The 67,174-nt window shown below is 28.3% G+C and overlaps 5 protein-coding genes and 2 long non-coding RNA genes across 8 annotated transcripts in view; 4 read left to right on the top strand and 3 right to left on the bottom strand.

The window, feature by feature from the left end:
* LOC100209955 (xaa-Pro aminopeptidase 3) overlaps positions 1 to 1,302 on the top strand; it is an 11,405-nt gene extending 10,103 nt beyond the window's left edge. For both annotated transcript variants that reach the window (XM_065791142.1, XM_065791143.1), the window contains 4 exons: positions 404 to 476; positions 591 to 637; positions 769 to 929; positions 1,078 to 1,302. In XM_065791142.1, the coding sequence (XP_065647214.1) occupies positions 404 to 476; positions 591 to 637; positions 769 to 929; positions 1,078 to 1,228 (432 nt within the window). In that variant the 3' untranslated portion in view covers positions 1,229 to 1,302. The remainder of the gene's footprint in view (positions 1 to 403; positions 477 to 590; positions 638 to 768; positions 930 to 1,077) is intronic.
* A 5,944-nt stretch (positions 1,303 to 7,246) lies between these two features.
* Positions 7,247 to 10,748, bottom strand: LOC136076996 (uncharacterized). The gene is made up of 3 exons (XR_010636761.1): positions 9,323 to 10,748; positions 9,028 to 9,124; positions 7,247 to 7,442 (listed from the first exon to the last, which is right to left on the bottom strand). It is a non-coding gene; the product is annotated as an uncharacterized LOC136076996 (long non-coding RNA).
* Positions 10,749 to 31,890: 21,142 nt separating this feature from the next.
* On the top strand, positions 31,891 to 36,111 carry LOC136076103 (uncharacterized). The gene is made up of 2 exons (XM_065789569.1): positions 31,891 to 31,902; positions 35,239 to 36,111. The coding sequence occupies exons 1-2, from the start codon at positions 31,891 to 31,893 to the stop codon at positions 36,109 to 36,111; spliced, it is 885 nt and encodes a 294-aa protein (XP_065645641.1).
* A 7,887-nt stretch (positions 36,112 to 43,998) lies between these two features.
* On the bottom strand, positions 43,999 to 45,776 carry LOC124812360 (uncharacterized). Its single transcript, XR_010636762.1, has 2 exons — positions 45,524 to 45,776; positions 43,999 to 44,975 (listed from the first exon to the last, which is right to left on the bottom strand). It is a non-coding gene; the product is annotated as an uncharacterized LOC124812360 (long non-coding RNA).
* A 1,234-nt stretch (positions 45,777 to 47,010) lies between these two features.
* On the top strand, positions 47,011 to 50,359 carry LOC136076997 (zinc finger MYM-type protein 1-like). Its single transcript, XM_065791145.1, has 4 exons — positions 47,011 to 47,494; positions 47,619 to 48,261; positions 48,337 to 50,053; positions 50,126 to 50,359. Exons 2-4 carry the CDS (start codon positions 47,634 to 47,636, stop codon positions 50,259 to 50,261), a joined length of 2,481 nt encoding a protein of 826 aa, XP_065647217.1. The 5' UTR covers positions 47,011 to 47,494; positions 47,619 to 47,633; the 3' UTR covers positions 50,262 to 50,359.
* A 738-nt stretch (positions 50,360 to 51,097) lies between these two features.
* Positions 51,098 to 56,107, bottom strand: LOC136076998 (52 kDa repressor of the inhibitor of the protein kinase-like). Its single transcript, XM_065791146.1, has 2 exons — positions 55,960 to 56,107; positions 51,098 to 53,746 (listed from the first exon to the last, which is right to left on the bottom strand). The coding sequence occupies exon 2, from the start codon at positions 52,688 to 52,690 to the stop codon at positions 51,341 to 51,343; it is 1,350 nt and encodes a 449-aa protein (XP_065647218.1). The 5' UTR covers positions 52,691 to 53,746; positions 55,960 to 56,107; the 3' UTR covers positions 51,098 to 51,340.
* Positions 56,108 to 59,681: 3,574 nt separating this feature from the next.
* LOC136076104 (uncharacterized) lies at positions 59,682 to 60,464 on the top strand. Its single transcript, XM_065789570.1, has one exon. The coding sequence runs from the start codon at positions 59,682 to 59,684 to the stop codon at positions 60,462 to 60,464; it is 783 nt and encodes a 260-aa protein (XP_065645642.1).
* Positions 60,465 to 67,174: the final 6,710 nt, after the last annotated feature.

Consider the following 67,174-nt stretch of genomic DNA (forward strand, 5'->3'; position numbering starts at 1 on the left):
ATATATTTTACATATTAATAAATATTATTATAGTTTTTTTATTTCTGCGTTGTGAAAAAAAATTTCATTTCTGCGTTGTGAAAAAAAATTTCATTTCTGCGTTGTGAAAAAAAATTTCATTTCTGCGTTGTGAAAATATTTGTTGCAAAATTTTGGGAGCATTTTATTGTTATAGAGAATAAATTAAGATTAATCTAAATTGCTCTGAAAATCAGAAACATTCAGTTTTAAGTTTTTTAAATGCGTTTGCACTTTAAATGCGCAATGTACTTAGCGGTGACTCCAAGCGACTTTTTTTGTGATTAGTAGCAATTTTTTGAGAGATGTAGTTTGCATATTAATGTTTCTTGATCATTCCGAGTAAATAACTAAGTTGCAAAAATGAAATATTATATGTATGTAGGAATGCAAGGAAGATGTTTCATTAGATCATCTCCATAATATAATGATGGTTTCGCTTGCAACAGAATTAAAAAGTAAGTTTACTAAATGAATTGATCATTCTTTTTTCATTCATTATTCATTCATTCTTTATTCCGCAAAAGTCACAACTCAGTTAATAACATTTTTTCAACATTTATACATTGTAGAATTAGGTTTCTTTTCCGAAAATGTTTCCAGTGCTCAACTTCAAAAGGTCGGTTCCAACTTTTATTGAGTATTTATTAATTTATCTCCGAAGCATAACTTATGAGAGCATAAATTATGCTTCAGAGAGCTGAAGCATGTAAAAAGTTTTTAAAAACTGATTTTATTATTTTTCTTTAGCAAGTTTCGCAGTATTGCCCTCATCATTTGGGTCATTACCTTGGTATGGATACTCACGATACACCACTTCTTCATCGAGGGCTGCCTCTTCGTCCTGGAATGGTAATTACCATGGAGCCTGGTCTTTATGTATCAGAAAATGATCTCAGCGTTCCTAAAAAGTATGCGTTAAATTTTATGTTTATTGAGCTGTTTTTTAATTTATTACAAAATTAAATATATACTATAATAATTATTTCTTTTATTATAATAAATATTAGCTATCTATTGTGTTGTTTAGACGTAGTTTTAATGAATGGCTTTGTTTAGGTATCGTGGTATTGGAATTCGTATTGAGGATGATGTGCTGATTACAGACCATGGACCATACATAATGACAGCATCATTACCTAAACAAGTCGTGCAAATTGAGCAATTAATGGGATCATTTAAAAATAATGAATATAGTATCAGCGTTTAAATAAATTATATCTGATATAAATAAATATTAGATATACATAAATTTATATCCGATATTATTTATGAAAGTCTAGGTTAAAAGGATGAAAGAGAAAAGTAAGTCAAATGTTATAAATAATGAACATTTACGAGGGTTGTAAATATTATTCAATCTTATAAGGGCAATTATATTAAAGCGTATATGAAAAAATTGTTTTTTTGGTTTTATATATGTTTCTATTTATATTTAGTTAACATATCTATTAACTTTTGAAGAAGTTGCAAGCGATAACTAGACGCTTAAAAGCGCTATAGATTTGGCAACGTCTAGTTTTGTCATCATAGACACAAAATGTCTTTTTCATTAGTGTATTATAACGTTTATGTAGAAAATAACTTTTTTTCAATTTGTTCTGAATATCTAAACAATCTATTACTATTGGAAAATTTTTCCGTTTTAAATTTTTGTTTGAAAGCATACAAGGTTTGAAAATTTCTTCTATATTTTCGTAATAATTGTATTAATAAGAAAATTTCAAGATAAGTTTTCACTGATAAGCACGAAAGTTTTGAAAATTGGCTTCTTTCAATATTGGCCTTTTTTTTATTTTGCTTATATTTGAAAGCACTGTTAGCACTGAGCCATGTGTTAAGTTTTCGAAGTTCTAAGTTTACACTAAAGGATAAGTCACTGGAAGAAGAAACCGGATTTATACTACCTGCAAAATTTATACTCATTTTGACGTCTAAGATTGCATGTTGCGTTCGAAAGATTTTTACTTGAGATTATGTAATTAGTTAAATACTTAAAGTTGTAAACCATTGTTTCAAGAAGTTTAGAAAAACTCATTGTTTATTGACAAGATTGTTGATGACAACTAATCGAACCTTTAAATTCTGCTAGCACCGTATTGACTATAAGTTTTATTACCCTATGTTTAGTAAACTGCTCTAACTTTTTTTTTTTTTTTAAATTAATCTAGGTATCTAGGTATTTTTATGAAAAATCAGTTTCAATCGTTTAAACAAAAACAAAAAAATCTCAAAATAAGTATTTTTTTAAAGTTTTCATATCTTCTACAGGGCCTGAAACTCTCAGCCGTAATTTTTTCAAAATAAGGGGTTGAAACTTCGCCGAAATGCTTTCTTCTAAACTTTAATTGCAGATAGCTCTTTTATTTAAACATTAGCGTTAGTAAATTGACATTTAAACGAAATTATAGAAAAGGTGATTTTTTTTTTCACAATTAACGAGATTAATAACGGGTAATTAACGAGAAATAAAACTTAACTGTTATTTAGCTAAAGGAAATGGATCACTGAAAAGTTAACAAGTATCAGTTTCTGGATAAAAGATGAAAAACAATAAATAATAAAGAATGGAACAAGCTGAGTCAGCAGTCCTTTTTTGAAATACTTTCAGATTATTGGAAATGACAAATTAATACGACGTCGTATTTTACAGTTCCATTCTCATTGCAACTTTTTTTTTCTAATTTCATGCCCAACAACTTATGCCTAAGTTATTTCATGCCTAACAACTTATTTAGGTTTTATGTTATACAGCAATCTTCTCGATTTTAGTGATGAGCGGTCTTTAGTTTACTTTAACATTATTTGGTGGCCGGTTCTAGACAAGAATTCAGGAAAGCCTTTCTAGGAAAGAAACATGAAAATTCTTGCTATGATAAAAAAAAACATGATTACTTTTTAGGATAGAATAATTGAAGGATAGAAAAGAAGAAAGAAATACATATATCCTTTCTGGCAAAGAAAAATGAAAAACTTGCTAGCAAAGACTTTTTTAGGATAGAAATCGCACAAGTAAAAGTCATTTTCTTTCTAGCAAAGAAAATAGGAAAAACGTACTAGCAAAGAAATTTTAGAAAAGAAATTTTAAAAACGTGCTAGCAAAAAAATTTTAAGAAAGAATTTGCGCGCAATTTGGTAATTACAGTTATGATTTTTAATTGAATAAATGTTAAATAAGCATAATCTAATTTTAACAAAATCTTTGTGAAATAATAAAGATTATCTGAAATTTCTGAATCATTCATCAGTGATTCACTTTTATTATAAATGGTAATTCTGTCCTAGCAAGTTTTTTTGGATTAATGAAATAAAATTCTGTCGTAGCAAGTTTTTTAGATTTATTAAATAAAATTCTTTCCTAGCAAGTTTTTCGCATTTATTTAATAAAATTCTTTCCAAGCAAGTTGTTTACGTTTATTAAAAAATATTCTTTCTTAGAAAGTATATCAAGTTTCTTTTCAAAATTTCTGCCAAAAAATATTCTTTTGTAAAAATTCTTTTCTAGTAAGGTTTCTTTATTTCTATCATAAAACATTCTATTCTGAAATTATTCTTTCCTAGTTTTCTATCCTCATTTTATTCTTGTCTAGCATGGCACACCCATTATTTTACGTGAAACTGTTCCCTTGTATGCATATTTTATATAATAAATCTTCTTTGAAACTCTTAATTTTTGTTGGTTGTAGTAAATTTAAAACTCGTTAAAAAAAACTCCACTTATTCATATTTTTACTCTTTCTTTAAAGCAAGAAATTTTTTCTGATAAACTTAAATTTGCAAGAATGATACCTATCTTAAAGTCGTACATGACAATACCTAGCCTGCACAAAAAGTGTTTTTTGAACGTTTAAAAAACGTTTAAAAGCTCTGTGTTAATATGCTTTTCATAATTATTGGAGCACATATATAAAAGATTACTTTTAAGATACTAACGATATTTAAATAACTGTTCATCTCGTTAATAATATCTTTAAGCCATTTGAATAAAATAAACATAGATTAGGTATATTTGTTGATCTTAGCAAAACTTTCAACACTGTTAATGGTTATATTTTATAAACAAAATTAGAAAACTATTGTAATAAATTTTACGTGGTTCAAAAAGCTACCACCCGGTGGGCACGGGACCTAAAAAATACGCCTTTTGATCGTTGAGATTAAGACCAAATTAAGATGCAAAAGTTATTGACGAGCAACGTAATTTTTTTGAAGTTTTATGGGTTGCTTTAAGTAAATTTTCAAAATAATTGAAAGTTTATAATTATCAACTTGGCGAGTTTTAAAATGGTTATGCCATTTCTTATTGTTTCGATTCTTCTTTAGTATAAGTTAAAGTTTACAAATTCTACCACGTGCTCCAGATACTTGGAATTTGATATATTAGATGACAAATATTTTGTTTTGAAATTTTAAAAAATTTCAGGGTAAATAATTAATATTTAAATTTCTACTTAAAATCAACATTACGTGATGATTTTAAGTAGAAATGTAAAGCAAATCAAATGCTAGGCATCCTAAAACACACTTTCCAATCTCGTAATGCTTCTTTATGGAAATAATTCTACTCCACCTACATCCGTCCTTTACTTGAGTTTGCAATTCCAGCTTGGAATCCTCATTTGGTGAAGGATGAACAAACTATTGAATCAATACAGCGCAGAGCCACAAAAATACCAGACAAACGAAAAAAGTTAGACTACAAGTCCAGATGTTTACAACGTGGCCTATCTTCTCTTGTTAAACGTTGTAAACGAGGTGACCTCATCCAAAAATATAAAATTATTAATAACACGACATAGTCAACTGGCACTTTCCTCTCATCACAATTCCACCAAGAGCAAATCACAGAGAAAGAATTCACCGTGAAAAGTACAGCAATAATTTAGCTCGTTTCCACTTTTTTAACAATCGCATTGCCAATGCATGGAACATGTTACCAGATAAAGTAATTGGTTCCCCAACTGTCAACAGTTTTAAAACGAGCCTCGATAAGCTCTAATGTTACTACAGCTCGCAGCTATCCTTAGTGAAAGTTGCAATATGAGCTTCACAAAAACTAACTATAATCTGACAATCTATGATTTGTATTTTGTCAATTATTTTTACTTTTGTCGTAACAAATATATACTACTACTACTACTACTACTACTACTACTACTACTACTACTACTACTACTACTACTACAACTACTACTACTACTACTACTACTACTACTACTACTACTACTACTACTACTACTACTACTACTACTACTACTACTACTACTACTACTACTACTACTACTACTTTTGTCTTACACTATAGCTTAATTTATAATCAAATTGCATTTGTTTCTAATATAAAGCTATTTGTTTCTAATATAAATTTTGAAATTGAATTATCATTATCGAATTAACAATATTTTAAATATAAATAAATTATACGTTCTTCAACATCCCAAAGTATTCTTCAAGGAGAAGAAATAAGACTAGTGAGTGCAATATAATGACCATATTGAGTAATCAACCGAGTAGAGTAATATGTAATTATTGCAAAAAGAGCGTAATTAAAAAAAAAAAAAGAGAGTTAAAATCCATTTGGATAAATGCAGAAGAAAGTTAGTAGGAAGCACTAATTGCTGAAGTATTTAGCAATATATCAGTTTTAGAGTCGAGGCTATCTATATCCACAGCATTAAATAAGTCTAACCAGTCAGAAGATAAGGAGCAAGATTGTTTAATTTTTGTGATTCTTTTTATTTGTTAGTTGTTTGTAATGACGGCGGTAACGGCCATCCATTTCTAAATTTGTAACTACAAAAATATGTAATCAAAAGGATGAACTGGGTTTTCAAGTTGCAAGGTTTTTCTTTTCAGCAAGTATACCAGTATATTCAGCTAGGTAGAAATTCTTGTATTTACCAAGCCGCTTAAAAATTTAGGCATGGGTACGAGCTACCAAATAGAAAACGGATATCTTCAGAACTTTTAGTTAATGATCAGGAAATAATCAGTTTAATGAAAAACGATCTTGGTGATAACTGTCCTGTTACCCTAGTTCAAGATGATTGGAGTACAGTCAGTAATAACCATATAATTGTGCATATAAAAATTGAAGTCATGGCGCGACTTCTGAGTTCTGGTCAAAAGATCCGAGGATTAACGCTAGCTCTAACCTATTTAGCGATATTAGTAAGGAAGGCGTGAACTTCCTAATTAAATGCTCTTTCGCGGTGATAAGACCGAACGAACTTCTTGAGCACCTTATTAACCAAAGTAAAAAAAATTGCTCATAGTATGCATGATGATAGTAAACTCTATCTCATTTCTTCAGTTAATACTGGAAGCCAATCAAAAACAGCAAAATATTGCAGTCAGACTGGTTAGGATGCAATCAAAATTTAAAAAGAAACATTCAATAAAGATGTAGGTGTTAGAAAGTTGTTTATTATATTATAATTTTTATATATATAATTTTGTTTTAGGTGCCCCAAGAAGACCTAACAGTCTTGTCGTAGAGTACCGCGATAGAGCATTTTACTAGGAAGTTACGCCTCCTTCCTTATAGACTGAGCGGAATGTGCCCAGAGCTCGCTTCGATTCCTGGATCTTTTTTATATATATGGAACTCTTTTGCCATATGGCAAAAGAGTTCCTAGCTCTTTTTCAACGAAATTATTTTTCGACATTTCTTTGTTAAATTTTCTTAAACAACACCCAGTCGGCAAATTTAGTTGTAAATGCGCATTAGAAACTCGTTTAAATACGTATCGATGTGGTATGTATGTTAGCCATTTTATCGTGTCGAATACGCATTAGAAATACGCATTAGATGCGTATAAAGACAGGTATACAATACGACGCCTACTGAGTATCAAACTCGCATTTGAAACTCTTGTAAACACGTATAAAATACGATAACCAGAGAATATTTAATACGATATTTTCCTGGTATTACATGCGCATTTAAAACTTTCCAGAATACGCATTATTTACGAATATTTGTTAGCCATTTTATCGTGTCAAACGCGCATTAAAAATAGACATCAGATGCGTATAAAGACAGGTATACAATACGACGCCTACTGAGTATCAAACTTGCATTTAAACACGTATAAAACACGATAATCAGAGAATATTCAATACAATTTTATTAACTAATATGAATTCATAACATAATGAAAATGACTAGCAATAAGAAACCCGTAATACGGGTTATGAGTTATTAAATCATTAATAACAATAAAAACACATTAATAACTTGATATATTATCTAAAAAATTAAATACAAATTTATCTATAAATATTTTAACTTTGACTCCCTATCAGCAACGTCATTGCTTATAGTTAACGACGAAGACCGCATCAACATCAGTTGAGTTCTTTTTAAAATCTGTCACAACACAGGTACCAGAAACGGAGAGTCAAGTAAAGCCTGCAAATACCTAAAAAATTAAATTAAAAAAAAATTACAATTTTTAATTACAAAAGTACTATTTGCATTTTATTGTTAGTAGAATTACGATAATAATAACAGAAAATATATATTCCGTGACTACAGAATAATTAAAAAAGATTATAAAAAGGCTAGACAACACACTGGCAAATAACACCACAACTTAATAAAATATTTTATTAACTTAAATACTTGGACTGAAAAGATTTTATTTATTACAATATTTGAACAATCGAGGGACAATTATAGTTAAACAATTTAAACAATTATACCATAAAATAGCAAGCAAATCGTAAAATATTTCTTAGAAATGATCTATTTTTTTCATTTGACTACTATTTTCAAGTTGCCTATAAGCATTTACATTAACAACTTCATTGAGCCTAATACTATCTATTTCAATTTAACTATTATCATTAAACATATCCAGTAATCTTACTATCGCTGCAACTGAATAAATGAACGTAAAAGAATCTTACAAATTGTGATCTTTTCTAATCAAAGACTTTATTTAAACTTAAGATTTATTGAAATCCATATCTTTTTATATGTTTACATACATTAGTCGTTTATCAAAAATATTAAACAACATTTATTTACATCAATTATTTTTAATTAAAAAAGAATCTAGACTACAATGCACAAAATTATTTTTACCTTAATGCATAAAAATAATAAATGCACAATCTTGTATGAAAAAATGAAGCAATGTCAATCAGTATATTTTACTCTAAATTAATTATATATATATATATATATATATATATATATATATATATATATATATATATATATATATATATATATATATTATATATATATATATATATATATATAAATATATGTATATATATATATATATATATATATATATATATATATATATATATATATATATATATATATATATATATATATATATATATATATATATATAGGGGAACATGGGGTAAAATGACGAGTGGGGCAAGATGACGACCAACAGTTATCTCTTAAGCAAAACTAAATATAACAGTTGACTTTAGCTGAAAGGGAAGTAGATTAATTTTACTGGTTTTTTTTTAAATATTATTTTTGTGAAGAAAGCTAAGTATTAAAAAAGTTTTTCCGACATTGAAAAAAAAACTTTTTATCCTCGTTTGACTTGATTTATTACATCGCTACATCACCAGCTAAAGGTAAGTTTTATTTTTTGGGACAGACTAAGATAAAGGCATTTTTCGAAACAGTCGTCATCTTGCCCCATGTTCCCCTATATATCTATTCACATACCTTTAAAAAGTGGTATTACACTTTACACAATGAAATATGGAAATACATCATCATTTTTTTCAACTACTTTCAAAAAGAATTTATTTTTTTCTAGTCTGTTATTTTTTCTAAGAAAGAATATTTATAAAGATACAGAGAAATATAAAATAAACTGAAATATAGGCAGATTTATGTTTATAAACTTTTGTGTCAACAAATTACAGTCAGTTTTCCATGTTAAATACATAAAATATATATCTAATATAACATATATCAAATATCAAATAAATCCAATATCAAATAAAACAAAATAGTAAACTTACTCAAATCAGTATCAGTTATACTGTGTGAAGTAACAAAAAAACACTGTAGTTCTTTTCAATTGCTCTAAAAAATAACTTTCAGCTCTTTCCAATTGCACTAAAAAAAAAAAAAAACTTTTTTACATAAGTTGCCAAGTTCTTAAGAATCTGAAAACAAATAAGTAAAAAAACAAAGAACAAACAAACATTTATTTGTTGAAACTACTATATTTAAACAAATTAAATTTAAAAAAGTGTAATGCCAATTCTCCTTAAAGGCTAAAAAAAAATTTTCAGCTCAAATTTGCTTGCATACCTTGCTTGTAAAACCATGTGAATAAGAAACACATTTAGAAAAGCCTAGAAACTACTTAAAGATGACATATGCAAAATTGAAGTTTGAACGTTGACTGGACTAATTATTAGCAGATGTTTTTAAAAAATTCATAAAAATTTACATATATTCGTTCTTTTATATTGCATAAATACATCATATGATAAATCTGAAATAAAAAAATGTAATGGATAAGCAAATACAAAGAAAAACATCATATATGAATCGCAAATCAATATATCAGATAGAGATAAGATGTCATGATAAGAGAGTAGTAGTTGTTAAATATTGTTATTTCATGTTAGCTTTTAGAAAACAATTCATGTTGGTACGTCATGGTTCTAAAAATTCAAATTAAGATATAAACAAAATGTATATGTGGCAAAATGATTTTTCTTGAGTGGCTTTTAGTGAATGATTAAAAGCAGTGACTTTCAATAATAAAACCACTTATAATTTTTAACAATAGACACCAACATAAAGGTAAGCCAAATGTAACAACATTAGTAACATAAATAACAACTTTATGCAAAATCTTGCTCAACACGTTTGCCAAGTCACACACTTTGAAAACATGATCCATAAATATTATAAGAAGTGTTTATATATGTTATATAAATTTTAATAAATATATTGTGTTTTATAGTTAGTTTATATGTTTATATTATGATGTTTCTATGTCATGGAAACAACATAATACAAACATATATACTAACTATAAAACACAATATATTTATTTAAATTTATATAACATATATAAACACTTCTTATAATATTTATATACACAATAGATACATTTTATACTATTTTAAAAATACATTTATAAAACAATTATATAACACATATTACCACATACATATATTTATCAAAAACTTTTTAATTCTGAACATAATATAAACATATATGCAAACTATAGACATATATAACTTGAATTGCGTGAACAATAACATGAAAAAATCTAAAAAGGTTCATATATATTTATATATAAAGACATATATCTCGTAATAAAATATCAAATTATAATCATATTTAATTTAAATCAAATACTTATTGAATAAAGAACAAAAAACAGATAAAAGAACTGCAATCCTAATAACAAAATTTAACGTTTAGCAACAAATAAAATGTCAGCGTTGGCTCAAAATTTTAACTTATTTTTCTAAATTTTCTAAAACAGAACAAAAAAAGGTAATAGTATAAAAGAAATGTCAATAAAATAGTAATCAACGGAATAAAATAAGTAAGGTATGAAATGATAGGATTTAACGTATATTTGAATTATATTAATTTAGGACTTCATAAAACTAAATTAATAAATTTAAAAGTAGTAATAAATATTTTTATGATAAAGTTTTAGTAACTCTTTTAGTGCAAAAAAGTACTGTAACTGTACTGGAGATAATTTCTCAAAGGAAACCTTTTTAATTTAAATTTTATTTACGCTATATCAGTTTAAGCATGCGCTTTAAAAGCAAAGATTTTCGTTTTTCCTTTATTTGGCAATATTTGATCAAAATCGGGTTCGATATCATATCCGATTTTGATCAAATATTATAAATACGTATTTTTGATAAATAAGTGGTATTGAACTCGAATTCGAAACTTAAAACTAAATGCGTATTTTTCTGGTATCAATGGCGGTATGTTATACGTGATCAATACTACGAGTATTTACAATACTAGATATGCCGACTGGGCAATATTATACGGATGGTTATTGGAAAAAGGTGGACTGATGCCACTGCTACTCAATAGTATTCGCTGAAACTCCCAATTAGATTTTATACAGACATACATAACTAATCATTCCCTGTACGTCGACATTAGAGATTAGCATATGTAGTTCATTGATCCTTCGATAGGAAGCCTAGTTGACAATTTGTCAATACAGAGAGAAGTAATAAATTTACGTTCACAACTGAAAATTGTTGCATTAGATAAGATTAATAGCTTTAGTTAGTAGCTTGATGTATAATATTTGATAAATTTGATAAAAATTATTGATATATATATATATATATATATATATATATATATATATATATATATATATATATATATATATATATATATATATAATGAATAAATATAATATAAAAAATACTTATTTCTGGCACTATGCCATCATTAACTTTAGCGTACTATAAATTTTTTTGAATTTTTCGGTATAATACCGAAAAATTAATTAATTTGTAATATTAAAATTTTTGAAAGATTATTACGGCAGTTATACACTTGTCCTGCGAGTACTGGATCCATTGAAAGATTTTTTTGATTCTTTAACATTAATTGGAGCAAAATTAGGAGTCGTTTTGGAAGAGAAAAAGTTGAAATGATTGTAAGAAATTAGAGACATTCAAGATCAAGATGCATAATTGCTGATAACTAATTTGTTATATGACTTTAAAATTTTTGAATATTACTGCTCCAAGAAAAATAAAATTCTGTCCCGAACGGAAGGTGTAGGGGTATCTTACCTTCCCCCTCCCCCTTCATCCATAAAGCTGTTATGTATGCATTTGAGTTGGCACATTTGTACATTTAGCATTTCAGTTGGCAAGTTTTGAAGTATAGTTGGCAAATGTCAGATATCGAGGACCTTTTTTTTGTTATTTTGTGTCTCTAGTTGGCAAAAAACACATACGACCCCCCTCCCCATAAAAGGTCTCTTTGGGACGGCCCTATAATATATATATACATATATATATATATATATATATATATATATATATATATATATATATATATATATATATATATATATATATATATATATATATATATATATGTATATATATATATATATATATATATACATTATATGTATACCTTATATATATATATACTTTATATATATATAAATATATATATATATATATATATATATATATATATATAAATATATATACATTATATATATACTTTATATATATATATATACTTTATATATATATATATGCATATATATACTTTATAGATATGTATATACTTTTTAGATATATATATATACTTTATATATATATATATATATATATATATATATATATATATATATATATATATATATACTTTATAGATATATATATATACTTTATAGATATATATATATATACTTTATATATATATATATATATATATATATATATATATATATATATATATATATATATATATATATATATATATATATATATACTTTATATGTATATATATATATTATATATATATATATATATATATATATATATATATATATATATATATATATACTTTATGTATATATATATATATACTTTATATAAATATATACTTTTTGGATTGTTCTGAATGTTTTTAGAAACCTCTGAAACTTTCTAGAGTTTTCTGAAGTCTTCGAAAAGTTTATGGAAATTAGCATGGTTTAGACTATACAAGTTACCTGATTGAGCAACGCTAATAACTATGTATGAATTTATATTCACCAGATGGTTTCAAAGAATATAGAAGGACGATAGAACTTATATTCATTATTGCCTTTCATTAATATAGTATCATCTTAAATCATAATGTCCTATAAAAAAAGTGCTTCCACAACTAAAATAACAAGACATCTAGATAAAGAACCTCGTTCTAAATTTCTTACATTTATCAATTCAAGTTGTACAGGCAAAGCTGGATCAAGTGATTAACTAATAAAAGACGACAAAAAAGGTTGAGGAAAAGTTCATATCAAGTGAACTTACCTGACTGAGAAGTTAAGTCGGATCATGTACACAATACTATCATGAAGCGGCTTCCCAGTCGGTTTGACTAACAGTACTATTGCATTTTCTAAGATCGTGTGCAGTTCCTGTCCGCTTTCTCTATGCTATCTATATAACACGACTTCTTCTATCTTTCACTCTTGTGTATCTTCGTTCTTTCCAAACTCACTTTACTCTTGGTCCGCATAGCAGGTGATGACACTCCTTCGGGAGCTGAACTTGTCTTTGCGGGCATTGGTAATGTGGCCTCCACAAGGCAATTAGCTGGCGGAGAATAAATCACAATACCATCAAGTGATTAACTATTAAAGAATCTATTAAACTTAAAAAAGAAGGAAAGAAAAAATTACATTTAGAAAGCTGGTCTTTGCACTTTGATGGTAAAAGTATAATTCACCATGAATATCATGTGTTAGTGTTGAAGAATAAAGAGAAGTCGAGTTACAAGGACTAGATCTATCACATACTTTTCTCGGAAAACATAGTAGTTTTGTTTCAAAAAAAAGTTTTTTAAAATTTGATTTTTAATGATATGTTTAATTAATAACGAATCATTGTATTCCAAAAATTAGTTTTATTGTCAAATTGGCGTTTTTTTACTTAAATAATGTTTTTTTTTGAGCTAATTTAAAGTGCTCATATTACCAAATGGTTTTTAGTATGAGTACTAATTACCAAGTTGTTTTTAGTATGAGTACTAACTACTAGAATATGAGCTATACTAGAATACGAGCACTTTTGCTACTTTTTTAAAACTTCTGTTTTCTTAAGAAAAAATTTTGGGTGTCGAAATATCTAAGTGGATCATGAGTAGGGATCAAACATTTTCTAATTTTCGCTTAAGGTGCTTATAGTACCCTAATCTACTCCAATACTTATAGAAAATCTATAAGTCTTGTGTTTTATTTGCCTCGGGCTTTTTTATTATGGGAAAAAATAAATATAATTCAAATTTAAGAAGGAAAGCTGGTGGTAAGAGGATATTAAAAAAAAATGTTTTAGAGGAAATCAATTTTCCTCAGCATTAACAGGTGGAAATAATTTCACTTCTTAATCGGAAATCGCAAACTTAACTCAATCAAAAATTTTGACATTATCATCTTCAAAAAAGTTATCACATAGCTAGCGATTCCAGAGCGCAACGAAAAACAATTGATTTTTGACAAAAAACACGTAATTTTCATGAACTTTACGTTCTTATATATTTTTTATTATAATAAAGGTAGAATCTTCTTATATTTTTTTTTATAATAAAGCTAGAACCTTTTATAATAAAGTTAAAACCTTGAGGTTTTTTGCATCAATTAATTTGACTCAACTTCTTTCCAACTATATCTAGAAAGTACTATGTTTAATATGACTTCTTTTATATATTATTCAAGTCTTAAGATCATTTTTGATAAAAAAAAATTGCCGCGGGACACGTTTTTTCAAAAGTGGTTTCGAAGGTAAGATTCCCTAAGCACCAAAACACATCTAATTTGAACAATGAATCTATTGGAATGTGAACGCTGAATCTATTGGAATGTGAATGATGAATCTATTGGAATGTGAACGATGAATCTAATGGAATGTGAACGATGAATCTAATGGAATGTGGACTCTTTTTAACATTCTTACATAATTTTTTAGTTCTCAGTGTTTAAAAACTTCAAGGTTAATTTATAAAGAAAAAAAACAGTGTTTTTTGAAAGAGTCCATGTGGAAATGGAAATTGTAGCCTTCCTCAATTTAAAAAAAGTATTCATTTATGTTTTCTTGAAGAAATGGTACTTAGGAATTTGTTTAGAAATTATATATATAACATTTTTATTCCTTTGCGTATCGTTTGTTTTGATTTTTGGGCTTGATTTTTGATGTTTTTTAATTTTAGTGTCATTTCACGCAGTGCCATTTCACACAGTGCCATTTAACGCAGTGCCATTTCACGCCAAATTTTCCATACATTAAAGGCAAGGTGTTTTCTCAAAAAATCATCAGTTTTTTCAGCTCAATAGCTTTGGATTAAATTAATTTTTGTTGAAAAACCTCTCATTTTTAAGTCTTTTTAAGCTCTATTTAACTATGTTAATTATGTATAAATATTTTGATAAATAAAAAATCCTCTGGAATGACACAGCAGTAAAAATAAAAATGCAAAAATTTTTATAATATTTTGTGCGGCCGTGGCGCAGTGGTTAGAACGCTTGCTTTATAAGCAGGAGACCTAGGTTCGAAACGAGCTCTGGACATATTTTCGCGTCACGGTAAGGAAGGAGGCGTGAACTTCCTGGTTAAATGCATTTCCGCGGTGCTCTGTGACAAGACCGTTAGGACTTCTTGGGGCACCTAAAATAAAAATAAAAAATAAAATAAAAAATTGAATTAATAAAGTTTACACCCTCTCAAATTGAGGGGGCTGTAAACTTTAGATGGTCATAAAAGCCGAACAACAAGAGATTATTGAATCAAATTTGAAATTCGGCGATGAATATAAATTAAGTTTAAGATTAAAAAAAAAAAGACAAATTTGACTTATTGCTCTCCTATTTGGGGCTGTGGGGGGAGGGGGAGGAGGATTGGGGGAGGGGCTAACGTTTTAGGGTTTTTGTTGTTCCCAGTCTCCAATCAACGCAATTTTTTGCATAGCATCCTCATTTCTCATATTTATGAACGTAAGAAAACTCCATATTTGAGTAAATATGGAGTTTTCTTCATGTTTTAAAGTTATTTATCTCAAACATCATAAAAAGTTGTTTTAGGCCATGCAATGTCATAATAATTCAATTGAAATCTCAACTGATTTATCAAACAAGAAAGGATTGGGTGCGTTTTTAAAATTTCTTTGTGCAGCATCTTCGTGCAATCGGAAGTAGTATTTTATTCTAGCAAAGAGATTGAAAAGCAAGAATCAGAAATATCACCATTTATAATTAATTATGGTTTTGTTGTTGCGATGAGAGAGATAGGAAAAGGTCATTTTGTTTAAGAAAAATTGTGTTGTCTAATGAACTTATCTCCTCCTATGAACATAAAGTATTAATCAAATTCAACATAAAATTCATATCATATTTAGCAAAGCTGATATAAGAATGAAAAATGAAACAAATGAATTTCGATATCTTAACAACAATTTACAACAAAATGATTTTAATATTAATGTAGTAACTGATGTGGTTGCTTCCTGTGATGGAACTTGGCAAAAAAGGGGTCATTACTCACTTACGGTGCTGTCACTGTCATTGCTAGTGACTCGGGGAAATGTGTTGACTATCGGGTTCTTTCAAAAATATGCAATTCGTGTAAATCATGAGAACTTATTTATGAAAATTTTTTGAAAACCCATGATTGTTTGAATAATCACGAAAGTTCTGCAGGATCTATTGAAGTTTCTGGTATTGTAGATTGTTTTATGAAATCTATAGACAAAAGGGGACTTTGATATACACATTACATTGGAGATGGGGATTCTCAAACACATGCTGAGGTTTTAAAAAATGATCCCTACCCAGGTTTGATTGTTGATAAATTAGAATGTGTAGGACATGTGTAAAAACGGGTTGGTAATAGACTACAAAAATTCAAATCCATTGACAACACCAAGTTAGCAGATGGAAAATTATTACGAGGTAAAGGTTGATTAAATGATATGTTGATTAACAAACTTAAAAATTATTATGGTACTACAGTGCGAAAAAGTACTGTTTTAACAGTTTACTAAATGAAAAAAGCATTTAGTGCTGTTTTATTTCACTGTTCAGATGCTTTAAATTTAGAAATACGACGCTCTATAAGTTCTCGAACTAATGACTCTTGGTGTAAATATCAATGTTATAAAATCAATAACACAAAAAAACCTGGAATACCAATTATTATTAGGGATAAATTAAACCCATTTTTCTTGACCTTAATGATGATAAGCTTCTTAGTAGATGTTTACATGGCAAAACTCAAAACGCAAATGAGTCCATTAATACTGTCATTTGGAAGCGTTGTCCTAAAGAGATTTCTGTTGGCCGTACCACTTTAAAAATAAGTGTTGCATCAGCAATAATTTCATTTAATGATGGTATTTCTTGTATATTGAACATATTTCAATATTTAAATATTACACCAGGTACATTTGTTGCTCAGTCCTTTACAAAAATAGACCAAGAAAGAATAAAGATGATGGAAAAGAAGTAGCTAGGTAGTTGTTGTATTTTGTAATGTAGTTATTGTCTTTTAATGTTTAAGCTTTTTATTATTGATTGATTAACTATATTTTGGTTAAATGTTTTTCAAATATTAGAGTTTTCACATTTTTCTTTTTTCCGTATTTTCAATAATGCTCAAGACGCATTGTTTTTCAATAATTTTGTGACCTTTTTATATATTTAAACAAAAATTTTTCATTAAAAATCTTAACTATTGTTTTTTTAAATATATGAGTTTTTTGCACACTGCTATAAATATCTTGTGATTGGTTTGTCTGATTGTGTTAAAATTTTTAGGAGTTGTTTGTTATATATGCACATTACCAAAATTATGTTATATATGCACATTACCATATGCACTTTACCAAAATAATTCATGTTAGTTAACTGGTTCCAAAATTAAGGTCTAGGTTCTAAACCTAAGTTTTTTTTAGGTCTTAAACTGGTTTTCTCACAAAAGCTTGAATAATTTGTTAAATTATTTGATTTTAGCATGTTGAGTGTTTTCTGATATTAAAAAGCTATGAAATTTTCATGATCATACCATTATTAGTTTACAGGCTGTTTATTGAAGCACGTAGTCCATATTAGGGTTCATGGACCCAAAATCTTGACCAAAAAAAAAAAATTTTTTCTTTTCTGTGCTTTAAATATGAAAAACTATTTCTTATATAAAAACTATGAAATATGAATGCATTTTTAAAATGCATTTAATTAGTATAGGACCACCTTAAACAATATTATTAACTAAAAGATTTAAATTAACTTGGTTCTGATATTGTTTACTTGAATATAAAAAAAGTTAACTTATGATTAAAAACTTTTTTTCTAAAAATCGTCAAACTATTATTACAAGAATTATCTGACTACTACTAGCTCTAAAACACATTAATAATTTGATATAATGATTCGACGAAATTTTACAGTTGTAATATTTTTTCCTGGATTTCTTGGTGACAGACTTTTTGGTGTTTTGTTTAATTTCTGAAACAAAAAGATAACTTTTTAAATCTTCAATTTCTGATGTTTTGTTCTTACCAGTATTTAGTTCAAATCCCACCTTTGGGCAAGTCTTGCGACATTGGTTAGGAAGGAGGCGTAAACTTTAAATTAAATGCTCATCCGCGGTGCTCTGTGATAAGACTGTTAGGACTTTTTGAGGCACCTAAATAAAATAAAATAATAAAAGCAATAAGGCAACATTGTTATGTGTGGATTTTAGCTTTCTGCGAGTGTCCGTTTTTAGATCTATTGATATTTAATGTCTTGGTACACTTTTTTTTAGATCAACTCATTTAACTAGAGTTTGCTTTGTTTGATTCCATTTCATGTAATCGTGAAAGTTTTATCCGATGTAAGACATTTCGCCAATTTGATTTTTGGCCCATGGGGTGACTTAAACATTCCTGTCAATAATACCCCAAAACTAAAATATATATTTAAATTAAAAAGTTCAACAAAAAAAATCTTAAATGTTTAGTATATAGAAACAACACCATAAAAATAAAAGTAAAACGATTTTATAGTATGGTTTGCTTATCTTTTAACTAAAGTTTTTCTGCAACATAAAAGTTAGAAACAAGTTTTATTTATACACGCCGTACTTTGTTGTTATTTATACTTCCTATTGGGCACGTGTTGTTCGGGGGACGTCCGTCGGGCATTTCGCGGACGTCTAGGTGTCCGTAAGACGTCCGACGGACGTCTGCCGGATGACACATGCTCACTGGGTTATTTTTTTGCGAATAAAAATAGTTATATTTGTTTAATCAACATCTAGCTACAGTATCTGTTAAAATAATTTAGACAATAGTCAACGGGTGAAGGGTAAAAATATTTAATCTAACACATACCAATGTTACCCATATGTCAAAGTAACCCCGCATTACCTTATATGGTAAATTCAAATCTTTGGTTTGTGAGTAATCTTTTTCAACAAGAAAATTGAATTAATTTTTTTCATTACTTTTGTACAAATACTCATCCATTTATGACCCAGGAACATGGGGTCACAAAAAAGTCATAACCCTAATATATATACATATATATATATAAATATATTATATATATATATATATATATATATATATGTATATATATATATATATATATATATATATATATATATATATATATATATATATATATATATATATATATATATATATATATATATATAAAGAGAGAGAAAAACTTCTAAAAAAATTCTCCCAATTTTAGAAATAAATAGCAGAAAAGAAAGAAACACAAGGGAAACAAGAAAAATAAAAAAGCTATTGAACTTAAAACAAAATAAAAAAACTAATGAACTTAAAAAAAACTTAAAACATAAAAACAAAGTAATCAATTTTTTTTACACATTTTTTACAGAAAACATAAAGTTGAATGAATATATGAATACTTTAAAAGTTGAGATTTTTTATTATAACCTAAATCTTCTGATGCTTGCGCTTGTGTTATGTTAAAGAAATAGTGTTATAAATAAGAAATTTTTGTTTTTTGCATTGACGCAATAGGAAGCTATAACAAAGCGTTATTAATTGTTTATTTAAACTTTTTAATAGATGACGTTTTTGCGTCTGCAACTGTAAATGCCCTGCAGTTAAAATACAATTCATTGAATGTTTTCTGTCAAAAAAGAAAAAATCGTGCTCGAATTGTTGTCATTGTCGTTGCAAATACCACTTCCTATTTCCACCGGCTTACATAAAAAATAATTCTCGTATTAATAAAATAATAAGAAAAATGTAAAGCTCGCTGTTTTTTTGTAAATTTAAACAACAATAGAAATCGTAGAGGCATCTTATAAAAATCAAACTTATGGAATTTAGATATTTGTAAAAGTCTATTTTAAATATATCTTTTACAAAAGCTGCACTTTTATAAGCAACTAAGAGCTATATTTAAAATACTTTTGTAAAAGTACTTATTACAGAAATAACATACTTTTGCAATATGCAAATATTATATATATATATATATATATATATATATATATATATATATATATATATATATATATATATATATATATATATATATATATATATATATAATATTTGTTGTATATATATATATATATATATATATATATATATATATATATAATATTTGTTATATATATATATATACATATATATATATATATATACATATATATATATATATATATATATATATATATATATATATATATATATATATATATATATATATATATATATATACATATACATATATATATATATATATATATATATATATATATATATATATATATATATATATATATATATATATATATATATATATATATATATATATATATATGTATATATATATGAAGTTAAAATAAACAATTTATAACGTTTTGTTATAGTTTCCTTTTGCGTCAATGCAAAAAACAAAAATTTCTTATTTATAACACTATTTCTTTAACATAACACAATCGCAAGTATCAAAAGTTTTAGGCTATAATAAAAAATCTCAACTTTTAAAGTATTCATACATTCATTAAACTTCATGTTTTCTGTAAAAAATTAATAAAATAAAAACAGATGGTGGTCCAATAATTCATTCAAATGAAAACTCAACTGAGCATGAGTTTATTAAAGTTTTAGTTGACCTGCAGTTAACACCCTTGACCTTGTTTTAGCTTCCAATCTGAATTGCATAGATTTTCCTCAATGTGGTTCACAGTTAGGTCACTATGAAAAGGAAAGATACCACTACTCCATCGCAATATTTTACTAGTTCTTGTGACAATATAGTATTCACAAGAGTCAAGTTTTGCTTTAAAAAGGGTAAATTTACACAAATGATTAAGTACTTGAAACAAGTCGACTGGGAGCTATTTCATGATAAATCAGCCTGTGAGTGCTATAAGTTATTTTTACATATTTATAATGAATCTTGTCGATTGTTTGTTCCTATTTTTAATAACAAAAAAAGAATAGCCAACCATGGCTGGATGCAAAAGTTAAAAAGGCAATAAAGATAAAACAATCTCTATTTTATTCGAATGTGTATCGGCAAAGTCAAGAACTTCGAAAGAAATTCAACAAAATTTGCGCTAATATTAAAAAACAAATTAAAAGATTAACTTGTTAATACGAAATGGATTTAGTAAAAAGAGCGAAGCTAACACCTAAACTTTTATTCTCTTACGTAAATAAAAAACAAAATGTTAAATCCCAAATTAGAGCCATGAAAAATAAAGAAGAACAAACTACAACTGAAATATCAGACATTTCAAATATATTAAATAAGCAATTTAAGTCAGTCTTTGTAAAAGATGATGAATGATGAAGCAATACCCAACGTCTTGCAAAGGTGTGAAAATCAGTGTATTATCCGATATGATTACCAATGAAAAAATACTAAAAATGTTAGAAAGTATTAATGAGTCAAAAGTGATGGGTTTTGATGAAATTATTCCATTTGTTTTAAAACATGCTGCAGAAGGTTTTTTTGATCCGATTATCTATATTTTCAAATTGAGTTTTGACACTGGTTGTGTCCCTTACCATTGGCCTATTGCAAATATATCACCTATTTCTAAAGGGCAATCAAAACCTGAACCAGAAAACTATAGACCAATATCCTTAACTCTGTGATTTGTAAAATGTTCGAAAAGCATTTTTGGGACATAATTCTGGAACATTTAGTTTTAAATAGTCTTATTTCTGGCAAACTGGTTTTGTTCCAAACAAATCATGCACAACAAATTTGATTGAGACAATTGACACCATTACATACGAAGCTGCAAAGGGTAAACCGTTATATGTAATATATTTTGACTTCTCAAAAGCTTTTGATAAAATAGAACACAAAATATTATTGAAAAAGATTGAAGTATATGGTATAATAGGAAAAATATATAACTGGACTAAAAGTTTCCTTACAAATAGGAAACAAAGAGTTACTATTGGTAATACATTTTCAGAATGGGTATCTGTTACCAGTGGCGTTCCTCAGGGTTCAGTTCTGGGTCCCATTTAATTTCTGCTATTCATAAACGACTTGCCAGACGTTGTGCAAAACACATTTAAAATGTATGCTGACGATAGCAAATTAATAGCCATAGAAGATTCCCTTGATAAACACTTAGAAATACAAACTGACCTTGACAATATTGTGAAATGGTGCAACAATTGGCGTATGGAACTTAATTGCAAAAAAAAAAGGTGATGAAATTTGGCAATCAAAATGATCTTCGAGGTATTGTTAAACCATACACATTAAATGTAAATGGAATGAATTATGACCTCTCAAACAGTTTAATAGAGAGAGATCTAGGTATTTTTGTACAACTGGATATAAAAGGGAAATATCTAACACAAGTATGTGTTAACAAAGCTTCAAAAATACTTGGTTTGTTAAAAAATGCCTTTGAAAGTAGAGATTGTAATATATGGAAAATTTTGTATACAACCTGAACTGGAAAACTTTAACCAATGGTTTATAGCTAATAAGGTATCATTAAATTGTAAAAAAACAAGTTTTACTCTCTTCCATAAAATAAGACAATCAACTAATCTTCCGTTAAAGTTGCCAAAACTGTCAATTAATAAAAATGAAATAAATCGAGTAAATTATACAAGGTTTTTGGGAGTAATATTTGATGAGAACCTATCATGGAAAAAACATATTAGTCTTATTGAAGCAAAAATATCTTCTGCTATAAGTGTATTATATAAATCTAGGGCCTTTTTTGATTATAAATCACGCAAAATGCTTTACTTCAGTCTTGTTCATTGTCATCTCTCTTACGCTAATATTGTTTGGGCTAACACACACAAAACTAAATTAATAAGCTTACAGAGGCTACAAAACCACGCATGTAAAGCGGTTAACTATTTAAAAAGATTAGAAAATCCTTCCCCTGTAATGAAATACATGAATGTGTTAAATATATCAAAACTTAATTCGCTTCAAATATTAATGTTTATGTACAAATATAAGAATAACTTGCCGCCAAAAGTATTTTCTGATATTTTTACATTGGCGTTTTCACAAAAATACAATCTACGATCAAATAGCAACCATAACTATCAATTGAGCAGAGTAAAATCGCAAGTGTCAAAATTCTCAATTATTAACCAAGGTCCGTCATTATGGAATCAGTTAAAAAATAACAATATAAAAGATTTGAAAAGCACTTCCTCTTTTAAACGACAAATGAAATTGCATCTCCTTAACTTCTGATATTTATGCGTGTATGTTTATATATGTGTGTGTAAGTATGTTTGCATATGTGTTTGTGTATGTGTATGTGTATATATGAGGATGTATATATGAGTTTTTATTCTTCACCTAGTATTTTTCAGAAAAAATGTTTTATTATAAATTTACTAAAGACTTGTGGGCTTTAAATGTTATTAAATGTTATTGTAAATTATGTTATTGAGTTTTATTCTTCACGTAGTATTTTTCAGAAAAAATGTTTTATTGTAAATTTACTAAAGCCATGTGGGCTTTAAATGTTATTGTAAAGGGGCTCTATGAAAAGATTGTGGTGACACCAGTCATCCGTATCTTCTTTGAGCTCCTGTCTGTCTTATATATATTCTTTGTGTAACGTAAAAGTTTCATTGTAATTTTATTATTTTATTTTATATAAAAACAAAAAAAAAAAAAAAAAAAAAAAAAAAAAAAAAACCTATGTTCCACCTCATCTTGAATTTGCGGCTCTAGCATAGAGTCCGCCAAATCTAGCTGAAAAATTAATGCTTGTACGAGTTCAACTCAGGGCCACGAAAATACCTTACTCAAGTTGAATGCTTTGTTATAAAAAGCAGCTGGTTAGAATGGGTTTAATGACTTTAAATCTTAGAAGAAAACGAGGAGACTTGATTCCCTTATACAAGATATTGAGCCATTTAGAGTATGTCAATCTTAATGTCAAACCAGTCTTTAAGTCAAATGTTGAATTAGATAGCTTATGTTTCTCAACTAGAGGTCACAAATATAAAATCAGGATGCAGTGTTTCACCCCTCGCAAAATAAATAACTTTCGTGCATCGGTTAGCTCAAGAATATATTTCTACTCAGACAGAGTGTGCCAAATTTGGAACAAACTTCCGGATATTGTTGTAGAGGCCGAGAGCTTAAACAAGTTTAAATCAAGTCTTGATGAATAGTTTACGAACAATGAGAAAACATTGATTTAAAAAAAAAAAAAAAGTCCTGGGCTGCTATAGCTGAACGTTGCTACTAACTATATATATATATATATATATATATATATATATATATATATATATATATATATATATATATATATATATATATATATATATATATATATATATATATATATATTTATATACTAAACATCAACTTTGGCCGAACTTTCAATACTATCTCATAAGTTCGGCCGCTATATAAATATTAATAAAATATCCCAAACTTAACGTCACATATAACGAAAACTAATTTTTAAATGTTGTTTTATTGTAAAATTATGATATAAATTTAGGTAATACCAGTAACTAAGGAGGGCGTCGCCCCAGGCTTAAAAAAAAAGTCTTTTGGAGCACCAAAGAAAATAAGAAGGAGCTCAATAAAAAAGGCCTTTTTAAATTTAAGTAGTAGTATTTTTAATTTTTGATGTAATTAGTCAACAATTTTATTACTTTGTTGCATTATCACATTTGGTACGCCACTGGTTAACAAAATGAAAATTATATATTTTTATATAATCAAATTAGGTTATTTCAATTAACAAAAAAACATTACTTAGCTTTAAATAAACTTTGCATATTTATTGGCAATTTTTGCACGTATTGTTGACCATAGTAGAACAGCAAGATCCACACAAACAATCGTCACAAGAATCACAACACTTCCATAATTGTCGTTGAGCTGTAATTTTATCTCCAAAAAAAATATGACAAGCTTGATATTTATTAGAACTCAAGGAACCGTTAGTTAATTTTGAAATTATGAACAAATTTTTTATTTAAATAAGATACCATGGTGTGTATCCATTATAAAAATGTCAACTGGTAAATTTACTGGTAAAGTTACTGGTAAATGTTACATTCGCAACACTTATCAACATTTCACAATATTACTGCTAATTGTCTCCTTCGTTGTTTATCCGTTAATGACCGAAGTTAGAATATTTCAAAACTTTACTAATTTTAATAAAAAAAGTAACTAATTTTCAAAAATTAATAATTTTTTTTTGTAAATATAATTAACTTGGTGATTTTTAATAATACTAAGATTAAATTTGATCATTTATTTTGATAATTTGCTTATTTTATATTTTAATAGTATGCACTACTTTAAATTGTTTTGCTAAAGAATTATTTCAGCAGGTTGCATAAAAATGTTTTTTTTTTTATAGATTCATATTTACGAACTAATTAGAAATATTATTTGAGAAAAAAAAAATTGAGTTTGGCATGCTTTTCTTATATTTTTTCTTAAATGACCGAAGTTACAGATGACCGAACTTAGGTTTTACGGTATACTATATCAATAGATATAAAATGTTTTGCAGTTTTTTGCAGTATTAACAAACGTAGATATAAAATATAACAAATTTGTTATTTGACAAAACTCAAAACTGTTTTAAAACAGTTTTGAGTTTTGTCAAATAAAGATATAAAAATATATGATACAAAGATATAAAAATACAAATAGATAATGTTATAAGTTTATGAAAATGTGTTCTGTGATAAAGATTTATTTAACTTTTGATTCGTTTAATTTGCATTTTTGATTATTAGTTTATATTGTTCAAAAAAATACATTTAAAACTTAATACATCTAAATTTTTCAGTAAGATGTATTATTCAATTTTAAGTTGTTAAAAATAATTTTTTCTAGCAACAATGTTTAGAAATCGTTCAAAAATAAAAATTCTTTAAGTTATAACATGTTGTAATAAACTCATGCGTAACTCAAGTAAGACTTTAATTAATTTTATTACTTTAGAAAATTTCACTTCACAAAGTAAAAAATTATACAATTACAAATAAATAATAAATTACATATTTGTATGATTTCAAATGAATTTAGTTAATATTAATTCTATATAAATATTTTTTAAATTAGATTAAGTCTTTATATTATATCATTAACAATTAAGTTTTTATTTTATATCATTAACAAACAAAATTTATATATGCAAATGGTGGCTTGTCTCACAATTGAAAATTAATTACTTAAAGTACTTTTTTGGAGACTTAAATGGTTAACTTTAACTTTGGTCCAAACCAGTAACAAACAAACAAAAAAAAAGACTAGAAGATGCATTGAATTAGTAAAAAAAGCAACCCGAGTAGCAAACAATATTGGCGCAATTTGTTAACTTACATACTGTAAACAATATTGCGCCAGTATTTTGTGAAAAAGTTGAGATGAAAAGTTTATCTAAACTTAGTTATTTTTTGATTTAGGTACTTTCATACCAAAATCAAAATTGTCTTTAGGTAAATAAACCGTTTTTGAGACTTTTAATGTGTAATGGTGTACCTGTTGTAAAGTGCAGGTGTAACATGCCTTCTGCTTCAATAATTTGGTTTATAATTTTTAGGCATATTTAAATTAGTAACTGAAATTTCACAATTATCCTGATTTAACATACAAACATTTAAATGGGTTTGGTATTGTAATATAAAACAAAATCCTAATTTTTACAACAAACACTTACAAATAATCATAAAAATTGTCATGGGGTCAAGCATAAGTGGCGATGACGTTTGTCTGACGGAATAAACTAGTTATTAGTGCTGATCCTCATCGAAACGCCAATAATAACAGACGCGACTCTGAGGAGATGTTTATTACTTAATCACTACACAAATTATGCTTACACATCAGCATTAATGTTTTTTTTCGATTCTGAGGCCTTACATTGGTGTTTTTATATTTGTAATCAATTTTTTGTTTTATAAATTTTTGTTTGGTGATATATTTGTTGTAGAGTAAAACCGGGTCAAACCGCACACCATATCATTCCGCATACTGCTCGAAATTATCGAATAAAAACTAAACAATCCAACTCCATTTTTTTCTTTTTTTATACAACTTTAACTGGGAGTCAAAATTTTATATATATTTTTTATCGTTGCGAACAAAATAGCGCTTGAAACGAAATTGGTATAAAAATAATTTTAATTTCTTGTTGGAAATTTAGTTTTAATTTTGATAGTACAATTTTTATGCAGCTAGAGCAAAAAGTTAAATAAATAATCAAGAAGGTAAAAAAAAACTCTTTTTTCTGATAAAACCGCACACTCGATTACTTAGTTTAGTTTTTCGCAAGTGATTAAACGCCAATCAAACTAAGCGCCTATCTTTATCTAATCAACTTAGAGTTAATTCCAGTTTAATCAAAAATGAACTATGTTATTTGTTAATATAATCATCTCTTACTCATTAAAAACCCATTATTATATTATTTCTCAATATAATCATCACTCACTCAATTCAATTTAACTGACTCACTTTAACATGTCAACTAAAAAAACAAAAGCATACAAGGAAGACGATATACTAGCCGCATTAACTAATATGAAAGAAAAACACCACTGATTAAAGCTGCATTCAAACATGGCGTTCCAGTCTCAACGCTCAAAGACCGCAAAAATAACAACAACAAAGGCTTCCATGGCTCAGGTACAATAACAGTACTCTCAAATGAAACAGAAGGATTGTTGGTGCATGCGTTTCAATTACTTGGTGACTGGGGTTATGGTTTAACCCGAAATGAAATTCTAGAATTTGTATGTGGCTACCTTAAACGCGAAGATCATTTGCACTTATTCAAAAATGGCAAGCCTGGTAAAGACTGGTTTTATGCCTTTATGAAGAGATGGTCAAAAAAAGTTTCAACAAGAAAAGCGGATACCTTAGCATTTAAAAGAGCCGCTTCTTGTACGCCAAAAATAATTGATCGCTATTTTGAATGCGTCACCAAGCAACATCAACAGACTGGTATAACTTAGGGATCGCATATTTAGAATTGTGATGAAACAAGTTTTTCGGATGATCGAGGCAAAGCAACTGTAGTGTGTCGAAAAGCGACAAGACGTGCATTTAAACTTACTGGCAACAATGAAAAAATTCATTATACCGTAAATAAATGCTGCAACGCTGATAGGCATTAGGCACCACCATTTGTGATATACAAAGCCAAAAGAGACTTTTGTCCTGATTGGGAAAGAGGTGGTCCAATTAATACTAAATATTCAATTTCAAAATCAGGTTGGATGGAGCACGATACGTTTGTTGAATGGCTGAAAGAAGTATTTATACCCGAAACTGAGCAAACTGATGGTATTCATACTTTAGTATTAGATGGGCATACAACTTACATAGCTTTGGAAGCGGTATTGCTGTGCAAAAAACACAATGTAATCTTGATTTGTCTACCAGAGCATTCTTCACATACTCAACAACCACTAGTGGTGTCTATTGTAATGTCAAACAAGCATGGAAAGAAATTCTGACAAAGTCTTACAAAGATTCAAAAATGTAAGAATTTAGATAAACAAAATTTTCCACCCTTGCTCAAACTGCTGTACGAGAGTGGTAAATGTTTTAAACGCTTGCATGCAATCACTGGTTTCCAGTACACTGGCTTATTCCCACTTAATAAAAACAACATAAATCAAAGGCGTTAGCAATCACACAAACGTTTAATCTACCTTTATCAACTTTAGCAACCTCTGCAGCACCTACACCATCTTGCTTAGACACAGCTTCATTATCTTCAACAGCCGCCGCAGCACCTACTCCAACTACACACCGATTTCCATCTTTCTCAACTACACCAGCTTAAAGTTTTGGTAGGTATCAAGTATGTGTTGAGCGTTGCAAAAACAGTATCGAGATAGAGTTGAAGCAGTTTTTTCAAGCAAGAAATCAATTGCATGCTACGAAATCGAAGTAGTGCAATATGTCAAAACATGGCGGAAAATGTATTACCGAAACGAAAGGATGAAGAAAAACCAAAAAAGGAAGCCGTCAATGTTACTAAATTTAACCCAAAGCGTAGACTCTCTATGCCAAGTACTCAAGTGCCTGAGCATAACAATGCTGAGCAACCTCGGCAAAACAATAATGAAGGACAAGTACCAGCAGCCAAACGATTAAAAGTTGCAAAATGTAAAAAGTGTAGAGTACAGTTACACACAGAAAGGTTGCAATGCGAAAATTCGATGTGTCGGGAGCGGTTGTACAAAGAAACATGAAGTTACCGAAGAAATATGTAGTTGGAATTAAATTTTTTTGTTGCAAAAAATGTATAAACTTTAATATAGTTTCCTAAGTATAGGTTGTGCTAAAAAAATAATTTAAAAAAAGTTAAAATTTAAAAATTGCAATGTTTTCTCAAGTGTGCGGTTTTATCAGAATGTCGCCTTAAACCGTACAATTATTTTTTCTTTACGTTTAATATTTTCAATAATTTTTTTTTTTAACATATATTTATATTACCATATGTAGTTTTTTATTACCTATCTAGTAAAAAAAAAATGAAAAAAAAAAAAGAAATGAAAAATAAAAAAGTTATTTAATTTTTATTGATAAGTGTGTGGTTTGATCCGGTTTTACTCTATATCTTCGCTCATTTTAGTGTTTATAAAAAAAAAATTATTTTTTATTATTGTAAGTACTGCTTGGGTGCATTGTCTTTCTTATTTATTTTTAAATATTCCTCTATTAATCTTTATTTTCGTCTTGACAACTTTCAAAATATGCTTTATTCAAAAAATAATTCTCCTTTATTTTTATGTACTTCATTTCTTCCCTCAGGCGTTCACTGCTCGTGTGTGACCATTCGTTAAATTTATATGCCAAAGTTTTTAAATAATACTTACAAATAATCATAAAAATTGTTTCATAACAGTTTTTTTTTACAACTCTTAGTTACTTTAGCCAAGGCTAAATTTATTCCATGTAGTGGGCTAAATTTACTCCATTTTTTTTTAGCACCAGTTACAAAAAGTTATAAATCTTTAAGCTTTCAAAACAATTTAGAATCAAACGCTGATAATTTAAAATTAGTTGAACGCACATTTAATGATATCGGTTGGTCCAAAACTAGCAAATAAAATTCCGTATACCAATAGCAGTGCACCTCAAGGGTCAAAGTTACCCCAGTTTACTGTATAATTTATGTGCTCAAAACACTTTATAACTATAATACCATTTATTTTATCTGCTTCATGTTGCTTTATTATTATTTATTTTTTTAAAGCTTTTTAAAACTGTTGAAAAAATAGTTGAGAATTTATTTCGCAACAAGTGCATCCGTACATTTGCATCCGTCCATTCGCAAGTGCATTCGCAACAATCCATCCGTAAATGAAAAATCATTTAACATGTCCTTAGGTTCATTATGGTCTCAAATGAAAACCGTAATGAGTATTCCTTAGAGAATAAAAATAATGTATAATAGAAGTCAAGGTCTTACTCTCTATATAATACAATTTCTTTAAAAGGTCTTTTTATTTAGTCGTGTTTATACTTACATAAAGCAACAATCGTATTTGATCTTTTTTTTGCTTACTGGGTATGTTTATATGAATATAAATGAGAAAAGAAATGCTATAATGTATGATTTTCATCAATAAGACATCTATACAAATGCTATCGTATAAAAAGGACATTATATAAATAATACAATTTGGAATATGAAAATAAGACTACACAATATTTTATAAAAGTAAAACATTTTTTAAAATTTCTGTATTAAAAAAAATGAGTGCAAGTCTTGTTTAATAAATTTGTGCGTTCTTTTAAATTATGAAAGTTTTATTCTTTAAAGTTTTTCAATATAAATTAATTTGTTTTTTTTGAGTTTTTACTGACTAATTGGAAAAAAAAGTGCGATTGTAGAACTTCATTCTAACAAGTAGTTAAAAAACTTTCTTTTTTTTCAAAACATTTCGAGCGTGCAACAAAACAACACTTATATGATTTTAATGCAAAACAATTACTATTCTATTTTTTAAACTTTTATCAGTTCTGATTATTAAGATGTTTTATACGTTCTCAACAAACAATGAGCGCATTTTTTTTATATAAAAGCTCATTTAAATTGCCTTAAAATGGAAAGTTGAAATTAATTTTTATTTAGATACGAAGTTTTTTGTTAATCTTGCATCTTGGATGACATGCTAAAACATTCGATAGAAAATAAAAACGTTATCAAACATAATATTAAAAATCATCAATAAAAAACTGCAATATATCAAAAACGACGCAACAAAAATAAAAATCTAGACTGATAGGGTAGGGTGGGGTTATATGGATTGTTGGGGGTAATATAGATATATTTAATAAGTATCCATGGAGTAAGTTATCTATACATAATTCTAAATCCTGAAAATTATCAACAGTTTATACACATAATTAGTTCCTTTTTTTTTATTAACAATGTTTATATTTGATTTACATGAATAGTTAAAATGTAAAATATTTCATTTTGAAAAAAATATAAAAAACATTACGTTTTAAAAGTTTTGTCTCCAGATTTCAGTAATATTACCTATGCAAGTTTAATGATGTAAATTTATTAGTTGGACCATGATGTAACAACATGTAAAATTTAACTTATAAGTTCTCTAACCCATATTGATAATTAAACAAAAATCTAAAATGAGGTAAAATGGATATACAGGTAAAATGATAGTGGGGTAAAATGGATATATATAAAATATATAAAATCCTATTAACATTATAGAATTTTAATACAAAATCATAAGCTACATGACATTTATTTATATACTTTTGCTTTTAAATATAGTATTATACATTTTTCAGTTACATATAATAGTCATATATAATACTACTGAACTATTTACAGTAAGATCATATTTCAATTTTGTTTTCCCTCAATGGCAAATGGTAAAACTTTAACTCCCATTTAAATATTTTATGTTTTATTTTTGTATTCCTCATTTTATTTATTTTATTATCATATTTTACTTTATAATTAAATTTTATATTTTATATAATTAAAGTTAATTTTATAATATTTTAGATAAAATAATAAGGCTGAAATAAATTATCATGCCTGAAATAAAATATCAATGCAAAACTATTGGTTCCTACAATCATAGCAAATTAATGACTGTCATACAGCTTGTTAAGGAAGAGGAGTCAGTTTACAATGTATCAAAGTCTTCTGGCCAAAAAGGACAAAATTTTAACAGCTCAAGATGTTGTCGCTAGGTTGCAAGAAAAAGAGAAAAACAAAACTAAAAACGAAGAGTGCATCAGTAAAAATTGATAGTCATAACCAATACAGTTTGACCTTTTAAATTCATAAAAAGCAGTAAGCATGATATGTGTATCAAATATAATATGAGTCTCCGTATTACCCCACCAGTGGGGTAGTATGGATATATGAAAGGTGTTGTTAAAAAGGATTAGTAAGTTACTTATTGAAAATATATTTATGTTCTACTCATTGTGAAGTTATTGTATACACCCTGAATGTAAAAAAAAAAAACGAAAGTTTTTATGGTGGTTATTAACTAAAAAATACAATTACATCAAAAAAAAATTTATCTAAAATTCTATCCATATTACCCCACCCCACCCTATTAAAAATAGGGTGAGTCACGCACGCACGTGGGAATAGACTATATCCATGGCCGACGACACTGGTTTCGAAATAAGAGGAGAAGGGGGCACGATAGTCAATTTTTATAAAAATTCCTCTATATTCTGAATTTTCTAAAAAAAAAAAAAAAGGTCTTTTAGAAAAAATGTGTGTGTGGAGGGGGGGGGGCACGTGCTCCCAGCGTTGTCGGCCCTGATATCTAGTTAAAATCTATTTGCACTTTAGATAAAAAAAATAATATTAAAAGTTTAATTTAATCTTAATGAAAATTAACGAAAAATAATAATTTATAATTTAAGTCATGAATTTTGAAACCAATTTAATTTAAAGTTGTAATAACAAACGGCCGTGGCCCAATGGTTAGATCGCTGGGTTTATAAGCAAGAGATCCAGGGCTCTATGCGAGCTCTGGGCATATTTTGCCCAGAGCTCGCATAGAAGAGGGAGGGAAGAATGAGGGTGTGAGTCTAGCCACGGCTTTGAGTATTTATAAAATTTCTTATAAAAAATAACAATTAAAAAATAAGTTTGCATAATAAACTAAACTTGGTAAATAACAATTATTATTAAAAAAAAAAAAATTTTTGAAACAAATTTATGAAACAAATTTTTTAGTAAAAAGACCCTCTATAAATAATGTCAGTGATTTTTCCTAGTTTTTCGACCCCCTCTTCTCTCTTTGTTAAAAATGTTAAAAATGTTAAAAATGGTGTCAGTTTTTGCTATTCATTAAACAAAATTAAAAACGCGTACTTACCATCACATTTTTTATGGCATTATTTTTATTTATTTTTTATTTTCTAAATCAAAAAATTATCAATTAAATGCTTGTTTTGTTAATAAAATATAAAGTGTTTTCATAATTCAATTACAGTTTATTGGCTTTAAACTTAAAATTAAAACATTTTAGTTCGATGTTTATAATTTCAAACAAAACTTTTGTATTGAAGTGATTGAAGGACAAGTTTGAATCGTAAACATAATTTACTTTTCATACAAGATTTTTTAGGTGTTTGATGCTATACATGGATTTAAGTAAAAAATAATAATGACCTCTGCCTGGGGCGGATTCAAAATTCTGCGGTGGAGAGTAGTTGTATAAGGTATACTAAGAAGAGAGTTTGAGATGGGTATCCTCTTCCTAGTGGGTGGGGTCCTTGGGGATTATTTAACTTATTGTAACAAGTTAAATGAGTTGATTTTACTGTCAATTTAATGCGTTCAAAACGAAGTTGTTGTGTTTGTCTCTATAAAAATAAAAATGTTTTTATTTTCACATTTTTTTATTTTTGTTCTCTACTTTTGATTAAACCAAAAAACTTTGTGTTTATAGTTCTAAAAAAAACTACGTTTGACAAAAAGGAATACATTACTAAATATATTTTTTCATTCCACTACTTAATTTAAAATTTTTTTTGATAATAATAATAAAAACTACAGATGCGGTGGGAGTAACACCGAGGTAGTTAATGCATACTATATTATGCAGGTATGTATGCATTGCCTACATAATCTGTACGTAATGCATATTATCTACAGATATGTAGGTAATATACATTACCTACATGATCCCCTGTATCTGCATAGTCTCTTGAGATAAGGGACTACGCACCCTATTTATATATGGTGCTCTTGATTTCTTTACCATAAGAACTGTTTATTGTTACAAAGATATATCTCTATCCATTTAAGTCAACCTGGAAAACTGAAAAAATTTAGTTTTAAAGTAAAATATTGCAATCAACAATATCAAATACTTTGGAGAGATTGATAAATGAAACTTTTGTCTAAAATTAAAAACTTGTCTCCATAATACATGGTAGTATGGAGATTTAAACTTATAGTATATTTTTAAGTAATTAAAACATATTATGTCTAGAAGGTTGTACGATTATTTAGATATAAACAACATCCTTCATAAAAAACAGTTTAGATTTAAAAAGGGTCTCGCGACTAATTAGGCAATTATTTATCTTGGTAATAATATATATACTTCAGATGTTTTTATTAATCTCATCAAGGCTTTTGTCAATAATTATATTTATTTTAATTAAACTTTCAAACAACATTATTGAATATACAAATTTTAGATGGTATATAAGTTACTTGTCAAATAGACAGCAATATACTTCTTATAACTGTGGAAAAACTAATTATAACGGGTGATGCGGAAGTTATCGGACAAATCCTAATTTCATTATTCGAGCATAATTGTTAGTTTTTGTGGTTTTATGCGAAGGCATAAACGTTCTATAAAACATAAACTTTATTATTTGAAACACAATTATTTAAAATGAGGTTAAATGCAGCTTTTCGAAAGCGACTAAAAATGTTTTTTGTAAATAAACCTAATATAAAAAAAAAAAAATCGTAAATTATTTTGAAAAGGAAGGATTTGCTCGAAGTACAATATATGATAACCTAAAAAGACTTGAAACTGTTCAATCGTTTTCTGATAGAAAGCACCCTGGTCGTCCGACATCCTGGACTAGAGAAAAGAAAGCCGAATTAACGAGACTTGTCAACAATCGAAAAGGGGTCAGTCAGAGAAAAATAGGTATTAAATTCGGTGTAAATCAATCGACAATTGGTCGTCAGTTAAAAAAAATGAATATTAAATATAGAAAACGTGAAAAGACTCCGAAATACACTATAGAACAACAAATAAAGGCAAAGAAAAGAAGCAGGAAACTAGTTAACCAACTCTATAACACAAAATCGCTTCTAGTCATCGATGACGAAAAATACTTTTGTTTTGCAGGGGACAACATGCCTGGAAATTCTGGATACTACACAAACAACAAAAAGACATGCCCAGAAAGTGTTCGTTTTATGGGAAAAGAGAAATTTCCAAAAAAAATATTAATGTGGATAGCCATATCTGACCGTGGTATGTCCGAGCCATTGTTTCGCACTTCCAAGGCTGTAGCGATCAATTCATCAATCTATATTAATGAATGTTTAGAAAAAAGACTTCTTCCATTTATTCACAAGTATCATGGAGACTTTAACTATTTATTTTGGCCAGATTTAGCAAGTTCTCATTATTCTAAAGATTCTCTAAATTGGATGGACCAATATGTCTATTACGTTGATAAAGAATCCAATCCCACAAATGTGCCTCAAGCACGACCAATTGAAAATTTTTGGGGACATTTGGCACAGAAGGTTTACGAGGGAGATTGGCAAGCTTCAACAGAGCAAGTTTTGATTGATCGCATTAAACTAAAACTACAAGAAATTGGTTTAAACTTTTTATAGTCGCATATGAAAGGCGTCAGAGCAAAATTGAGATCAATTGCAGATGGTGGTGTTTTTTCATATAAAAAATAATATATTTTTATTAAAAGATAAATGCTTTATTTAAAAAAAATATAATAGTAGTTTGTTTTTTTATTTATAAATAAGTTATTGACGTTTTTATTTTGTTCGATAACTTCCGCATCACCCGTTATGAATATAATTTGTGGTGTTCCGCAAACGTTTATGCTAGGACTACTCGTAATTTTTAGTATTTGTTTATGATTTAAATAAATCTTTTAGTGTATTAGATAAAGTATTGTTTGCTAATGATAAAAACGTTATGCTTAAAAGGATTTAAAAATGCTATCAGTAAGTATAGAACTCCTAACTCTTGCTGCATGATTTAAAGCATAAAAATGGTTACAATTTAACTAACACAAAAAAATAACCTTTTCTCCATCGCCTCCACAAATGAGATAATATTTCTTGAAAAATTGCGTTATATAAATAGAAACCTCACTAAAGATTTTATCGTACTCTTTGACAAAAATGTAATATGGAGACATCACATAAAGTATCTGGAAGGTAAAATCTCAAAGTGTATTACCTTAGTTAGTTTTTCAATTTCAATTTGAGGACCAAAGGCATTGAATAAAATACTTACAAATGAACTTAAAGCACTAACAATGTATAAAAATTTAAGCAAAATTGAGGCAGAGATTACTAAAGAATTCTGCAAGTTATTTCTAAGATTTCATGAAATAAGATAAAAATTATTCATTTATATATGAAAAGTATATCTGTGTATATTCTGTTTTAAATAGAAAGGTTTAAGTTAATAGTTACTTTTTTACAATATTTATGTCTTTGTTTTTTCTTGCTTTTCTTAATTTGTTTTGTTTTATTTTTTAGTTGCTTTTTTTTTGTTCTTTTTTTTGTTTGTTTTTTTTGAGTTTTTTATTTGCTTTCTTTTAAAAAGTGTATAAAATTTCTTTATCTTTACGGAATTTATCTTGGCAATAAGACATACTAAGTCTTTTTTTTTGCTCCTGCTAGCAGTAAATATAGTTAGAATCTTATGGAATGTATATTTACACGGCAACAAAAAAAAAGAGTACTAATTCATTAATATCAAAATAGTGGCACAAATATACTGGATATTTTATTTACAATTTAACCTATAGTATGTTCAGTAGACCAATATTTTTGACACTCAAATTGATTTAAAAATAAACTTGTTTATAAACGGTGCAACATCAAAAAAACAAGAAATTGAAACTTTTTGAATTTTTTATTTTTGTGTTAAATATATATCAAATTTATTAAAAAACGTTTATCCAAAGTTTAGGAAAATAATTTACTTATCTTAAGATATGAGCGCTCTGTTTACTCACAAACAGAGAGACTAAATTTGTAACTTGATTGCTAGGGCATTTTTTAGGGCATTTTTTGGGCATTTTCTCTCAAAAAAGAACAAAGTTAAACTTTTTACTTTTACTTGTTTTACAAATGTTGTTGAAAAGTTCGTGAAAAAAAAAAGGAATAAGTAATTAACAATTATATTGTAAATAACCCTTTAAAATATTTTTGAAAATAAAGACGGTAAAGGATTCGTATTTTCAGAAATAGGATGAATTTTAGATGATCTAAATTATTGGGTATTATTTATTGTCATTATTTGGTAAGACTTTGCAAGCAATATAAAATTTAGTTACAGAGTATTATTTATTGTCATTATTTGATAAGACTTTGCAAGCAAATCTTCCAATTTGAAAAAATAGGAAGATGATCAAAAACTCTGCAAAAAAAAAAAAAAATCAGATTCAAAATGTGAAAGTTTTAGTTTAATTTAAAAAACTGTTTATTAAAATATTGTCAATGACAGTAGACGATTTTATTATTATGTTATTATTATTCAAGTAATCCATCGAAAAAAGTATTTTGTATTTTTAAACTTTTCATAAATGACCGCCAAATAAAAACATACTTGTTTTATTTGCTCCATTTCTAACGTGATAATTCTAAAGTAATTCAGAAAGCAGCTTGGTGGTCCGATTCACTGTCGCATGGCATTTAAATATATATTATATATATATCATTGGATGGCGGTCGATATAATGAGATTACCGGTTTTATTTAAAGTTTCTATAAACAAAGCTTCATTATGCTAGTTTGATTTACTGAATTTATTTTTGCTTTGAATTCAAATTTGTCAAGAATACACAATGTAACACCATTTCCTTTTCTTTTCTGTCGACGCTTACTTACAATATTATAAAAATTTTTATATTTGACCACTGTAGATAATTTTGTATTTTCCCAAGTTTTCAAAACATTATTTCAAAAACTTAATAATAACGAATAATAAAAAAAAGCAATTAAATTTTTTTTTTAAACGAATAAAAGTTTTTGTTATTAGATCTACCATTTTCAAATACACGCGTTTTATATATATTTTTTATTTTACGTTTACGCATAACTACGCATTATTATCTATTTCAGTTAAAAAAAAAGTTATTCATTTTTATTAGCTCATAATGTTTTAGTCTTTAAATAAAACGCAATATAGTAATCAAAATGAAAAAAAAAGCAAAAAAAATTAATTACTTCTTAGCACCAACTTTACTTTCGTTAAAAATTTCGAACCTCTCATTACTTTGCGGTTATAAATTACTTTTGCGTATTTTCCAATACATGTTTGTATTTTTGCCTGAGTGTTTCTTTTCTCAAGTCCTTATTTATGTAAATATTTTCATTATTTATTTATGTATATATTTTCATTATATATATATATATATATATATATATATATATATATATAATATATATATATATATATATATATATATATATATGTATTTCCATTTTTTGTTTATGTATATATTTTCATCTAAGCTTAAACTTCTTAGATAAAAATAATTTCCTTATCTTCAATTATAGTCATTGGTTTATTTAATAACTTGTCAACTTAATCTGTTGCAGTGGCGCAGCAAGAGTGGGGCAGTGAGGGTAATCCGGCCCGGGCGGCACTATTTTAGGGGCGGCAAATTTATAATTAAAAAATCTAAAATTTATCTTATTTGCGTCTGTAACCAAATACCATAACACAATACTTAGCATTTTGTTTTAAAAAGCGTCAAACTAATTATTGTATTACTAAATAGCAGCCGTGGCGCAGTGGTTACAGTTCTGGCTCAGAACCAAGAAGTTCGTGGTTCGACTCCGGCTCTAGCATAATAAGCATTATGGTAAGGAAGGAGGCGTGAACTTCCGACTCCACGGGGCTCTGTGATAAGATTGATAGGTCTTTTTGGAGCAGCTTATAATTAAAAAATGATATTTATTGTTTTTTAGTTATTTATGAGAAAATAAATTGACTCATTAAGACGTTATTTTATGCTTTATATATTTTTTAAATAACTTTTCTGTTTTGCTAGCTATGTGGAACAGCTAGAAAATTTTGCCACCATATCGGTGTTTAGATGCGCATTATAGAAATCAACGGAAAAGCAAAATTTGTGGCATGCACAAACCACTCATTAAATTTAGCAAGTGTACATGGAGCATCAGTTGCTTTAAATTCTGTTACATTTTTTGGAACTATGGAGCTGTTATTTACCTTTTTCTTTTCCTCGACTCATGCTGGAATGTTTTGACTTCCATCACGGGTCAAAGCGTCAAGCGCATCATGGAAACACGAAATGCAAGGAAGGAGGGAGGGGGGGGGATGGAGGGGGAGAATGCAGTTAGTGTAGTAAAAAAAAAAGTATACAAAAATATTAAATTTTTGTGTATTTTTTTTTTCACAACACTAAATTAAAATTTTTAAGTACAAAAAAAATGTGGAGCAAATAACTTGTGAAGAGAAAAACAAATGTATTAGATAAATGCTGGGGTACAGTTGGTTGCATTACAATCATTTTTGTTTTTGCGCTTTCTCGGATTGTGGGAATTCGTTCTTTGGGAAATAAATGATAGACAGATCTACCTTTAAACTAAAGGATTGAACTTACAACATATGATATCAAACTAGAAGCATTAAAACCAATTTTAACCAAGAATGAAGATCAGAAATTTGTGATAATCTGGGCACAATTACGGATTTTTGATGTAAAAGAAAGAAACAGATAGCAGGGGAAAAACCAAATTATATGCCTTGTCATATGAAATTGAGTATAGAAAAGAAATGTTTTTGTCTTTTGACAGAGTGACACAAGAAACTGTAACAAGATTTGAACAGCTTCACGTTATTGCTGAAAAAAATACTTTGTCAAATCTTTTGAATAATAAATACGAATCTTAAATATTGGGTGAGCATGATGATTTTAATAAAGAAACTCCTTGAAAAGAAAAGACTTAAAAGTTTTATTTCTGTCCCCGCATCAAAATACGAAAAAAACAACATGGATGGATTGTGGTCCACTTGAACCTTTACAGTTTATTCTAAATTACAGTCTAGAAAGCTCAGTTAATAATATAGTTACATAGCTAGTTGTTGTTGTTGTGGATAGTTGTGAGACAAGTTTTTCAAAACTAAAATTGATAAAATGTTTCTTTAAATCTACTATGTATACCCTTCGTTCAAAAAACCTTGTCATACTATCCACTGAATTCATTCATTCTTCCTTTGAATAGAAGCTGAGTAATGAATGTGGCTTTGAAAGCCTCATTAATGAATTTACTAAAAAAAAAGCAAGAAAAATAAACCTTTAAAATATTGCAACAAAGTCGATTTTATGTTATAAATAACCCTATATCTGAATAATCGTTTTGATAAATACAATTATTGTTCCTTTTACGGGGGCGGCGAAAATTAAGTTCCGTCCCGGGCAGCCTTAACCCTTGCAACGCTTCTGATCTGTGGTAAATGGTTTTGCAATTTCTAGGTCTTCCTATAATGGTTCATACTTCCAAAATTTATTTATTATGTCGTTTTGAGTTGACTTAAATAAATCAACAAGCAGTTCCTAATAAAAACAATTTTTTTTTACAAATTTTAATAAGAATATACTTTTATAAATATATTTTTACTACAATGACAAAATTTAAACCCGTGGTGTGTAAGCTAAAACCTATAAAATCTAAAACTTTGAAAAAGTTGTCTTGGTTCTGCACCAACTTCATTACCACTACAATTCCAAACAATTTCAAATCATCGACCGAAAGATTTTAGATATATAAAACATAAAAAATATGTAAATATATAAAAGCAGAAACCACTGAAAATAAAAAATCTAAAACAAAAAAATGAAAAAATAAGCTTCAAAAGCTGGACCAGTTTCATTTTTATTTTCTTTATCTAAAGATCCATTCTTTGCTCTAACTAAAGCAAAACTATTTACGCTAAAACTAAGCAAAAGTATTTTGAAAATTAATAATTTATTCAAAACCAAAATGTTTAAAAAATAAGCTTTTTAGGCGAGTATATTCATTTCTAGCCTAAAACCTGGCGCATTTTTTTCCAAGAGAACTTTTTTTGGTTTTTGGCGGTTAACAATAAAAAACGTTTAAAAGACATTTAAAAGACGTCCAAAACGTTCAAAAGACGTTCGAAAGTCATCCTTTTTACGTCCCGTACCCACTGGGTATGTTATAGTTGAAAAAGTTTTTAAATTTTGGGGCTTTAATAACTAGTTTTTTGAGTGGGGCCTCCCACCCACTAGCCACTAGATAACTTTTATCATATTATCAGAGTTCCTTACAAAATAACGGTTAAGATAAGCACACTTAAGTGATTAATAAATATTTTAATTGTGTTTTCCTGCCTTAGTCTCTTAATTTTTTATTATTTTTTTATTTTTTTTAGTTTTAGGTGCTTCAAGAAAACCTAACGGTCTTGTCACAATGCACGAAAGATCATTTAACTTGGAAGTTCACAAATTTTCCCTACCGATTAAGCGAAATATGATTCGAAGCACCGAGCTCGCTTCGAATCATAGCTTCTGAAGCAAGCGCTCCAAATAACGCACCACGGCTGCTCAAAAGCCGGTATTCCGAGAAGACCTAACAGTCTTACCACAGAGCACCGCGGAGCATTTAACTAACTCACACCTCCTTCTTTACAAATGATCATGTATGCCCAGAGCTTGCATTGAACCCTGAATCTTATGTTTTTAAAGCAAGCACTTAACCGCTGCGCCTTTGCACCACGACTGTGATATGAACCCAATTAAAGTGTAAGTGTGCTAAAATGAGTTATTTTTCAAATCCAAAATTACATAAATTCAAATGCAAAAAAAGTTTTTTTTTCTTTTTTTTTTTAATTTTTGATTTTTTTTAAATTTTATTTAAAATGTATCAATGATGTTTTGTTAACGACTCGTTATAATTGATGCAAAATATTTTAAAAGCTTGATTATTTTTTAAACGTTTAACAATTTGATAACAACTATAAAAAAATAAAGTTACATTAATGAAAATATTTGTGGTAAAGCGTTAAATCGTATATAATAGCATAATCGTTATAATCTTTAATAGCATAGCATATGTTATTAAAACAATTAATAAGAATACGATTTATTTTACCACAAATATTTTCTTTTCTTATGTTGTTTTAATGACATTATTAAAGAGTGAGAGGCAAGATTATCCTAACATATTTTTTTGGATTACCATATAATGGTTTGTTTTTGATGTTTCAAAGTACGACTTGAATTAAGTAAGCACTTTATATTCCACGTAAATCGTTTAAAATGCAAAATATAGATAATAAAAAGCAAATGGTAAAAAATAAATTAAATTTTTATTTTAAAAAGTAAAAATATTAGCGACAAGAAATAAAAAAATCGTTTTTTGCTTTTTCGAAAAAAGAAATTTTTTCTTATTTATGACGTTCTTATTTTTGACCGATTTTTTTTCGACCGAGATTTTCATATTTAACCAATATCAGATAATTTAGTTTTCAACCGATTATTGGTGACTTTCGTTTCAATCGAGTAATCTGTATTTTAAACGTTTTTTCTAATTTTTTGTTCAATTGACGCAGTGGATTCTACCAAAATAGACTGATATAGTCACAAGCGCAGTGTAGTGTGCGCCTACGGTTAAATTAGTTAAAATCATCGCCTGGGGGTTTGGCTTTGAGAGCATAGCCGACAACACAGTTTTCAAAGGGAAAGGGCGCAATCGTCAATTTTTAAAAAAAGTCTTCTTTATCTAGAATTTTCAAAAAAAAAAAACCTTAAAAAAAAAAGGGACGGGGGGGGGGAGAGTATGAAGCACGTACACCTGCCCCCCCCCCCCCTCTTTGTTTTGCCGGCACGGGAGAGTCACTATTTTTATTAACAAAAAAAGAAAAAAATCTTTCAAAAATTGAAAATTAAAAAAAAAACATACAAAAAAATACTTTAAGGAATAAACGTAGTTATTTAAGTCGACCGAAAAATCAGTTGATCAAAAGTATGGTAAATAGGAAATTTATTCGATTAAAAATACAGTTGGTTGTAGTAGAAAGTTGCAAAGGCTATCGGTTGAAAATCACAATCATCATGATCTACGATTTTAGTTAAAAATTAGGTACAGTTATCGAGTCAGAGCCATCGTGTTTTTATAAACTCCAACGCGTCATAACCACCAGTGCTTGCTGGAGAGCATTGTGATTTTTAGAAAAAAATATTTCATTGCGGCTTTTTCCTTTTGACTTTTGTATGAAGATGCAAAAAGTAGGGAGCTTTTAAATTAAACTTTTCAACAAAGTTTTTTAATTCTACACACACGTGGAATTTTAAAGTTACTAATCTCAAGCTCCCACTACTTGCGGATATTTTTACACGTTAAGTCAAAGTTTTAAACAAAGTTTAACTCCCTGAGTTTTACTCACTAAGTCGTTGCAGTACAAGATAGTTATATGAAGCTATATATGTGGTAATGTGGAAATTAGAATGGATTTTATAAAACTTAATTAAATAGGGTAAAGACAAACAATAACATTATTTTTATTCAATTTAACTTTTTAAACATTTTGCTTCTGAAACACTAATTCATAAAACATAAAAATTTTATTAAACAAAAAATTAAATATTTTTTTATATTATAGTCAAGTTAATTGGTAAATTAAATATTTAAGTAAATATAATAAATCACAAAAATATACAATTTTTTTTATAAATAGTTTAATCGCCATCATATTATTCAATAATATGTTGTCGACATTTAATATAAATTATGATCTACTCAATTATCATTTTAGATATAAATATAATTTAAAATCAGTATTTAACGGCGTATAAAAAACGATTGCTTTTTGTTCACTGTTTGTAAGATAAAACCACGGTAAAATTTAAGTTTACGATAAAGCTTAAATGACAGTTACGTACTGTTAGTCGTTATAAAAATATTTATAGAAATTTGCGATTGTGCAAACGACGTAATTTCCTAGAGAAAATATTCCTTATTTAAAATCTAATCAATGACTAGGAACTAATCTTCCGTTACGCAAGCTAATCAAAGAACAAATATCTGTATCAAATTTAAAAAAAAGTTTTTTTCTGTATCTTTGAATCTCATTGGTTAACATTGTAAAATTTTTTTGTTGCTTGTTTGTTATGCAAAATGAATTGGTAAAATGTAACTTTAGTTTAACGCGCTTCCGAAACTTCACTTTTGATAGTTTAGACTCGACTAGTTGGTTGACTTTCGTTGACTTTTTAAAACTTTTTAAGACTCTAAAAATTGGTTGACTCGTTAAAACAGTTTAAACATTTGTAACGCCGTGCCGTAATTTTTCGGTGATAATTAATTTCAGGAGATAGTTAGGTAGTATTTTAGAAAAATGTGGTAGTCCATCTGTTAATAAGTATGCCACCGTCGTCAAAACAATAAATGCTATTATAACAGCAAGTAAAAGATAGTTAGCAAGTTCTTCATGATCATATCTTTTGAGCCTAAAATAAAACATGATTTGAAAGCACGTTTTTATAAAACAAAATATAGTTTTTTTTGGTCAAAATTTATTTAATAAAAGTTCCAACTGTTTTGAGCAATAGACTTTTAAAACGGAATAAGATTAATTCCTTTGAATAGACATTTAAAAAAAATCAATTTGAATGGTTTTAAACATTTTATTAAAAGAGACATATTGAAAGGAATAAGAGGGGGACTTCTCTTCGTTCTATTCTTAATTGAATAAAATTTTAAGAGTTACGTTTATAAGAATTAAAAAAGATTTTTTTTTTTTAAATCGTCGAAGTCTAAAAGATATTTTAAGCATATAATTTTTATTTAAATATCTCAAACGGCATATTAGCCACTAACTGAAGTTTTAACCAACATATTATTCATTGACTCAAGAGTCTTAAACGGCGTATTAGCTCTCAGAGAGACAAAATGGACTTTTGTTTAACAACAAAAATTAATGATTTTCAAAAACTCTAAATAAAACAAGCAACTAAAAACACTCGATGAATCAACAAAAGTTAAAAAAATCACTTACATTCGAATTTTAAGATAAACAACAAAACTTGAATAACAATTTTAAGAAACATACAGTTCACATATATTGCACTTATGTATACATGTTATAGACAGACCGATAAAAGCTGTCATACGATTTCGTAAATCTTCAACCAAATAAAACGATAATATTTAATTAATAAATGGTGCCGTAGGGAACCACAAGCATAAAACTTTTATTGTTAATCAACCGAATAAAAAAAGATATGTTCACGTTTACAAAGAAAAAATTTTAGAAATTTACAAAAACTTTACAATTGCTATTGTTCGGTAAAGTCAATTCGATAAACGTATTTCTGGGATTTAAATTTGTTTTTAAATTATTACGAATATAGCTTACTTTTTTGATCTGCGACTTTTTACAATCACAAAAAATAATTGTTTTTATGATAACAGTTAGAAACAACCTCGTATTGGATGCTGGGTATTCTTTTAAAGAAATTATTGTTGTTAAGAAAAATCAAAAAAACTTAATAGATCTCATAACACAATGCCATTATGGCTAGAGTACGAGTTTTGAACCTAAAAGCCATAAGTTTAATATTCAGTGTAACACTGCGCGTCGGAAGTGGGTAGTGTAGAAACAATTTGTTAAGTTTGGATTTCTTGATTTTTACTTTGACAACCTGCTAAAGTAAAATATTGTCATGAAGCTTTTTTTTATCATAATGACTGATTGCCTACATGATTTTTACTTCGTAAGTAGAAAAATTTATAATAAAAGTTAAAATGAAAAGTCCATAAAATTTATTATCTGGTCACGTGACCGGGGCAAAATATATATATATCCCTAAAAAGTAATATCCGAAGGAAACAATTCTTAGCAATAACCGAAGCCGAGGTATTTTTTTATGCGCAAAAAAGAAACTTTTGCGTATAAAATTACATCAAAATTAAAAAAAAAAGATTGGGGTTTTAAAATACAAGTTATAATTATAGTTTTGCTCTAAACAATTTTAAAACTTTTTTTTTTGTTGAGTTGTTATATGAAAAGCCATCTTGCCCCGTTTCCCCTATTATTAGAATCATATAAGCTTTGTAATAATATTCATATAAATTTTTGTAAACAGTTGACTAAATAAATAAAACTAATTTTTAAAAGTAATCTTTTTCATCATCGTACCAGTGCCGTGGCAAAGGCCCCCCAAACCCCCCATTTGGGGGGGGCCCACGAGATATAAGGGGCCCGTTTTTTAAAAAATGATAAAATTTTTTATGGCATTTTATTATTTTAACAGATAATTATCAATTATATTCAAACTATAAAATAAAATAAATGCTACTAAGACAATTTTAATGTGAAAAAAAACAACTGATGAGAATGGACATCCTTGTTTAGTTTCTGTATCTATATAGTAGCTTAACTCTAAAATTTTTACTCATACTTTTATGAAAAACACGGAATTTTTTAATATTGACATGTTTCGTAGTTAACATACTACATTTTCAAAAGATTAAATAACAATTTAAAACTCTGGATATAAATATAAAATCAAAATTTGAAGACATTACAGAGAAATATTAACCGACAAATAGAATTGTTACAAACCAATAAAAATTATAATACAAATTATGATATCATAAATAGCATGCAAAAAATTATGTAAATAAAACAAACTAGATTGACAAATTTATATTATAATGAACAGTTTATTTAAAGATGAGTTTTCCTATTTCACATGGAGTTTTCACACCGGGATATTTCCCGGTGGGCCGTCAGCAATACAACATTTTAAAATTTTATAATATTTTAAAAAGTATTTTCTTTAATTTTTTTAATAACTTTCTAGAATAGTAATAAAAAATTGTGAGTTGAAATACGATTTGAAATATTGATTTCTGCGTGTCAGTTGCTTCATTTGATTGTATGATGTGTGTGTAGTTGGTTAAACCGAAACGCAATCGTCATTATTCAAAATTCGTAGTGAGCGTGGCTGAATCAGCTGAGCCGGTAAGTTTATTATTTTTAGGAGACATTATTATTTTTCATTTAATTTATTTGTATAAATTAAATAGGTATAGTACTATAGTAGGACCTAAAAGTAAATTTTATAAACTATCTGTTCTATTTTTAGGTATTAATTATTGGAATGAAGAAAGTGAAAAGTGGTGCAGCTAAGAGAAGAGAAGCAGCTGCAGCCAGGGAAGTAATAACTAAGTACCCCAAACTTACACAATTTTTGAAACCAGCAGTTCAAGCTGATGGTGAATCAGTAGCAATAACAGAAACCAATAATGATGTTACAGCCAATGCAGAAAATGATTCTGTTTCTTGTTTTGGTTTGTCTGCTGAAGGAGACTCTAATATGGCAATCTGTGAGTGTATACTAACTGCCACAACACTGCCACTTCTTTTTCTCAGTGATGATCCTTCTGATTGGCCAGAAAATGTTTCTGATGCACAGAGGTGTGACATTGTTGAACGTGGTGTAAAGCAAATTGAGATAGATTTTCCACACAATCAAGAAAGACGACGATTTTCAGTGACTTATTATAAACGACAGATGAAGAATGGAGAAACTATTGTACGGTCATGGCTTGTGTATTCTATGAAAAGTAATAAAGTTTTTTGCTTCTGTTGCAAACTTTTTGGTATATCAGATTCACCATTCCGACAAGGGATGAACACATGGGAAGGTTTATCCAAAAAACTGAATGATCATGAAACAGGAAGTACACATCTCAGGTGCTTTGAACAGTGGATGACATTACGAAAAGGTAAACTGTTTTAAAAAAAATTTTGTCATTAAATATAATAAATATTTATATATTTTACCAAATTCAACATTGCAGGCATAATGAATCAAACAACCATTGATGAGCATCAATACAAGTTGCTTCAAAAAGAGCGAAAATTTTGGAGAGCAGTATTGGAACGATTACTAGACATCACTCTATTTCTTTCTGCGAGGAATCTTGGATTCCGTGGTTCACAAGAGGTCATTGGTTCCAAGAACAATGGAAACTTTCTTGGGTTGTTTGAATTGATGGCGAAGTATGATAGTGTGCTCGATGAACTTTTACGTCGGATTCAGAAGAAAGAAACTAATGAACATTATTTGAGCAATGATACCCAGAATGAGTTGATTGAATTGTTAGCCAAGGAGATTGAAGCCGAAAACCTTTCCAAAGTAAAGAAAGCGAAATATTTTTCCATTATTTTGGATTGTACGCCAGACGTTTCACATAAAGAACAAATGAGCATAATCCTACGATCAGTAGTTTGCATTCCTGGGACAGGTATCAACATTTCTGAAAATTTCTTTGGATATCTCAAGGTAGATGATACCACTGGAAAAGGGCTTTTGGATGCCTTTCTAGATCAGACAAAAAAGTGGGAATTAAATATTCTTGACTGTCGAGGCCAATCCTATGATAACGGTGCTAACATGAAAGGAAAGGCAAAGGGTGTTCAAGCTAGGCTTCTTCAAATGAATCCCAAAGCTCTATATGTTCCGTGTGCAAACCATTCACTTAATCTAGTCATTGTTGACGGTGCAAAGTCATCCAACAGTGCAATTACTTTTTTCGGAGTTCTTTCAAGATTGTATACACTCTTTTCATCATCTCCTGCTCGATGGCATATTTTAAAGTCATGTATACCCATTTCTGTCAAGCCTCAATCCGATACCAGATGGGAAAGTAGAATAAACTGTGTGAAACCTCTTCGCTATCACCTGAAAGAGATATTAGAGGCATTAGAAAAATTGGAAGTGTATGCTCTAGAGAAGAGAGATGGCGCAACAGCTACAGAAGTATGTTCGCTGATGGAATATATGATGACATGGCCATTCATATTGTCAATCGTTATTTGGTATGACGTTTTATACCAAATTAACAAATCAAGTAAGCTTCTGCAGTCCTCTACAACTTCCCTTGATGTCTTGGATAGTGAAATAAAGGCCACATATACATTTCTTCAGCAATATCGTGAAACTGGATTTTCAGACGCACACATGAAAGCATCAGAAATCGCAGAAGTGTTGGACATTGCAAAAATTTTTCCAGAAGTGCGTTCCCGACAAAAAAAGATGATTCATTCATACGAGTGTGCCGATGAAGCTCACACCATCCAATTAGAACAGAAGTTTAAAGTTGATTTCTTTTTACCACTCCTTGATATGTCAATGGGATCAGTAAAGGAGCGTTTTGAACAAGTCAGTAGTATCACAGAGCTCTATGACTTCCTATACCGTTCTGAGAATCTTATTCAAATCTGTAAAGAAAATTCTTTGTCTTTATATTGCAAAAATTTGCAAGCAAAGCTTGGCGATATAGATTCGGATGATCTGGAAATGGAATTAAAACGATTTGTCATAGTGGTACAGGAGAAAGAAAGTACTCACATGAAATCTGCACATGATTTTCTTAATTACATTTATAAAGAAGAGCTGCAAGAAACTTATCCAAATCTTGCCATTGTGTTACGCATAATCCTTACCTCACCAGTAACTGTCGCAAGTGCTGAACGTAGCTTCAGCAAGCTAAAATTGATTAAGACTTTTCATAGGTCAGTATATTTAATCTTGCTACTTTATACATAATAGATGTAGCTCTATGCATTTCTTTTCACTTTTTATAGGTCAACAATGGTTGATGACCGCTTGTCTTCTCTGGCGATGCTGTCAATTGAGAACGATGTGGCAAGAAAATTAAATTATGAGGAGATAATCAACAAATTTGCAAGTATGAAAGTTCGCCACAAGTCATTTCTGTGACAATTGTGAATATGTGATTTATTACAGGTTTTGAAGTATTACCAATATAATATAACAAACATTATTCTGATAATTATCCGTACATATACGTTTGTCTATACTTATATGTCTTATTTTTGATGTTTTTAGCCTTTAGAAAAAATGTGACGCATATATATCCTGTAATGTGATGCCACAAAATTAGGGCCCAAAAAAATGATTTGGGGGGGGCCCAAATGTACCACGCCACGGCACTGCATCGTACACACAAATAAGCAAAAATTTTTGCTACCACCATTATCGTTTTGCCAAAAATAAAAACGTTTTTCTTAAAAGCAGCGATATGTAGTCTATTGGTTTTTTTTGCGGTAAGATCCTATTCTTAAGAATGTATTGTAATTTAAGGAATAATTTGCTATCGGTGCTATTTTCCATCTAAAAATCTTTTTTGATTTTTATTCAAAAATTAACATATATAAGAAAAGTTTGTCAATAAGAAGAAAAATTTAAATAAATACAAAAGATTAAGAGGTACATAGATAAAAATAGCATTTCAAAAAAATGTTCTCTATTCTTTCATTAATTATTATTTCGTTGTTTCTTTTTTTGTAACTGTATCTTCTCTTCTTTGTATTTTTTTCTTATGTTTTTAAAATCGCACTTCTCACAACCAAAAAAAAGATACAGTTAAACGAAAGGAACTTCTTTTATATATATATAATATATCCAAAGATTAGTGTATGCATGTATATAAATCTGCATGTGTATGTGCGTGTGTGGGTGGGATGAGGGGTATTTATACAGGCCCGTACGCAGGATTTTTCGTGGGAGTGTGCGAAACTTGAAAAAATGGACCATTTTTACAACATATCAAATATATTGCTTCCAAAATAATACACAAATATAAACTTTATAGTGACACACAAGCTTAATAAGCACCGATACTGAATTTGTGTGAAGTCAAATAATTTCAGTCAAAACAGATCGTAATTGTAGACGCCGAGGACATTTTTGTGAAAATATATCAACAATTTTCTCTTCGTCGATGACTTTACCATAGTGGATATGCATTAATGCAAGTGCAGAGAGTCTTTCTTGCTTCATACTTGCTCTCCAATATGTATGGAGCCTGCGCAATGCACTAGCACTACGTTCGCTGCACTAGCACTATGGTCGCTGGGATTGAACAATAAATTTTTAGAAGAGTGAAAATGTTTGGGAATAACTCTTCGTCGCATTCTTTTAATGCTTGCGCTGGGAAACAAATCAGCAGATGGTAAGTCTTCTGCATAAAATTTGACAACATTTTGAAGAGATGCTCCTCCCTCTTCACAGAGAGTAGATGGTACAAGCCCCAACAGTTTAGAGAAGAGGATGGAAAGGTCAGAAAATTGACTCTCCAACTCTGAGCTTATGTGGTTGAGGAATGGAATGGCGAAATTTCGTCGATAATACTCCTCAGGATTAATCGCAGGAGCATTGTTGCGCATTATTTGACGTCCAACAATCCTTGCCTTTGTTGGTTCGGTGTTGACAGAACATGCCATACGTTCGGCTTGGGTGTAGACACGCGAAAATTCTTCGTCCATGTTTCTTAAAATGTCTTTATAAACAGATTTCACCTCAGCAATTTCATGGTATGCCATGATAATATCCTCAGTGCGGCCTTGTAATTTCACAGTTATTCCTTCCAAATGTGACAGGAATTGGTACATAGTCAAGAAACTTATAATAAAGTCAAAAGACATAAGACTTGTCAGCAGTGAATTGGCATTGTCTCTGGATGTTGTATCCCATGTAACGTTTGTGAAATCTTCTCCGCATGAATCTTTGTTCGCACAATACGCAATATATTCCAGAGCGATAATTACGTAACAGTATGCTTGATAAAAATGTCTGTATGAGTCATGCCGTGAAGAATACCTTGATCTACATAGGTCAATGAGACCTTTTCTGGGTTTGGAAATGTCTGGTAATGCCTTCATGACGATTGATTGCAGAAGACTCTCGCGCTTTGGACTGGTAAGGAAAAATAGACAACAGTTCTTCAGTTTGGCAATGATATTTCTTGTATTTGGAAGAGAGCACGAATGGGCTATAACAAGATTAAGGCATTGTCCACTGCAGTGGACATATACAGCCTTTGGAGACTCATTCTTTATCTTTCTCTGAACACCTACATTATCACTGGATATATTTGCAGCTCCATCGTATCCTTGACCACGAATGTTTTTTAAATCGAGATTGACGTCTTGCAGAAATTGAATCATGGTGCTAGCAATAACTTCTCCGGTGATTCTTGGAACACGGAGAAAAGATAAAAATTCTTCACGAATGTCTTTGTTTTGATCAACAAATCTAATGCAAAATGCAAGATCCTCACGATTATGGCTAGTCACCTCGTCTGCAAGAATACTGTAGAACGTAGCAGCTTTTATTTCTTTAACCATGTCACTACGGATGATATCGTGTCCAATAATTGCTTTAATTTCGTTTTGAATACGCGGAGAGGTGAATTTCGCATTTCAATTACTGATACCAATATAGGAAGGATGCTGATGTAGAATTTCATCATGTTTTGCAATAGTTTGAAGCGCTGCCAAAAAGTTACCCGGGTTGTATTTTATCGAATTATCAGATGCTGACAATGTTTCTTGATCACCTCTCATAGCAATGCACTGTCTTCCGCAGAAAAGGATTGCCTCAGCTATTGTTTTTAACAATGTGTCGATTCCTTTCTATGTTAATCTTTCTTTCTTCATCAAAATGAGTATCAATGTTTTCATTTGGCTTCTTGATTGAATTACAAAACGTCTCTGACAAAATCATTGCATCGTGGTGGCTTATTTTTGTTTGATGCTATTTTGCCTTCTCGTCTAACTTATGAAACTCGGTAAATGGTTTATTTACGAATATTCCCAAATTATGTCTTTTGGAGATAGGAATCATTACCGATGATTCCTATCTCCAAATGGATACAGTATGCGCCATTCAATGATGGACTGTAGACCATCCATTTGTAATCCGTCAAGTATCTTGCCTTGAATTGACGCTGACATTTGTGAAAAAATTGTGACGGAAAAATCACTTCAAGCCACCTATAGAATACTATAGATGGCTTGAAGTGATTATTCAAAAGAAAGAACTTTTGACTATCATCGAGTGTCCTCATCGCCATACTCAATTCTTTATAATTCATTGTAGCATTCAATATTTTACCAACATCATAGGTGAAAGCGAGAGAATCAGAATCTGATTGTTTGGTAGTACGAGATATTTTAGCGGGAGGACTATCAATAGAATCATGTTGTTTAGAAATTGCGGTATCAGTATTTGGTGCATTTTCATTGAGAGATTGATTATGATTTTCAGTTTGTTTTTTTGTACACCATCCATCTAGAGATTGACAAGTTTTAGCTGCTGATATTTGTTTTCTTTCAATTTGCTCTTTGCGCCCCGTAGTATATGAAGAGTGACTGAGTATGGTCAATTTCTCATAATAATAACTATGTAAATTAAAAAAAATGAAATTATAAATATATCATATACTAATAATAGCAATGTAAATATAAAAATGAAAATATATTATCAGATAAAAATTTGTGCAACACCAGTACTTTTAGAAAAAATTTGGATGTACAGGATATATATATATGTATATATATATATGTATATATATATATATATATATATATATATATATATATATATATATATATATATATATATATATATATATATATATATAGCGGTGGCCAAAAAATAAAGACCACTCATTTTTTAGTTGGTTTCTTAATCTTTAAATTAAAATTAAGAAGATTCTAATTGACATATTAAATTTTTTTTTTTAATATCTTGTTAATTAAAACATAAGGATTAAAGTGGTATAATTTTTTTAATCTAATTCTAATTAAATAGCGTTTAACTCATTAAAAAACTGATGAGTACTTATAAATCTTCTTTAAATAAATTGGACAAAATTTAATGACCACTTTCAAATCTTTAATTTGCACTTATTAAAAATAATAATCCATTATTTTTTTTAACTGTCTTAATTGCTTATTACGTTGGCTATAAAATAAAATGTCGAAACCTGAGTTTCGATATCAAATAAACATTTATTTTTTGAATTGCAATAAGGATATAAAAATATTGCAAAAATGCGTGCAAAGATCGAAGAAAAAGACAGATACGCGGCTCTTGTATTAAAAGAAGAAGGCTATAGCATCAGACAAAGAGCAGAAAAGCTCGGAAGGTCTCACTCTTGCATTAACATAATTCAACGATACAAAGAGACCCGGTCAATTAATGATCGTCATAGGACTGGACGCAATGACCGTGATGTTCGCTCGTTAGTGAGATTAATGAAAGAAAACAGACAAGCATCATCTACAGACTTGTCTACGAAATGGACACTGTCAAATGGTCTGAAAGCAAGCCCTAGAACTGTGCGAAGGGACCTCCACAATTTAAATTATTTATGGCGTGCTGCTGCAAAAAAACCACGCTTAAATAAAAAACAAAAATTTGCCAGGAAAGAGTGGTGCAAACTACATAAAAATTGGTCAACAGATCAGTGGAGAGGTGTGGTCTTTAGTGATGAAATGAACGTTGAGGTAGACAACAGAAAAGGTTGCGTAATGTTGCGTAGACTTCCAAGCGAATGGTTCGATGAATCGTGCATTTTGAAACAAACAAAACAAGGCAGTGGTTCAATAGGCATTTGGGCCTGTATGAGTGCCTGTGGAGTTGGCGTTTTTCATTTATTCGATGGTAGACTCAACAAAGAAAGGTACATCGAAATTTTGGAAAACTCGCTTATTCCAAGCATTGATTTATGGCAGTAGCAAGATGAATTTATTTTCCAGCAAGATAATGCGCCGTGTCATAAAGCGCATGTTGTTAGCGATTGGTTCAATTCTAATAAAATTCAAGTGCTTCCATGGCCTGCCAATAGTCCAGACTTGAATTCAATAGACAATTTATGGTCGTGGCTTGATCACAAGCTTGGTAAAGAACAAATTTACAATTTGGAAGATTTGAAATCTTCTATCTCTCATCATTTGAAAAATGTGCCTAATGAAGTAATCAAAACTTTAATGAATTCAATGCCAGAACGAGTACAAGAGTGCTTGAAAACAAATGGAGGAACAACACGTTTCTAAGTTATTTTTTTATTGCTTTTTGAAATATTTTTGAAACTGGTCTTAAAATTTTGTCCAATTTTTTTTCCCATTTATATTTTTTACTAGTCAGTTTTTTATTTTTTTAACATTATTTTGTAAAAAAATTATAAATTCTTTTATAATAAATATAAAATAAAATAAAAATTCTTTCTAAAAATGTTTTTCTTTTTTTGATACCTTTTTCCAAAATAAAATTATACTAAGGTTAAAAATAAATTTTGAAAAAAAAATGAGTGGTCTTTAATTTTTGGCCACTATATATATATATATATATATATATATATATATATATATATATATATATATATATATATATATATATATATATATATATATATATATATATATATATATATATATATATATATATATGTATATATATATATATCATACACAATAACGTAAAAAACAATTTAAAGCAACATAAAATATTAGTTATCATTGTGTCCAACAATAACATACATAATAATAAACAATATTTGCAATAATAAACAATGAAAATATACGGAATAAATAAAAAAAGGACATCTTACTATATTGGATGAGAAATAATTGATGTGGTAATCGAAACTTATAATATTAAAAGTGTTATATATAAAGAGAACTTAAAGAAAACAAATTATTTAATCTACGATAGCACCTAGTTGCGGTAATAAGCAAACGCGAAACTAAAAACAAAATTGTTGTCAAGAAGAATCGTACGAACGTTAATGAAGACATTATAGTGTTCATAACGACAAGACTTAGCGACGTCAAAAGTGTATAATACCATAGAATAGAAAAATCTAATCAATATGAAACGAAAAACGTATGCTGTATGCAGTTAAAGGTGCAATTTTTCCTATAAAAAATTTAATATTATATAAAATGTGGACCTTTCGAAAATTGAAGGGGGGGGGGGGGAGTGCGAATGCACCCTACGCACTCCCCCTGCGTACGGGCTTAATTTATATATGTGTATTACTAGTATTATTAAATTATTATTATTTTTTTAATGCTTATTGTTTATGCTATTATTATTATTGGCGTAATCGTTGTTATTATTACTTTTTCTACTCTTACTATTAGTTCTATTACGATTGTTATTGATTACTATTATAACAATAGTATCTTTATTACTATTAATGTTATTGTTGTTAAATCTAATATTTATGCACACTCTGTTGCGCCATCACTAATTAAATCAGTCGATATATATACACTTACTACTTAAAATAAATAAAATAAATTCAGCCGATAAAACAAAACAAAAATAAACAAGAAAGTAAACCCAGCAAACACTGCTCGTACAAAAAACGTACAATGTACGTTCAGTTCACGTTCTGAACGTCATAGACCTTTTTGGAAGCAAAGTATTTTTTTTTTGGTCAGCGTGGAACGTTCAAAAGACGTCTGGATTACATTCGAAAGTGCGCCTTTTCATAATTGTACACAGATCAAACGAATATATAAACTAAAATTAAAATTTCGCTTTATTAGTATTAGTCAAAAATATTTAGTTTTATGGTTAACTTTCCGTAGATATTTTTTTTTGTAGTTATTTAATGCGCGCGCCATTTTTTATTTTATCTCGAAATAACATTAAAATCTAAATTATATTAACTTACAGTTTCATAAAAAGTTATTAGATTGCATGTTATTAATTTAATTATTATTACATTAATAGGTTATTCCTTAGGTATTTTTTAACAATTTGATTTATATTTAGTTTTAGTATATATGGAACATTAAATTTAAAAAAAACTTAAACAGTATTTATTTTTTTATATAGACAATCTATATTTTTTTATATAAATAATTATATCAAAATTTGTATTTATAATTTATGATAAAACTATAAATACAGTCTGAATGAACAAAAATTAAAATTGTTTGCCCAAAATGTGTAGAAGGTTTAAATAAACAATATTACAAAGTAATAATTACTTTTAATCAACAATATTTTGAATAGAAATACTTTAAGTAATCAATATTTTCTATAAATTTTACTGTTATTGCTACAGTTATTACAAAAATTAATTATTTTTTTTACATATCATTTCTTTCAAAAGATTTTTTTATAGTAGAATATACATTATGAATACAATCTATATGTCCTGCATTCCATGCAAAAGATTTGTCACGTCTTCCCTTTGACAAAGGGAAGACGTGACAACTCAGTATCCACAAAGGCTTTGTGGATACTGATTACATGGATGTCACTACTATATCGCAGCAGATACACCGCATGCAGGCTGACATTCTTAATCTTTGTGCCACAGGTAATCCAATAAATGTAATTAGCAACTAAAATTCCACAAGTTCTCACTCTGTTGAATGTGCTACCCTTAAAAGTAAATATCACGCTTCCTTTAAAGTATATGTCTTTGCTGGAGATGCTGTCAGGCTCTACGACGGTAGCAAATGGCCAGAAAATGCGCTTGTGCGCTGTTTCTTTGAAAATGGCAGTAAGAATTTGTAGCTTTAATTGTTGTGGTTCTACACACGAATTAGTACTCTTGTCTGCAACATATGATATCATCTGTCTCCTAGAGATTTGGTTACTCAACACTGAACTTAGTTTCTTGAACAACATTGTACCTGGTTTTTTTGGCTTTGGAGTGTCTCCAACTGATTCTTCAGCAGGTTTTATTCGTGGCAGACCATTTAGTGATGTTGCTGTCCTGTGTCGTGATTGTGTCTTGTGCAGAACTCGAGTTGTTACTACTGATAATTCATGGTCTATTGCTATCCAACTTGTAAATAACTTTTCTGATAAGTTCACAATTATCAATGTCTACATGCCTTGTGGTTCATATGAGAATGTTGATAAGTATTTTGAATGCCTTGGTAGTCTTTTAGCTCTTATTTCAGATTTAAATGGTAAATTTGTTATTACTGGTGACTTTATTTGTGATCTAAGATTTCGGTCTCCATGCAGTAGTCTCCTAGTTGATTTTTGTACAGATGAACATCTTGTTACAGCTCATATCTGTCTTCCACATGATTCCTTTACCTTTGTTAATGAAGCATGGGCACCTCTTCTTGGATTGATCACTGCCTTGTCTCCCAAAGTTCTCTATGCAATGTTAATAACTTCGAAATAATTCAGTCAACTAGTTCATCTGATCATTTACCTTTAGTGTTTGATATCTCGTTTAAAATTAATATATCTTCTTTCTATACTGCTCACCCTACTTCGACAAGATCTCCTAAAATAAATTTTAATGCTTTGTTGACCATTATGATAAAGAAGTATACTTCCACTGTGTTTAACTTAGTGCCTTCAATTAACATGGGTCAGTTTGAAGTAATTAACTGTAGTAATGTACATTGTAACTCACATGAGCATGTTAAGCAGATTAACCACCAGTACAATATTCTGAATGAATGTCTTACTCAATCTTCATCTCAGTGTCTTTATTTTTCTAAATCAAGTTTAAATAGAAAACAACCTATGACACGTTGGACAGATTATGTAAAAGATGTTCACAAGGCTGCTAAAGATACGTTCTGTTTATGGCGTAGCTATAATAAACCAAAATTTGGCCCAATCTTCAATCTTTTTAAAAATTCAAGAGCCTTATATAAATATGCCATTCGTTTCTGCAAAAAAAGAAGATACTATAAAAGCAGAAAAGCTGGCGAACAGTTTAGCAAATAAGAACTATACCAGTTTCTGGTCTATCGTGACTTGTATTCGCAACGATAAATGTAGTCTTCAACCTTCTATTGACTCTGCCTCAGGACCTGATAATGTATGCCACATGTGGTATAATAATTATTCCACCCTGTTCAACTCAGTCAAGCCAACATGTAATATAAATGACAACTTTATAGTTAAACACTGTAATCTTCTTAAAGATGATGCCTATCTTGTCACTCCTGATGAAGTCCAATCTATTATAAATCATATGTCCTGTGGATAGCAGCTGACCATTTTGGACTTCAGTTGGAGCATTATCTCTATGCTAGCCCAAATTACTTTAATATTTTATCTTTGTGTTTTTCCTCCATGCTTTGCCATGGATACATGCCTATTGGTGCTTCACACTCTGTTATTTCTCCTGTGGTAAAAGATAATAATGGTGACATCTCCGATTCTGCTAATTATTGTCCAATTGCTTTGGTGAAAATTTTCTCCAAGATTTTGGAACATATTTTTGTTTCACACATTAATGAAAGTGGGACTCCCAACCAATTCAGGTTTAACAAAAACCATAGCACTTTTATGCCAGTTCTTATTTTTAAGATATTTTAAATTTTTACCTATTACATGACTCAAATATGCATGTGGCATTTATTGACATTAGTAAAGTCTTTGAAAGAGTTCGCTTTAATTGCTATCTCTGGTGTAACTTTATGTTTACTCATTGTCTGGTATGTTGGTCAAACAGCTCAGATCCTTTGGGGTGGAATATTGTCTCCTCTTCTATTTAATATATATATTAACGATCTTAGTGTTTTACTCAAAAAAACTACCGTAGACTGTTGCTTGGGTCCTTCTCTTGTTAATCATCTTCTTTATGCTGATGATATTGTCCTGTGTGCACCCTCAGCCAAAGGTCTTCAGATCTTACTTGACTTATGCTCCAGTTATGCTGTGAAACATGGTATAGTTTATAACAATATTAAGTCTCAAATAATGTTTTTTGAAATTTATAAACCCCTTATAAATAGCGCTCATTTCACATTATCTGGCATGGTTCTTACATACACTAGTCAATATAAATACTTGGGTCACTTGATCTCAAACGATATGCAGGATGACAAAGATATTTTAAAACATGTACGCTCTATGTATGCCAGAGCTAACCTCATCTGTAGAAAGTTCAGCTCTGCACAAATACAAACAAAGATCATGTTATTTAATGCCTTTTGCAGCCCAATCTATGGATATCAGTTGTGGTATCTTTGGAGAAAAGATTCATTCCTTTGCCTATGTGTTGCATATAATAATGCACTTCGCTTGATATTAAACAAGCCACCATGGAACAGTGCTAGTGAATTATTCGTGAAACATGGTGCCCATTCACTTAATGTTGTTATTCGCAATTAATACTCCTCACTGTTACTGCTGCAGAATATTGAGAACCTTGTCATAAAAGCTTTTGTTAACTCAGACAGGTTCTTGCAGTCTCCACTGATGTTTAAATGGAGAGCTGAATTATATTTATAACACTTTGATTTCTTATCTTTATTTTTTTAAATTTTTTTCTTGGGTTTTGTTTATATTCAAGTGCGTTAGTCAACTTGCTTCACTACTCTTTGAATTACGGCTTCTGATTTGTTAAAATCTATATCATGTGACAAGTGGTTAGATGTGCAATGAGCAGCTCCATCTATAGGCATTAAAATGTAAAAACCGCTAATTTTCAACTTGAGCAGTGTTGTAAACTAAGGGACGATATATATATATATATACATACATTTATATATATATATATATATATATATATATATATATATATATATATATATATATATATATATATATATATATACATATATATATATATATATATATATATATATATATATATATATATATACATATATATATATATATATATATATACAAAATTTTGTAATATTTTACGAGCTGGTGATGCTGGTGTCCATAATCCAGTGAAAATTTCTCAAAATAAATTATTATTTGTATTAAGAGAATTCGTATTGTTTGAGGTTTTTTTATTAATATATCATACACTCTTATACACAATGTCTACACTCAAATCTTATATATATATATATATATATATATATATATATATATATATATATATATATATATATATATATATATATATATATATATATATATATATATATATATATATATATATATATATATATATATATATATATAGACAAATCTGATTAATTTTTTTTATATAATCTATATTAAAGGTTATATAATGACTATATAATCAATTGATTTATTGGTTTTTGGGTAAAGATCAGATAAATCTTATTTATATATATTTTTTTTTATTTTGCAGAAACTATGCCCAAATATGGTCGAGAATGAACTAAAACAAATGACAAAAGTTTTTATGATATTTTTTAGATCTGTAATTTGAACTATATATTTTAATCTTGTGTATACTTTTAATGTTGTGTTTTATTTGTTTTAGTTAATAAGGCACACTGGTTGGCGTTTCTGTTATATTTTTTGAATATTTAATTTTCGTCCCCAAAACCCTACAAATTCTGTGATTGCTATAATACGTTCAACAAATGTCTTTTGAACGTTCAAAAGACGTCTTTTGAAAGTTTAAAAGATGTATTTTCTAGACTAATTTCGTATAACTGTACTTAAACGGAAAGTCGTATTTAAGTCATTTTACGACGTCTATAGAGCGTCCTGAAAGGACGTCCCAGTTGCTAATTTTCTTAATCAAAAAACGAAAAACTTCCAAACTAGCTATAACAAGTTATAGCTAGTTTTATATTTCATAGCTAGGAAGTACAAAAAATTTTTTTTTTTATTTTCATAGCTAATTTATATACATATTAAAAGGGGTTAATTTATTTCGGTAGGAGTTTTATTAAATTTAAGCCCCCGGTTCATTCAATTTGTCATACTTTAAATTATTCTAAATCCTGGGGTTGATTTCAAAATTGATCAACAAGGAAGTTAAATTATTTAAACCAAGAGTTAATTTTGGGAAGTTAATCCCTTTTGTTGCACTTCTGAGCATGTATTAATCATTAATGAGTTCCCAATGAGACATTAATTATATTTGTCTCATATGTGTATATAAAATCATTATTTTTATTTTAAATAAAAACGTAATAGGAATTTTTTTTTACATTTTACGCAAAATTCGTTATAAAACTGGTTTATTAAAGTGGTTTAATTTGTTATTTGACACTAAAGTTATTATTAAACATAAAATTTTGATATATTATATTAGTCTTAACTACTTATTTAAATATTCAATAAATAATTAAAAAAAGTCTTTAAAATAAACGAGCAATAGTGGCAATATATATATATATATATATATATATATATATATATATATATATATATATATATATATATATATATATATATATATATATATATATACATATATATATATATATATATATATATATATATATATATATATATATATATATATATACATATATATATATATATATATATATATATATATATATATATATATATATATATATATATATATATATATTGTATACATATATATATAGAAACACTTATACATTGCTTCTAAGTTTTTACATGAGATAAGTTTTTTAAGTTTAATAAATTTTGTTATCAATAATTTTAAATTCAAACTTTGATTTGTTACCACTGATTTTGTATTTCTTGAAAATATTCAAGACTTTCATAAGCATTTTTTTTAAATAAGAATGTGTTAAAGTACTGAATATTTATAAAAAACAAAACCTATGCTCATTTAGTATGAAATCGAAATAGTTGCTTATTATGGAATATAATATATTTATTAATAAGAAATTTAATTAAATTTATATGTGCTTCATTCATCCTGTTCTGCATTCTGCTTCCAACTGTTAGAATTGTGATTTCCAACAGTTACATTTGGTGCTTCCAACTGTTACATTTGCTACTTCCAACTGTTAAGTTTGCTACTTTCAACAATAGTATTAGGTCCAGACCTTTTTCTTATTGAAAAACTTTACAAGTTTTGTTTCTTTTGTTTTCTTTAAAAATTTTCATTCGCAATTTCATATATTTAAAGTGTTATTTTTAAAGTTTGCACAAATAATCTTTCAGATGTATCTGTAATTATTACAATTAATGACAATTAATTAACACCTGATTTGGGTAGACATCTTTATAAACAAACAAAAAATACTGTACAAATGCTGTAAGACAATAAAACATTTTCAGTTATTCCTGATTTAATTAAATTCTACCATAATAATGTTCAATTATGTGTTTAACAAACTTTTTTAGTAATATCATGTGTGTATGTATATATATATATATATATATATATATATATATATATATATATATATATATACATATATATATATATATATATATATATATATATATATATAATTGTGATATCTTTAATAGTATGTGTAATAATTTGTGTAAAACATTTGGTGACAAGTTTTTAAAACTTATTGCGCGAGCTGCATGTTTCTGATGAAGATAAAGAGATTTTAACTTTGTTCTTTGAGTCCCTCCCCATTTAGTATTTGTGAACTTTATATGACAATGAATAAAAAACTGTGTTAGCTTGTGTTTACTAAATAGAATTCTTCGTTTATAAAGATTTCTGATGCATTTAGCAATTTTAGTGGAGGTATTATCAATATGATATCCCCATGATAGATTTTTATCGTCATATTCTCCGAAAAAATTTGTCAATTTTTCTCCATTCAAGATTATATTATCAATTAAAAGTTCCGGCATGAAACGAGTGAGTTATTTTTTTTAAGATGGATAGAGGAGTGTCTATTTAGTTTTTTTGATACACAATTTAATTTGTTTAAACTAAATATAAACTTTTTTAATTCATTTGTCATATTAGTAAAAAGCATATTACTATTTTATGAAACAAAAATAAACTTGTGTCACCTACAATATTTATTGTTGTTAAGCTTAATGATTTATGAAAGTCATTCATCTATATTTTAAAAATTTAAATGTTACAAATTAAATAACTTCTAACGGCTATAAAAAAAATGCCTCTTCTCTGTTTATAATGGTAAATAATTAAGAACGTTTTTCACCATGGCGAGTTCAACTAGTTACAAAAGAATTTGTTTAATCAAATAAAGAGAGAGTTTGTATTATTACTCTTAAAAAATGTACCGTTTGACTGAGTATCCTTTTTCTCAAATAGTAGTTACAAAATGCTAAGAGTTTTCTACAATCCAAATTATGAATAGAAATTTTTTCAAAAAAAAATTGACAAAAGTTATTATAATGCCATTCCATACATTAAAAACTTCAAAATAGTGTTATTTCTTATGGGATAAGAAATGACACTATTCTGAAGTCTTTAATATTTTCTCAAACGTAGTCGTCATACTTCAAGGCACAGAGCCATTAAAAAAGACAGGCCACTTTGTTGTTACAGAAGCACAGTCTATCTTTCTGACTGAAAAAAGAAGTTGGAAAATATTAAGTAACGCTTTCTGTGACTTACACATTTTTATCCTACTAATTTTAATGTTTTATTCTCAGCATTTGACTTGGTAAGTCCTAGGTCTCTGATTATTAAATTATTGATGTCTTTCTGATTAAAGAAGTATGGCTTCCTCTTCTTAACCGCACCTCTAAAATTGTAACTTTAATATCTTCCTCGCTGTCCTACAAACTACTTTCTCTTGAAGATGACTGATCCCTTTTAGAGTTGTTTGGTATTGTGGTAATATAGAAAGCAATCTCTAGACAAAACCTGTAAGGTATGTTTGCGCCTATGCAACGTTTTGTGTTAGCAACCCAAAAGTAAAGTGGACTAAAATTGTAGAATACTAAATTTCATAACTTTTTTTCCCCCTGTATCATCCTGTAACATAGCATTCAAAAATAGTTATATAACTTGGAAAGCAGGAAGTTTCACACCTTAGTTAATTGAGGGTACAATACAAATATATAATACACATTCCTATAGTACACTGATGTATATGAATAGTTTGATTTGGATATATAAAAAGTTTTTATATATCCAAATCATTTAAATTTTACAAAATAAAGCGCATCTAAACAAAAAGCAATTATTCAATTTTCCTTTAAGAATTTTTTTGCAATGTTGGCATGTGAAAAGACGTGCTCAGTACTTTTCCTGATCCCTGAGACAGGCACGTTAAAGTATTTCTAGTATATCTCACACATTTTACAAATTATCTACACGGAATACTTTTTAGAACTTGTTTTTATAATATAACATATATAATGATTATGCTAATTACTGGTTTTATTCACTAATAACACGAACTGATAACTGACAACATAATGATTATGTTAGTTATTGGTTTTGCAAAATAGGGTTAAGTAGAGTTTATTTTTTGTTGGTTTGGTTTTTTAAGTTGCAGGTGCTCTTTTGTTTAAATTTGAAATTGAACACATTTTTTGCCACGAGCTCCGGATACCACACGAACTAAATCGTCCGTATTTTGTAAATAGTCTGATATTTTGTTGATTTTTAATTTTAAGATAATTGTATTACTGCTAACTTAAATTTTGCAAAACACTTCAATGTAGCACAAAATCCACATCATATGCACCCCGAATGTTACGCTCAATTTTTACAGATTTGGAAAGAAAGTTAAAATCTAACAAAACTCATTAGGTACACCTTACTTACTGTTTTCCATAAAATGTAACTGTTTATTTCATTTTGTGAAAAACACTATTGTAGCATGCTATGTTTGCCGTTCTAAAATGTTATTTATTATAATAAAATGAAACTAATGTTGAAATTGTGTTTTCTGGAAATCGCGGCATGAGCTTTTCTTTACTTACATTCCCTTTTCAAACCGTTCTGGAAATAGAGAAGAAGGGGTAAAGAAGAAAAAGATGTTAAAAAAAGAAGGGGATTCTTGTTAAAAAATGTATAGAAAAATGTATAGTAAAAAAACTCGACCTGTTGCGACGTTAGAATTATCTTGTTTTATCTCCATATTTTTGAGTTTTGAGATAAAACGTTTTAAAAAATAAAAACTTTAGGAGATGGCATATAGTTTTTTTAATAATTTATGTTTTCTCTGTAATTTTTTTACTTAAAAATTAGGTTTCAATACAACAGAAAAACATTATTCTGATGTACACAACACTATCAATAACTCAATTTTTTCAAAAAGTGGTAATGGAACAAGATAGTTTTAGCGTCGCGATGTGTATTTTATAGGTACAAAAATATATAAATATATAAAATAGAATATATAGAGACAGATAATAGAATAAATTCCACATTAACATTTGTTGGTGACAACATCTGATAATAGAGTACTTATATATAGATAATAGAGTATATAAATATATAAAATAGAATATAGAGAGAGAGATAATAAAGAAAACATAAATTGTTCTTTATAGCATTTAAAGAGTTTGATGTCTACTGAAATGAATGAAATGTTAAATTTTGGAGCCAATTGATAAAACTCATAAATAAAGTATTCAAATGGAAAAAATACCAATCGATCAAATTAATCAAAAACAGTTAAAAAAATAACATCAAGAATAAAAACTAGTAGAAAGATAAATATTTGATGTTTTATTATGATGTTTAGAATTCCAAAACTTTTAAAAAAGGTAGCAGTTAAAAAGATTCTTTACTCACCGGCCAACTGAAAAAGAAACGCAGTGACAAAAAAGTTCGCTTTCGAAAAATTTATAACCTGGGCAATGTATTAAAAAAAGACGTTCATAATTATATGGGCCGTACTCTTAGTAGTGGTACTCTATCAATCACTACTTATGACTGCTAAGCATAATTTAACGTAAAAGAATTTTTAGTCTTTGATCCGGTCTTGCTATAAAAATAGTTAAGTAGAAATAGAAACAAAAAAGAAGTTTTTCATATATTTGCGTCAACAGTGTCAACTTTTTGCACAGTATCAACTTTTTTCACAGTGTCAACTTTCTGGAACTTTAGTCTTTTCTGCTACGATATTATGCTTTCCAATGTTAACAATTAGAATTTAAAACCAACTGTTAAATGAGTCAAAAATCATAGTAAAACTTATTTTACCTGGTTTTTTCTCTAATAACCACGTAAAATATTTTTTTAAACCCACAGAATGCTCTTA

The sequence above is a fragment of the Hydra vulgaris genome, chromosome 02 (genome assembly GCF_038396675.1).
Source record: "Hydra vulgaris chromosome 02, alternate assembly HydraT2T_AEP".
NCBI lineage: Eukaryota > Metazoa > Cnidaria > Hydrozoa > Anthoathecata > Hydridae > Hydra > Hydra vulgaris.

Bases quoted from the DNA above. Each gene is read 5' to 3' on its own strand.
- LOC136076104 (XM_065789570.1), top strand. From the start codon at position 59,682: ATGACTCAAATATGCATGTGGCATTTATTGACATTAGTAAAGTCTTTG.
- LOC136076998 (XM_065791146.1), bottom strand. From the start codon at position 52,690: ATGGTTAAAGAAATAAAAGCTGCTACGTTCTACAGTATTCTTGCAGAC.
- LOC136076997 (XM_065791145.1), top strand. From the start codon at position 47,634: ATGAAGAAAGTGAAAAGTGGTGCAGCTAAGAGAAGAGAAGCAGCTGCA. The intron at 48,262-48,336 runs GTAAACTGTTTT...TCAACATTGCAG, and splicing joins GTGGATGACATTACGAAAAG to GCATAATGAATCAAACAACC. The intron at 50,054-50,125 runs GTCAGTATATTT...CACTTTTTATAG, and splicing joins TTGATTAAGACTTTTCATAG to GTCAACAATGGTTGATGACC.